Source organism: Symphalangus syndactylus, chromosome 21 (genome assembly GCF_028878055.3).
Source record: "Symphalangus syndactylus isolate Jambi chromosome 21, NHGRI_mSymSyn1-v2.1_pri, whole genome shotgun sequence".
Taxonomy (NCBI): domain Eukaryota; kingdom Metazoa; phylum Chordata; class Mammalia; order Primates; family Hylobatidae; genus Symphalangus; species Symphalangus syndactylus.
The window spans coordinates 34,580,610-34,652,698 of record NC_072443.2 but is presented as its reverse complement, the minus strand read 5'-3'; the positions used below and the strand labels follow the sequence as shown (position 1 = coordinate 34,652,698).

The following is a 72,089-nucleotide window of genomic DNA, read 5'->3' as shown; positions in this document are numbered from 1 at the left end:
AATGGAATTGTTGAGGTGAAATAAAGTTGAAGAAGTGCTTAGTTCAGAATTCTACCTATTAGGAATATATATATATATATATATATATATACACACACACACACATATATATGTATATGTATACGTATATATATATACACACACATATATGTATATGTATACGTATATATATACACACACACATATATATACTATGTATATATTTGTATATGTATTCAAGTATATATGAGTGCTGCATATATATGTATGTGTGTATACATATATATGTGCTGCATATATACACACATACATATATATACTACTAATAGATTGAGTAGCATTATATAGTAGTGTATACATATACTACTAATATATATGTGTGTATATATAATACACTACAATGAATATTATATATAGTAGACACAGATATTTTCATTTTTATATATATTTAAATACAGTATTATACTAATTATAACATTAGTATTAATAGTATATATACACACACACACACATATATACAACTCTATCTCCCTAAGTACAATAATTTACAAATTGTAATAATAATGATACTGATAATATTAGTAAGAAGTTTATGTTAGGCACTGTTCAGTAGCTTTACATATTCTATTCAATGCACCAAACAATTATTTTGAGGTATGATGAATTATTATCCTCATTATACAGATGACAGAACTAAAGCAAAAGTTGATAAAGTGGCTTGCCTAATGTCACACAGCAAGAAATGAATGTAGTTTGTATTTAAATCATAGAAGAGATACAATATAGTTTGAATATATTTTATTAATATTTTATTTCACGTAGTTTTGGAAGTTGTGTAGCGGAATCAGCAAAGAATTTGGAATCAAATATATTTGATTTTGAATGCTGACTGTCATTGATTAAAGATGTCTACTTAGGTAGCCTATTTAATCTCTCTGAGCCTCAAGTTCTTGCTCTGTGAAATGGAGTAATAAAACCAACCAGGAAGTATGTAACGTAGGGGTTAAGTACACAGTGCTTGCCTGCTTAAATTCAAGTTTTCGCCTTTGAAATTCTTAGCTCTACAACATTTAGTGAATTACTTAAACTCTGTGCTACAATTTTCTCATCTGAAAAATGGGAAAATAATAATGTTAAATTCATAGGTTTGTTTTAAAACTTTAAATGATGTAATCCAGAATATCTGAATGATGTAATTCAGCATATCTAGAAATAATAAACACTCAAGAAGTATTAGCTATTATTACTCTTCTAAGGTTGGTTCTCACATAGGTAGAACACTGAAAACATTTAGTTAACTTTCTGTTTTCTTCTTTCTATCCTTCTTTTTCCCTGTATGTAATTCATACATTATAATACTAGATCTTATATGCACTATGTACTCAATAAATAGTTAACTGAATGGAGTCTCAAACAGCCTTTTGTATTATTTGTATTTTACATGAGCGCATTGATATTATTTTCCAAAATGTAAAATAATTGCATGCAAACTAGAAATAGTAAACTGTTACTAGTATGTACTACTTTACATTTCTCTTGGGCTTGCAGCAATTTTAGTTATGTTTGAGGCATTTTGAAATTCAGATGCATAAAACTTCAGGTTATTCAGTCAATGTAGTACCCTGTCTAATTCTGATTATCTTAAATTAGAATATCTTTCAAAATCAACCGCAGTACAACATTGTACTGAAGATGAATTCATAAGGGAAGCAAATATTGTCATAGGCAATGATAAAAGGATTTGAATAATGTAAAATGCTACAGCAGAAACTATAGAGGTGTAGTGAATATTATACATATTGTTCTTTATTTTTAGTTCTTAAATATGACCTTCCTTCTCTTCGGTGTCCCTTTTATTGCACTTCCAATTTCATTTAGCAATTGCTATGGTTTGTTCAATCTCTGAGCAAAATTGTTCTCATATTTTAAAAAATCTGAATTTCTCTATTTCTCATCAGATCTCTATTTTGACTCAGGCTTTCTTAAATTAAAATTAGATACATCATAGTTTATATTTTGTTCTTGTGTATTGACAAAGTAAAAGTTTTAAAAGTTTAATAATCATTTTTTGGATCATGAGCTAGATGTATAGTCCCCTGCCACATACTGCAGATCAGGAATGGGATGGTCCCTGACATTATGGAACTCACAGTCTAGTGAGGGTGATATCACACATGCGTATAAACCTAAAACAAAGAAGAGGAGAATATGTCCTATTCTAGTAAAACCAATAAAGTTCTTTGAAAATATGGAGAGAGAGAGACCAGTTCTATGTGCAGTGAGCAAGTAAGGAAGGGGGCAGGGTTCTTAGTAGACGTGAGCCAAACCTTGGCTATCTGGTAAGAGGCTAAGCTGGTGAGTTGCCTAAGGAACAGGCTAAGGAAGTGTCATAAGCAAAGGCATTATAAAAGGGAAGAAAACAGACAACAAGTAGACTATCAGTAAGGCAAAGTCGGATTATATAGGCTGAGAAAAAATATCAGAATCTAATTGTGGAAAATTTTGTCTGGCTGAAGTTTACAATGTACTTTGAATATGTTGAGATGCCATTGAAGGTTTCTACTTGCCTTGAAATAACACTGTGTGCTTTTGAAACACTGAAAGTTTTTAGTTTGTTCCACTACAATTTACTAATCTGTAATCAAAATGTATTATTTAGTCCTACATGTCGCCTAATTGAAGATATTCATGTATATTTTAAAAACTGAAAATGCAGGATTGTAGATGATTTTGAATCTGTACCACTCTGAGACTCTTTCTTTTTGCTTGACATTTAAATTAAAACTCTGTTCAGGAACATATCTTAATAATATTATTCAATATAGTAAACAAAAGATCATTTTGAAATCCAATCTTTTTATGTTTATTATATTATAGTTTTTTTAATGAGATTGTATAAGCATTTCTGTAGTTGTCATGCTGAATGATTGTATTAGTGTCCTATTGCTGTGTGAGAAATTATTATAAACTTAACAGCTAAAAACAACAGACACATTATTTCACAGATCTGTAGGTCAGAAGTCTGGGCACAGCGGACTGAGTCCTCTGCTCAGTGTCGCACAGGCGGAAATCAAGGTGTCAGCCAGACTGCATTCTCTTCCGCGTCTCAGAGTAGTCTCCGAAATCCAACCAAGTTGTTGGCCGAATACAATTTCTTTTTTTTTTTAATGGTTGTAGAAACTATGACCCATTTCCTTTCTCCTGCCAGCCAGAAGTCACTCATTTCCTAGAGTTCACCTTCAATTCTAGCCACGGAGTTTCAATTCCATGGCATGATTGTTTCTTCTTAAAATGGCAGCACACTTCATCCTACTCTGTAGAGAAGACCATTGCAATTTGTGAACTTCCAGATCTTTATCTGTACAAACACATGTATTTTTTCAGTATATATAGGTTTATATACCCAGATATATATATATGTATGTCTTTACCAAAATATGACCATTCTGTCTATCATGGACATTTTGTATGCCAATTAAAACAGATTACATTATTTTTAATGACTATGTAGGGTTGCACTATCATTTAACCCTTTTGTTTTTGTTAGATAGGACTCCTTTCTTCAAGTTTTCAATATTAGAAATAGAGCTGTCATCTACATACATATTGTACATATAGCCTTGCACATGCCTGTAGGATAGGTTTTAAAGTCATTAAATATAAAATTTGTCACTGCTGATAGGCAGTACTAGAGATTATTGTAATTATTACATTTAAGATGTAATAATATATTATATCTTAAATGTATAATGATATATTACATCCTATATTAGTGTTGAGACAGATCGCAATATAACCTATACTACTTTTATAAAGTTGTTACTAGTGTTAATGAAATCAACAGTTTGGAATAGTGACTAAAAGGATGCAGAGTAGAGTGTTAGCCCCACAAATTTACCATATGTTTTATTTCAGGGGGAAATAAAATTGTACATTGGTATAACAGGTGATTGAATCTCAAAAGCAGATAGAAGCACAATATCCTACAATTGGGGACCTTTGGTTTTCTTTTTCTTTTTTCATCTACTTTTATTTTAAGTTCTGGGGTACACGTGCAGGATGTGCAGGTTTGTTACACAGGTAAACGTGTGCCATGGTGGTTTGCTGCACAGATCAAGCCATCACCTAGATGTTAAGCCCAGCATCCATTAGCTATTCTTCCTGACGTTCTCCCTCCCTCCAACCCCACAACAGCTCCCAGTGTGTGTTGTTTCCCCGAATGTGTCCGTGTGCTCTCATCATTAAGCTCCCACTTATAAGTGAGAACATGCGGTGAAATGGAAATCTCTTATCTGAGAAGCTGAATCTTGGCTTTCTCCCCTGTAAAAATCGGTTTAGTTGTCAGGTTTAAATGAGATAATTCCATGAACCTGGTGCAGGGTATATGCTTCACAAAATGTTAACTTTTTTTTCCTTCTTCCTAGGAATTTTAAAAAGCAGGCAGTCTGACCCTTCCATGTATCTCTGGGAGCCAGGTTCCCAATTCCTTGATTACAGGCCATGTTCACTTGTATGAGAGCAATTCTTCAGTGAATTTATACCGCCTACTATTGCTGAATTACTTTTTAGCAATGTCCCATTCTAAAACACAGAGTGCTGCTGAAAAACTGCAGTACAAGTAAAAGATTATTATGTCTTCACTGAAAAAAGTGTTATTGCTATAAATAAGATCAGGCTTAACCCCACCCAATATCACTATAGCAAATAAGTATAGGAACACCAAAGGTATGGCGTCCTTTGGCATTAATATACAATGTAGGAGTAGTACCATTCATACTTTTCTATTTAAATGCAAGTATACTTTTAAGTTCTCTCTTCCAAAAATAAATTGAATGAATAATGTCTTTATTACATGTTCACCACAGAGAAGAAAATTACCCCCAATTCGATTGAATTAAAAACTATCTTGGTATGTCTTAATAAAATGAAATGCAGAATTATTTTAAAAGGTTAAAAAATATTTGAGTAATTTAGTGTACTTTGAGCTCTGTTTGTTAAAGTTCTGCAAAAAGCTTATACCCAGGTGCTCTGCATCTCTAGAATTTTGATTTGACTTTGATTAGAATATAGTTTTATTTAAATTGATTCTTGTCTTTTAACACTTGTTAGAAATGTCAGATATTGCCCTTATTTTGAAAAATGACTGATTTCAATTGGATAATTGTCAGTTACAATGGACTTTTGGTTAATGACATGTATTCAGATGATTTGATTGTTCATGAAATGTTGATATTTGCTTTACTTGTTTACCTCTTCAATCATCAACCAGGCATTTTCCCTTTTCTTCTGGGAACTGGCAGTATGACATAAACATTTAGTAAGTCGAAAGGTCTCTGTCTACTTCTTATGCTTTTTCATTCATCCTTAGGTTGTTGGAGTCTAAATTTGTCTTCTTGCTTTCATCCTACATAAGACTCTTTAATAATGATCCTACTACAGTCTCTTCACTTTATCTGTTGTAGGTGTTAAGGTGTTCTAATAGGGAGAAAGTATTATATAGAGGAAAGAACATGTGTTTGATTTGAAGACAATTAATGGATTCAAAATCTGAGCTCCATTGGTTCATGACTGTATTATCTGGGGCAAATTATTTACCCTTTTAAGCTATCTGTTTACTCAACTATACAATGGGCACATAATACCTACTGTGTAAGTTTTGATTAGTATGAAGGTCGTCTATTATCCATCAATCAATCAATCTATCCATCCATCTATCTATCAATTGATCTCTCATCTGTCTCTCCATGGAGAGAGGCATAGGACCTGATGGCTAGTATGTACTTTATACAAACTAGCCAAAGCTACCAAAGGCTTTAGCTAGTCTCAGTGATTTTTTTTTTTAAATATCTAATAAGAGTGTGTCTTAAAGGAAGATCTATCACTAAATGTGCTTGAGAATGAAAGGTAAAATTTAGATATCCAGAAGTAGCTAAAGTCATTAATATTCAATTTTTTTCTAAGAGTAACCTCCATGTTTAGGTTAGGTATGCTGTCTTCCCAGACATTTTCCAGAAAGCTCCCTTCTCCACCCTTTCTATCCCACAGACAACCATCTTGAAAACTTAATGCTGTTTTTGACTCCCATCCTCTAAGATCCATCCTAAATTAAATTTTAAGAAGCTACTAACAGGGTGTTCTTTGGTATTCTCTAGTCCTACCAAAAATAACATATATAGGGGCCTATTTCTATTTAATGTAATTATTAACATGATAATATTTATGTCTGCTATTTGCTATTTATTTTTTTCATCTCATTTCTTTCTGGTTTATCTGTTCTTCCTTTATTACCTTCTTTTGTGATAAACAAATCATTTTAGTATACTATTTCAGTTATTCTTTTGGCTTTATTGCCATGTACATTCATAGGATTTCTTATTGGCTTCCATAGGGATTACAAAATGTATCTTATCTTACTGCAGTCTTCTAAGAGTTAACATTGGAAATTTCGGTTCTGGGTAAGATGAGGTAAACACATCAACCTTCCTCTTCCACTGAAAGCAATTATAAACATGAGAAAATTTATGGGCAGCTATTTAAAAACTCCGAAAAGCAAATAATTAGCATGTAAATTGGAAGAGAACACCAGATTTTGAAGTACCACTGAACCAGCGGGGAGTTTACCATTTTTTCCCCTCTAGGATGCCCTAGCATAAATTTAATAGCAATCTGAAACCCTGACATGAACACTGTGGGGCAGATAGAGATCTGGGAGAAATCCTGTAGTTCTGGCTTAAGGAGAAGAAAACAGAATTTCTAAAGTTGAGAGATAATGGCAATGATACCCTATTTTTTTCTTCCCTTTTATTCTATTCTCTCATCCCCAGGACAAAGCTGTCGTACAATGAGGGTGGTGGCATGCTGTGGAAGAGTAGCCTTCCTTTCCTTTTGGTGGAACCATGGCTCCATGAGAGTGATGCCAAAGCCTGTTGATTTTTACTTTTCCTTTGTCTGTGTCCTTTCTCCTCATGTAGTACAGTTACATAAGTTGGCAGTTTCTGGCCAAAGGAATAAAAAGGGGAGCCCCAGGGAACCAGAAAAGGGAAAGTGTGAAAAAGTGAAGTACTAGGCTCATCGTTGATCTGCACTTAGAGTCTTATCCTTATTATCATGCCAATAGCTTTGGCAACTGAAATAAGGTATAGCTACATGGATAGTTAACATGCAGGACAAATTCTAATAGCACTGCAAATAGGGCTGTCATATTTAGCAAATAAAAATATAGGATGCCAGTTTAATTTGAATTTCAGATAAATAATGAATATACATATTTCTGGTATATGTATGTCTCATGCGATATCTGGTGCTGGGTATTTTATCTGGCACCCTTAACTAGAATGGCAGTGGTAGTATAACTGACTTTGGAACTATAGGCCACAGAAAATGTATTGTAACCTGTGGGCTCAAACCAACCAGGTAAAGTGTCTGCTAAATCAAAAATATTAACATTCTCCATATGGTTTAAACAAGATATAGATTGTCATAAGATATTATTCAAAGTATCCAGGATACAATAAAAAATTACTTTGGTTACACAAAATCACAAAGATCACAATTCACCTGGGGAAAGATGATTAACAAATGCCAATGACAAGATAGAAATTACCTGACAAATATTTTAAAGCAGCTATTATATACGCTTGAAAGAGTAATTGCAAACACTCTTGAAAAAAAATGTTAAAATAGAATGGACTGACAAGGGAATATGTCATGTAAAGAAAAAGCAGACAGAAATTTTGAACTGAAAAATATAAAAACAGGAAAGAAACTTGGAACATCAGGAATGAAGGAAAAGTCACGGAATTGCTAAATAGAGCAGACGTCTTCTCTTGAGTTCTTTTAAATATATTTGACAGTTGAAAACAAAATGAATGACATTGTCTGTTGGGGTTTCCAATGCATATGGATGTAATATAATTATGATAACTATGATGAGGAAGGAAGAATATGGAATCTGTATAAACGTAAGGTTTCTAAATTGCGATAGAAGTGGCAAAATACGATTCTAAATAGACTGCGAAAAGTTAAGTATATATTTTGTAATTACTAGAACAATGATTAAAATATTTATACTGAGGGATATTATCAAAACACAATAGAAAAATTTAAAAAATACTAAAAGTTACCAATGAATTACTATCAGTAAAATATAGAAAAATTAAACTGTATAGTTTCACTTACCTCGCATCTTTTGTGCTATTGTTGTGATATATATTCCATTAATACAGTTTTGGGGCTGTGTGTTTTTTCTTTTAGACAAGGTCTCGCTCTGTCACCAAGCTGGACCGCTACCTTCGTCTCCTGGGTTCAAGTGATTCCCCTGCCTTAGCCTCCCAAGTATCTGGAATTACAGGTACCCACCACCACACCCAGCTAATTTTTGTATTTTTAGTAGAGATGGGGTTTCACCATTTTGGGAAGGCTGGTCTCAAACTCCTGATCTCAAATGGTTTGCCTCCTTTGGCCTCCCAAAGAGCTGGGATTACAGGTGTGAGCCACTGCACCCAGCCTTTTGATATAGTTTTAATATCAATAATATAGGGTTATAATTTTTGCTATTATATGACTTTTAAAGAAATTAAGAAAAATATATATATATTTACACATGTAGTCTTTTGTATTTACCCATGGAAGAGGGTAAGTCCATATGGTTTGTACAAAACAAAGTCAGGGAAGTAGATCATGATCACGTACTTTGGTGAAGCTTCAATTAGTTTAGTATGGATAGGACAATGGTGGTGAGTCAATAGTGATGTGAAGTAAGATAAGTGAACAAGAGCCAGATTATGAAGGATTTTGTGGAATTTTCTTGTTTCTTTACTCTGGTAAGCTTATGGATTGATTATCTGAAAGTTCCGTGAAGACTAATAACTGTCAGTTCTGCTGTTTTGTATCCCTAGAAGCTAGCATAGTGTCTGGTATATAATAGGTGCACAACAAATATTGACTGAATAAGTAAATGACATGAGTGTTCTGAATGAGGATACTGTTCCCATTCTGACTTTATGTCCATCTCCTTACTATGGATACATACCAATCTTTTCCTTTTCTCACACTCCATTCTTCCCCATGTCTTTGGTCAAGGTACCCATACCTCTGGAGGTCTATAGTTTCATGCTCCTACTCTAGTGAGGAGGGGTCTCCCTATGGGACAAGGCATGTTCTTGGGAACAATGTATGTAGTTACCATTTTTAGATATCCTATTGGTACTTGACAACTTTTGAAGGGGAGTAGTGTTGGTAATGGTTGATACGCTCATTTTCCTATAAAGTGGCTAAGCTCAAATATTCCACCTTCCCCAACTGCACACACACACACACACACACACACACACACACTTTATTATGACCAATTTTTAAGAAACTTTAGAGCAGCTGATGTGAGAAAAGAGAAAGAAAGTAAGGAAAAGAGAATCAGAGAAAAGAAGAGACAGAATAATTTTAAGCAAAGTTAGAAAATAAAGTTTTCCAGATTTTTCTGCTAGCATGGTAGATTGTGTTGACTATGCATATGGGAAACTCCTTAAAATCTTGTGCCTGTGCATTCTCAGGTTGCAGTATTTGTCAGGAATACTAATTTTGTGATGCAAAAGATCTTGCATTCTGCCAGGGTCTATTTAATTAATTATCATTGACCAGCATTAAAAGTATTAATTTAGATTTGAAAAGTCTCAAGTTAGTTTGCAATGTAGTTTTTTTTTTCCAACCTTGAGAATATTCTATTTGAATAGTTTCTGAATTTTAAAATTTATTTTATTTATTTTTCCTGAGCTCATTTTATTTTCTAAGGTGAGATCTACATTTTCTTCCTGTCTTTAGTATCCAGAAACCTAAATAAGTTAAGTCCTGTAAAATAAAACACCCATGTTTGGAGAATGTTATAAAGTGTGGTTATATAATAATGTGGTCCTAGGGCCATTTAGAAACAAGTATCCCAGTTGGCAATGCACAGTTCATGTTACTATTTTACTTCTACCACCTTTCTTTTCATTGTAGAGTTAAAAAATACTTGAGGAAATTTTACTTTTAAAAAAAAAACCTGTTTCTTTAAATTTGTCTTATTGCAATTTTAATATTTTATAGCTACATTTTAACTTTTATTTCATAAATTAAAGATTAACAGTCATGCCTAAACTGAAATATATTTTATTCACTTACAAAAATGCATTGACTAACACTAATTAAATTTGCTTAATCAAGCTTAACAGTGCTACATGCTGTTACTCATCAGAAAGTAAGTGCCATACACATTTCCCAAAGTGCTCCAGCTAGAACACCAACAATTTTTTCTGCTAAGGTATCCAAGGGTTCAGCCATCTGTTATTTACTCTAATTTTTAATAAAAAGTTATTATTCGTCTTTATTGCTAATTATTTGCCTTACAAACAAAACACATTTTATGATTATTGTTATCATTTTAACTCTACTACATCCAAGGAGACGCACAAAAAAACGATTTGCATTCAATTGCACCACATTAATGTTTGCAAATGGGTTAGCTTCAGTGGCAGAAAGAGACAGGTATTATGCAAGTAATACCTAATATCAAATTATACACAGTAGCACTTAATCACACTGCCCTAATGCTTTCAGCACAATGAGCTTTTTCCTACTGAATTAGGAAAATGTGATCAACTTTAACATCCTGAAGGACAAGACAGTGGCTGTATCATTCTTTATCATGTTTTGCTTTTGTTCATAGCTAATCACATTTTGACTATTTTAATCCAGACCCTGCAGTTATACAATAAATCATACCTGGTAGAGGAAGACTAAAGCCTGTTGATGGAATTGCCTTCAAGCTGCAATGGGCACAGAAAAAAACATGGATAGAGATAGGGTGGACTCAACATCAGAATGAAAATAGGTGAATGAAGTTCTGCATAAAGAAAAGTTGGATGTTAAAAATATTTAGTGGAGGCTGGGCATGGTGGCTCATACCTGTAATCCCAACACTTTGGGAGGCTGAGGTAGGCAGATCATTTGAGGTCAGGAGTTCAAAACCAACCTGGCCAACATGGCAAAAACCACATCTCTACTAAAAATACAAAAACATTAGCTGGGCATGGTGGCACACACCTGTAATCCCAGCTACTGAAGGAGACTGAGGCAGGAGAATCACTTGAACCTGGGAGATGGAGGCTGCAGTGAGCCGAGATTGCATCACTCCACTCCAGCCTGGGTAACAGAGTGAGACTCTATGCCAAAAAAAAAAAAAAAAAAAATTAGTGGAAAATTGCAGTGCAGTGCAGTGTCTTCAATTAATCTCAAGAATCTTGATATGAAACAACTGTCTCCAGTGTGGCATTTAAAGATTTAAAGATAGTATCCAGGAAGGTTCATGATGCCAGAAAAGAGGGATATGATAGCAAATACTCAAGTATTAAATAGTTAGGAAGAATAATAATAATAATGCTTAACCCATATTGAGTGTTAACCATACACCAGACACTGAGTAGGGTGCCTGATACATAATATCTTAATCACACTGACTCTCTTAGGTAGCTACGTTCATACAAATTTTTCAGCTAAAGGCACAAGCTGAGAGGAGTTAAATAACTTGTCTAAGGTCATATGGAATTGAGATTTATAGCCTTGCAGTGAAGTTGGGTTCTTATTCCTTTGACTATCCTTTGATATTCATGGGCTCTAACAAGGAATGTGAGCCATCAGTTGACATTTTCTATGCTTATTGGAGGGAAGCAGCACATCCATAAAAGATAATTAATGACTGTCCTTCTCTACAGTGCAAAATTGAAACTAACTTTAATAATAAAACTGCTTTAGCAAAAGTAATATACAGAGATTATGGCAAAGATGGAATAACACATAATTCTGAAAATGAACCAATGTTATGCTAACTTTAATCTGTCTTGCCAAGGCTATGAAGCCAGTGACTTCTCTGTTTGAGGGGCAGCATTCATTCTGAAGGGAATGGATGTTCTGAATGTTTAGGGAAATGTGTTAATTTTGAACAGTAAAAGTCTAGTCAAGGTTGATATCTTTTACCTTTTGCTAGTGCTGAAGTTAGAACATCTTCCATTTCTTAGACAGTTCAATCTGGATTCCTGATTCTAGGAAGGTGGCTTTTAGTTAATATATTTTTATTCTGTTATTCTGGCTTAGGCTTTTCTCTTTTTCTTCCTTCTTTTGACTTTCTGGGAAACACAGAGCTGCACAGAGGAGGCAAGCTTGGCGTATTATCTACATCTGCTGAGGCATGAGATGCAAAACTTGCTCAAGAAGCACATATGTGGCATGGACAGCATGAGACAAGCCAGCTTGAGACACAGCAGAGCAGTTCAGACACTCCGAAGGAAAAGAATATAGGGTGAACCAGAGTAGTTCCCTAGTATTTTAGTGAGTAGGAGTCCTCTGAATATTTCTTACAGTAAATTACATATGTAGAGAATTAGGAAAGCATGTCAGAATGTGAGTTTACTCATGCTCAACATAGTCTTTAGTTATCTCACCAGACAATTGGATTAAAGGTGCTTTCTAATCTTATTCCACATGGAAGTGGAAACTGGGGACATTTCTCTAGCAGGTGGAGTCAAGTTTTAATACCTGGGATGGTGAAGGCCATATAAGTTGCTATCATTTATTAATGCAATTTTAATGAACCTGATTTCTGTGGGAATATACTGCAAACAATGGCTGAGCACAGCAAGTGCAGGGGGTAAGGAAGGTAGAAAGAGAAAAAACTTGCCTCCTGAGCTCTTTCTTTAATGTGCTGACATTGTATGAGAGATACCAAAATGCACATGACTGTTCCGTGACCCTGAGAAGCTGATAATTAGCTGGGGAAAAAGGAAGCACATAGATTGTAAAATGAAACAAGTATAGCATACAGATGGCAATTGTCCCCAGACCTTCTTCCTCAGGGAAACTTTCAAGTCTTGCTTCGCTTTTTGCAAAATCACTATTCTGGTGTTTTAGTTGTTATTAGCAGTATTTAGAACGTCTCCTATTTCTTAAACAGTTCAATTTGGATTCCTGATTTCAGAAAGGATGCTTTTAGTTAATTTATTTCTTTTTCTGTTATTCTGACCCAGGGTTTTCTTCTCTTTTTTTGACTTTCTGGGAAACATAGAACTGCACTGAGTGGGTTATTCTTGGCACCGCAGTATGTTTAGGACCATTAATTGTCATTATTCCCCTTGTTCTGCATTTAAACCACAACAAATTAATCTTCTTAGGAAAAAGTGAGTGTTCTGAGTCTGGATCTCCCTTTCAAGTGGTTGAGCATTGAGAGGTTTGTGGCATTGGAGGGAACTCCCAACAGCCTGCCTTCTTTTAGTACACCTGCTGGAAACTTCCTCTCCTGTCTAGTAAAAGTCTTAGAAGAGAGTTTGGAAAACCCCTTTCTTCCTTGTGAATCAACATAGCATGATGGTTAAGAGCTTGGGCTCAGGAGTCAGACTACCTGAATTTGAATTCTGTCTCCCTCATTTCTTACCTGTATGCTGGGAAATAACCTTTCTGTGCTTCAATGTCTTGGACCACCAAATAAGTTCATTAATTTCTTCTCCTAGGATTTCTGCAAGCATTAAACGAGATAACATACACAAACAAACTAGTAAAAATCATGTAGCCATTCCATACAAATTATCTTTTGGCCAGGCACGGTGGCTTACGCCTGTAATCCTAACACTTTGGGAGGCCAAGGCAGGCGGATCACCTGAGGTCAGGAGTTCAAGACTAGCCTGGCCAACATGATGAAACCCTGTCTCTACTAAAAATACAAAAAAATTAGCCTGGCATGGTGGCATGCGCCTGTAATCCCAACTACCCAGGAGGCTGAGACAGGAGAATCGCTTGAACCTGGGAGGCGGAGGTTGCAGTGAGCAGCTATCACACCATTGAACTCCAGCCTGGGCAACAAGAGCAAAACTCCATCTCAAAAAACAATTATCTGTTATAGTTATTATTATTATTGGGGTGTATATTGCCACATTCACATAAGGGCTGATAAGTCAAAATGTACATAGAACTTCAATTGCAATCTGAGGATTTTATAGAATTCTTCTTGGCATCTATATAGTATCCTGTGGAGCTAATCCCAGCAACTTTTTTCTTTTCCAACACACTCAATATTAATTGATGCTGCTATGTAGGTAGGACATATTAATTTTCTCCTGTGTTTACTTACATGGTTTGTTGGACATTAATAGTAAGGAAAATGCTTCCTGACTTTTTGTGCATGACAAATACAGACTAAACTCTGTTAGATGGGAAAAACAAAAACAAAAACAACCTTCAATGGTATTCCTTTAAAGGGATAGCTGCTAGAATTAAAAAGCCTTGTTCTTATTAACATGCATTTGTAAAGCCATGTAAAAATGCAAACATTTCTTCCAAAACCTCAACCTTCAGTTCTTTAAAAAATGATATTTGTGCTCACAGAAGCAGCATTTCCAGAAGCCAATATTTATAGAAGTGATAAGTCAGCTAGCCCAGCTGTCATTAACACTTATCATATCATCTAAGTACTAACTTTCCTTATACCACCAGGAAATGAGAATTATAATCACATAAATATAATTAACTACATATTTTAAAGTGGGTGTATGCCTATATGTATTTGAGCCCTTTGGAGTTGTTTAGAATAAATTGTAGTTTAAAATTCAGACTTCTGAGGCCCCATGAAACTAAGGTTGATGTGAGGGGAAAACTAAATAACACAGGATGAGTAATAGCACCAATACGCATTTTACCAGAGTCTGCTTTATATCAGATGGTAGCTTTTGTGAATGTTGAGCTTTCGGGTTGTGGCAAACGGAGCTGTTACCAAAGTGAGTGCTACTCATCTTTGCCTCAAGAGCACACTCTGATAACTCCACTCCAGCTTTTACCTGTCTCTAGGAAGTCTTCAATTCTAGGCCCACATCATTTGCACCTCCATCCTTGCTTATTCCTTTTGATTTTGCTTTTACTGGGCCCATGACTAACACTGTCTTTACCACATTCCAAGAATGTTGGGGGCCTTTTACATGTTTTACTGGCATTTGCTTTTTCTACAGCCCTGGGCCCCACTGAGTCAGAAATTTGTAACATCTTTACTGAGAGTTATAGCTGCTATGGAACCTAAGGCCTAGGACAATTTTCTTGGTTTTCTACTCAACCATCTTCATTCAAATTGGTTCTGGGTTGCATATACATTTTGGCAGCTGCTATGTCCTGAGAAAAAATAGGAATATGAAACTGAAGCACCATAGAATAATTAATTAAATGAAATTATGCACATAAAAAACATTGCATAGAGCCAGGTATATGGAAAAGACTTTTGGTAAATTTCTGCAACAAGTACATAGTAAGATTTGGAATATTACACATGGTTGTTTTCTGCTCAAATGGCATATTATGTTTGAGAAATGATAACTACATGTGAAAGCTACTGAGTTGGGTTTGTCCCAACAGAATAACTATTGCTTAATTCCTTTTAGATAATTTAAAATCACACCATGTAGTCTGCTCCGTGCTTCACCTTCCTGTAAAGTTTGTTCTTATTTGTCCTTGTAGACTTTAACATGTTTGCTTTTGTCTCATTGATGCCTAACCAAAACATATTGAAATTTGCTTGCCTATTTTTATTCTAGAGCATGCTTCTCAAACTTGAATGTACATATGAATCACCTTGAGGTCTTGTTAAACTGCAAATTCTGATGCCATTGATCATTGGGAATGGAGACTGAGTTTCTTCTTCTCTAACAAGCCTCCCTTCCCTACGCCTCCAGGATGCTGCTGATGTATGGATTGCACTTTGAGAAGCAAGGCTCCAGAAATCCTAATCCAATGTAGTATATGGAAATTGGGATGAATGAAATGTAAAATACCCCTGCTATGCTGAGAAATTAAAACTTAGGCAAATGTCATTGGGCATCTAATTCTAACCAAGTTGTAGGAGTAGTAAGATTCAAAGATACTTAAATAACTTCATATAAAAAGTGAATATTCTTTCTTGTATTTCTTTAGAGTCATGTTTTCAATATGTTTAAAAGAAGAGTATAGTTTCTGGTATATTCTAAGTTCAGATGATACCAGATGTAATTTCTTTAGCATTATTTAGCACTTAGCATCATTTTAGAATGTAGATGATGGCTGGGATTAGTGTTACTGTTCATATTGACTTTGGGGGAAGAAGCAGAATTAGCCCATTGGCAGTGCACCACCTCTACTATCATGGGACTAGGGTCACATATGAACTCCAGAGTTTCTAACTTATTAACTAAAATGGAGACAGATAAACTACCTTTCACAAGTAGTTCTGAGCAGATTAATAACTAGATTACATATATGACTTGAAAACAATTAATAATTATTTCCAGCAGGTTCACTATGGTGTAATATGCTTTGACAAGCATTTCCTTCACTGACTCAAAACAAAGAAGGTTTCACAGAATGCTTAATCCTGTGCTTCTTGTCCTTTTCTATTTATTCCATCAAAGACATCTGTTTAGACCAGGCATGGTGGCTCACACCTGTAATCCCAGCCCTTTGGGGGGCCAAGGTGGGTGGATCACTTGTGGTCAGGAGTTCTAGACTACCTTGGCCAGTACGGTGAAGCCCTGTCTCTACTAGAAATACAAAAAGCTAACTGGATGTAGTAGCATGTGCCTGTAATCCTAGCTACTCGGGAGGCTGAAGCAGGAGAATCACTTAAATCATGTGAACCGGGGGGTGGAGGTTTCAGTGATCCACTGCACTCCAGCCAGGGCAACAGAGCAAGACCCTGTCTCAAAAAAAAAAAAAAAAGTTTGTAGTATTTGTATCCTAGAATATTAAGGTTAGGATTAACAATGCATTTTCACTAAATATAAATGAAATTCAAATATGAGGATTGCTAGTGTTTTCTTCACAGGAAGAATAAGATACTTAAAAAAGGTTAGACATTTCTCTTAGCATATTTGTTTTAGTCCTCCTCGAAAATGAAAAATGTCAGATCCTCCAAATGTTTGAAATTACATATTTATGAATGAGTGAATTGAGGAGCTGAAGTAAAAGGAGTTACTTTACTTACCTGAAGTACTTTTGCCTCATCTGCTTTGACAATTTTTCCCCTCTTTTGCCCCCAGGTTCAGCAAACAGGCTGTTCCAAATTGCAGTTATTTGGAGATTTGACAGTACAGGAAGGGAAATTCCATGACAACCACTTGGTCAGCGTAGGGGCTGATATTGTGAGTCTGCTGACCATAGCAGCTTTCCTTATGTGATTCTGATGCTAATGCATGTCCTATACATATAGAAAGAGACAGGAGTGTGTGAGGAAATCTGCTAGTGATGCAGAAAAATGGAGAGAGATTAAGAGGGCAACCATATCATCCTTCTCCTTATCTCAAGGTGAGGCAGGGATGCCTCTGTCAGACAGAGGAGATCACAGAAGAGAATACATTTGTTTTTTGATCTCAGAGAACAAAACCAATCTTTCTGTTTTTCTGTAGCTTCTGGCATGATAAAGAGAAAAATCTATCTGTGTGTTGGGGGCAGGGTTGGACCTTGAATAGCTAATGTTCTTTTATTTCTTGTCTTCCAAAAGGAAACAATAATTTTTTTTCTTGGTTTCTTATTTTCTTGGTTTTGATTAAATTATATATAAGATAATGTATGTGAAAAGTAGGCATTAGTGTACACTTGATATATGTTTATTGATGTGGGGTGCATTCCTTCTTAATGAAAGATTAAATTTTATATAATGTTTTAAAAACTGTGTCTTTACAATTGAGGAATGAAATGAAAGATAATGACAAGTAGAAAGCAGTCTCTCTACTTTTCTCTAAATAAAAACTTCAGGGAAAATTCTATCATATAATAATGCAAGAGGTCACCATTTCTATTTACTTGGTGATGTCTGTCCAGATTCTGTGCTGATAATGATTTTTGGCTGAATCTGTTTTTAGGCATTGAAAGGGTTCTGGAGTTTGAGATGAAAGACTCTGTCATCCAGCAGGCTAGGAGAGTAGACAAATTGGGGTAATTTGGAAAAAGAAGAAAAAAATTGTTATATTTTCATTCACAGAATGAAAGCTGGGGACTTTCCACATAAGGATAATGAAAAACCTGAATTGAAAAGGCCAAATAGTTTTCTTTATTCATTATTTCATTTATTTTTTTCTTTGTTAATTCATTCATTAACTTCTTCCAAAAATTATTTATTAAAAGTTTGTTTATGTTAAATGTTGTGTTAGAGATACAGAGAAAAATAAGACACAGGTGTTACTTACTAAAGCAGTTTACAGCGGTAGAGGAGGTACACATATTAAGAAATAATAATAAAACTTGCACATTAGGTACCAGCTTGGCCACAGCAGGGTAGAGCACCAAAGGCTCTTGGGGTGACTGATTCTAGGCCTTGGGTGAACATAATCAGTAGCCAGGTAGTGGTTTCAGCGGGTCTTGAGTAAGACCCAGTGCTGTGCTGACTTCAGTTCTAACCCAGCACAGTCCCATTGGTGGTGGCCACAGGAGTGCTTGTGTCACCCCACTTCCAGCTCCAGAGAGCTTATCACTTTCTGTTTTGGGAGAAAGTAAGGGAAGGGAACAAGAATCTCTGCTTGGTAATCCAGAAAATTCTTCCAGGTCTTATCCAAGACCACCAAGGCAGCACTTCCATGAGTCTGCAAGAATCACAGCATTCCTTGGTGTGAGCTTCCCCCAAATGCAGATATGGGTTACATCACAACACCAAAGTCCTTTTAAATACCTGGAAAGACTTTACAAGGATGACAGGCACAAATAAGCCCAGACTGCAAAGACTACAATAAATACATAAGCCTTCAATGTCCAGAAACCAGTGAACATCCATAAGCATCAAGACCATCTAGGAAGTCATAACTTCACCAAATGAACTAAATACTGGAGAAACAGATACGTGACCATTCAGATAGAGAATTTAAAATTGGCATTTTAAGGAAACTCAAAGAAATTCAAGATAACATAGAAAAGGAATTCATATTCTTATCAAAGAAATTTAACAAAAGCTTGAAATAATTAAAAAGAATCAACCAGAAATTCTGGTGTTGCAAATGCAGTTGACATATTGAAGAATGTATCAGAGTCTTTTCTAATAGCATAGTTGATCAGGCAGAAGAAAGAATTAGTGAGCTGGAAGACAGGCTATTTGAAAATACACAGTCAGAGGAGACAAAGGAAAAAATAATAAAGAATGAGGCACAACTACAAGATCTAGAGAGTAGCCTCAAAAGTGCAAATTTAAGAGTTTTTGGCCTTAAAAAGAAAGTAGAGAAAGAGATAGGGTATAATGTTTATTCAAACAGATAACAGAGAACTTCCCAAACCTAGAGAAAGATTAATATCCAAGTACAAAAAGGTTGTAGAACACCAAGCAGATTTAACCAAGAAGACTGCCTCAAGGCATTTAACAAACAAACTCCCAAAGATCAAGAATAAAGAAGGGATCCTAAAAGCAGAAAGAGAAAAGAAACAAATAATATACAAAGGAGCTCTAATACGTCCGGCAGCACACTCCTCAGTAGAAGCTTTCCAGGTAAGGAGAGAGTGGCAGAACATACTTAAAGTGCTGAAGGAAAAAAAAAAAAAAAACTTTTACCCTAGAGTAGTATATCTAGCAAAAAATATTTTTCAAACATAAAGGAAAAATACTTTCCCAGAGAAACAAAAGCAGAGCTTTCATCAATAGGAGACCTGTCCTAAAGAAATGCTAAAAGGAATATTTTACTCAGAAAGAAAAGAACATTAATGAGCAGTAAGAAATCATCTGAACATGCAAAACTCACTGGTAATAGTAAGCACACAGAAAAACAAAGTATACTATTACACTGTAATTGTGATGTGTAAACTACTCTTAGGTAGAAAGATTAAAAGACAAATCAATAACATAATAACTACAACAACTTTTTAAAGACATAGACAGTACAATAAGATATAAATAGAAACAACAAAATCTTTAAAAGCAGGGGGATGAAGTTAAGGTGTAGAGTTTTTGTAAGTTTTAATTTTTGCTTGCTTGCTTGTTTATGCAAAGTGTTAAGTTGTTATCAGCTTAAAATAATGGATTCTAAGGTAGTATTTGCAAGCCATGTATATGGTAACCTCAAATTTTAAAAAAACACACAATGGATACAGAAAAATAAAAATAAACAACAAGAAATTAAATTATACCACCAGAGAAAATCACCCTCACTAAAAGAAGATAGGAAGGAAGGAAAGAAGAAAGAGAAGACTACACTATAGAACAAATGGACTTAATGGATATTTACAGAACATTATATTCAATGGGATACAGCAAAAGCAGTACTAAGAGGAAAGTTTGTAGCTATAAGTGCCTACATCAAAAAAGAAAAAAAACTTTAAATAACCTAACAATGCATCTTAAAGAACTAGAAAAGCAAGAGCAAACCAAATCCAGAATCAGTAGAAGAAAAGAAATAATATTGATCACAGCAGAAATAAATGAATTTGAAATGAAAAAAATCAATACAAAAGATCAACAAAACAAAATGTCAGTTTTTTAAGAAAATAAACAAAGTTGACAAACCTTAGCCAGACTAAGAAAAATAGCAAGAAGGATCAAATTAATGAAATCGAAGATGAAAAAGGAGGTAGTACAACTTATACCACAGAAAATCAAGGGATCTTTAGTGGCAACTATGAGAAACTATATGCCAATACATTGGACAATCTAGAAGAAATGGATCAATTCTTAGACACATACAACCTCCCAAGACTGAACCATCAAGAAATACAAAAACTTAAAAGACCAATAACAAGTAACAAGGTCAAAGCTATATTAAAAAGTCTCCCAGCAAAGAAAAGCCTGGGACCTGATGGTTTCACTGCTGAATTCCAGAAAACATTTAAAGAGCGAATACCAGTACTACTCAAACTGTTTCAAAGAATAGTGGAGGGAATACTTCCACACTCATTCCATGAGGCCAGTATTAGGCAGATACTAAACCAGACAAAGACATGAGAGAAGAAAGAAAGAAAGAAAGAAAGAAAGAAAGAAAGAAAGAAAGAAAGAAAGAAAGAAAGAAAGAAAGAAAGAGAGAGAGAAAGAGAGAGAAGGAAGGCAGGCAGGAAGGAAGGAAGGAAGGGAGGGAGGAAGGGAGGGAGGGAGGGAGGGAGGGAGGGGAAGAGAAAGGAAGAAAGAGAGAAAGAAAGAAAAAGAGAGAAAGAAAGAAAGAAGAAAGAAAGAAAGAAAGAAAGAAAGAAAAGGGAAGAGAAAGGAGAAAGAAAAGAAAGAGAGAGAAAGAAAAGAAAAGAAAACTACAGGCCAAGATCACTGATGAAAATTGAAGCAAAAATACTCAACAAAATGCTAGCAAACTGAATTGAATAATACATTAAAAAGGTCCTTCATTATGACTAAGTGAAATTTGTGCAAGTGAGGAAAGGATGGTTCAACATATGCAAAGCAAACAATGTAATAAATTACATCAATAGAATGAAGAACAAATCCATATGATTATTTTAAGTAATGCTCAAAGAGTACTTGATAAAATTTAACTTTCTTTTATTATAAAAACCCTCAAAAAACTGGGTATAGAAGGAACATACCTCAAAATAATAGAAGCCATATGACAGACCCATAGCTAGTGTGATACTGATGGAGAAAAATTGAAAGCCTTTCCTCTGAGATTTGGAACATGACAACAATGCCCATTGATACAGTTTGGCTGTGTCTTCACCCAAATCTCGTCTTGAATTGTAGCTCCTACAATCTCCACTTGTTGTGGGAGGGATCCAGGGGGAGGTAATTGAATCATGGAGGTGGGTTTTTCCTGTGTTGTTCTCGTGATAGTGAATAAATCTCATGAGATCTGATGGTTTTACAATGGGCAATTCTACTGCACATGCTTTCTTGCCTGCCACCATGTAAGATGTACCTTTGCTCCTCCTTCATCTTCTGCCATGATTGTGAGCCTCCCCTAGCCATGTGAAACTGTGAGTCCATTAAACCTCTTTTTCTTTATAAATTACCCAGTCTTAGGTATGTCCTTATAGCAGCACAAGAATGGACTAATACAGTAAATTCATACCAGGTAGTGGGGCACTGCTATAAAGTTACCTGAAAATGTAGAATTGATGTTGTAACTGAGTAGCAGGCAAAGGTTGGAACAGTTTGGAGGACTCAGAAGAAGACAGTAAAATGTGGGAAAGTTTGGAACTTTCTAGAGACTTGGAGGGCTCAGAAGACGGGAAAATGTGGGAAAGTTGGGAACTTCCACTTCCTAGAGACTTGTTGAATGGCTTTGGCCAAAATGCTAATAGTTATATGGACAGTAAATTCCAGGCTGAGGTGGTCTCAGATGGAACTTCTTGGGAACTGGAGTAGAGGTCACTCTTACTATGCAAAGAGACTGGCGGCATTTTGCCCCTGCCCTAGAGATCTGTGGAACTTTGAACTTTGAGAGAGATAATTTAGGGTATCTGGCAGAAGAAATTTCTAAGTGGCAAAGCACTCAAGAGGAAGCAGAGCACAAAAATTTGGAAAACCCCATTTTCCGGGGAGAAATTCAAGCCAGCTGCAAAAATTTGCATAAGTAATGAGGAACCAAATGTTACTCACCAAGACAATGGGGAAAATGACTCCAGGGCATGTCAGAGACCTTCAAGGCACCCTTCCCATCATAGGCCTGAAGACCTAGGAAGGAAAAATGGTTTCCTGGGCTGGATCCAGGGCCCCCCTGCTGTGTGCAGTCTCCAGACTTGGTGCTCTGTGTCGAGTCAATGTACAGCTTGGGCTGTTGCTTCAGAGGATGCAAGCCCCAAGCCTTGGTGGCTTCCATGTGGCATTGAGCCTGCAGGTACACAGAAGTCAAGATGAGGTTTGGCAATCTCTGCCTAGATTTCAGAGGATATATGAAAATGCCCAGATGTCCGGGCAGATGTGTGCTGCAGGCATGTGTCCCTCATGGAGAACCTATGCTAGAGCAATGCAGAAAGGGAATGTGGGTGGGAGCCCCCACACTCACAGCCTTCACTGGGTCACTGCCTAGTGGAGCTTTGAGAAGAGGAGGGCCACCGTCCTCCCAACCCCAGAACGGAGATCCACGCACAGCTTGCACCATGTGCCTGGAAAAGTCACAGACACTCAAGGACAGTCCATGAAAGCAGCCAGGAGTGGGGCTGTACTCTGTAAAACCACAGGGACAGAGCTGCCCAAGACCATGAGAACTCACCTCTTGCATCAGTGTGACCTGGATATGAGACATGGAGTCATAGGAGATCATTTTGGAACTTTAAGGTTTAATGACTGCCCTATTGGATTTCAGAGTTTCATGGGGCCTGTAGCCCCTCTGTTTTGGCCAGTTTCTCCCATTTGAAAAGGGTATACTTACCCAATGCCTGTATCCTTATTGTATCTAGGAAGTAACTAACTTGCTTTTGATTTTACAGACTCATAGGCAGAAGTGACTTGCCTTGTTTCAGATGGGACTTTGGACTGTGGACTTTTGAGTTAATGCTGTAGTGAATTAAGACTTTGGGGAACTGTTGGGAAGGAATGATTGGTTTTGAAATATGAGGACATGAGATTTGGGAGGGGACAGGGGTGGAATGATATGGTTTGGCTCTGTCCCCACCCAAATCTCATCTTGAATTGTAGCTCCCCATGTGTCATGGGAGGGACCCTGTGGGAGGTAATTGAATCATGGGAGTGGGTTTTTCCTGTGCTGTTCTTGGGATAGTGAATAAGTCTCATGAGATCTGATGGTTTTATAAAAGGTAGTTCCCCTGCACATGCTCTCTTGCCTGCCTCTGTGGCAAGACGTGCTTTTGCTTCTCCTTTGCTTCCACCATGATTGTGAGTCTTCCCCAGTTACGTGAGACTGTAAGTTCATTTAACCCATTTTTCTTTATAAATTATTCAGGCTTGGGTATGTCTTTATAGCACAATGAGAATGAACTAATACACCCATTTTCATAACTGTTATTCAACATAGTACTGGAAGTCCTACCTAGAGTAGCCAGACAAGAGAAAGAAATAAAGGGCATCCAAACTTGAGAGGAAGAAGTCAAGTTATCCTTTTTTTGCAGATGATATGATCTTATATTTGTAAAAAACCTAAAGACTCCACCTTAAAATATTAAAACTGATAAACAAATTCAGTAAAATTGCAGGATATAAAATCAGCATACAAAAAACAGTAGCACTGGTATTGCCAACAGTGAACAATGGGAAAAAGAAGAGCCAGGTATGGTTGCTTATGCCTATAATCCCACACTTTGGGAGGCCAAGGTAGGAGGATCGCTTGAGCTCAGAAGTTTGAGACCAGCCTGGGAAACATAGTGAGACCTTGTCTGTACTAAAATTTTAAAAAATTAGCCAGGTGTGGTGGCACATGCCTATAGTTTTAGCTACTTGGGGGTGCTGAGGTGGGAGGTTTGCTTAAACCCAGGAAGTCTAGGTTGCAGTGAGCCTTGATCATGCCACTGCACTCCAGCCTGCACAACAGAGTGAGACCTTGTCTCAATTAGGAAAAAGAAAAAAAAAAAAAGAGCCCAAGAAAAGTAATCCCATTGTCTCATTTACGGTAGGTACAAGTAAGATTAACTACCTAGGAATTAACTAAATAAGTGGAAGATCTCTACAATAGAAAACTAATGAAAGAAATTGAAGAGGACACATTAAAAAAAATGGAAAAATATTACATGTTCATGGATTGGAAGAATCAATACTGTTAAAATGTCTGTTCTACCCAAGGCAATCTACAGAATCAATGAAATCCCTATGAAAGTACCAAGGATACTCTTCACAGAAATAGAAAAAAAATCCTAAAATTTATATGGAACTCAAAAAACCCAGAACAGACAAAGCTATCCCAAGCAAAAGGAACAAAACTGGCAAGATCACATTACCTGACTTCAAATTATACTGCAAAGCTATAGTAACCAAAATGGCATGGTACTGGCATAGAAACAAACACATATACTAGTGGAATGGAATAGAGAACCCAGAAATAAATCCATACATCTACAGTGAATTCATTTTTTACAGTTTCCAAGAGCATACACTGGGGAAAGGACAGTCTCTTCGATAAATGGCACTGGGGAAAACTGGATATCCATAGGGAGAAGAGTGAAACTAGACCTTATCTCTCACCATATACAAAAATAGAATCAGCCTGGCATTGTGGGTCATGCCTGTAATCCCAGCACTTTGGGAGGCCGAGGTGTGTGGATCACAAGGTCAGGAGTTCGAGATCATCCTGACCAACATGGTGAAACCCCATATCTACTAAAAATACAAAAATAAGCTGAGCGCAGTGGCACGTGCCTGTAATCCCCGCTACTCAGGAGGCTGAGGCAGGAGAATCACTTGAACCCGGGAGGCAGAGGTTGCAGTGAGCCGAGATCACTCCACTGCACTCCAGCCTGCATGGCAGAGCGAGACTCTGTCTCAAAAAAAAAATAAATAAACTTACATCTAAGACCTCGAACTAGGAAACTACTTCAAGGAAACATTGAGGACACTCTCCAGGACATTGGACTGGGCATGGATTTCTTGAGTAATATTCCATAAGCAGAGGCGATGAAAGCAAAAATGGACAATGATTAATGGTTAATGGTTCATATTAAGTTAAAAAGCTTTTGCATAACAAAGGGAACAATCAACGAAGTAAAGAGACAACCCACAACATGGAAGAAAATATTTGCAAACTATCTGTCTGACAAGGGATTAATAACAGAATGGATGAAGAACTCAAACAAGTCTATGCAAAAAAAAAAAAAAAATCTAATAATCCATTTAAAAAATGGGCAAAAGATCTCTATAGACATTTCTCAAAAGAAGACATATAAAGGGCAAATAGGTATATGAAAAGGTGCTCAACATCACTGATGATGAAAGAAATGCACATCAAGACTACAGTGTGATATTATCTTCCCCAGTTAAAATGGCTTATATCCAATAGACAGGCAATAACAAATGCTGGCAGGAATGTCGAGAAAAGGGAACCCTCATACACTGTTGGTGGGAATATGAATTATTACAACCACTATGGAAAACAGTTTAGAGATTCTTCAAAAAAACTAAAAATAGTAGTACCATATGATCTGGCAATGCAGCTACTAGATATATACCCAAATGAAAGGAAATCAGTATGTCAAAAGATACCTGTACTCTGTTTATTGCAGTGCTACTCACAGTATTGAATATTCCAAGATTTAGAAGTAACCTAAGTGTCCATCAACAGATGAATTGGTAAAGAAAGTGTGGTACATATGCACAATGAAGTACTGTTCAGCCATCAAAAAATAAAATGAGATCCTGTCATTTGCAACAACATGGACGAAACTGGAGGTTACTATGTTAAGTAAAATAAGCCAGGCATAGAAAGACAAACTTCACTTGTTCTCACTCATTTGTGGGAGCTAAAAATTAAAACAATTGAACTCATGGAGATAGACAGTAGAAGGATAATTACCAGAAACTGGGAAGGGTAGTAGAGAGGAGTGGGTAGGGGACAAGTGGGGATGGTTAATGGGTACAAAACATAGTTTGAAAAAATGTATAAGACCTAGTATTTGCTAGCACAACAGGGTGACTATTTTAAAAAATAATTTAATTGTACATTTAAAAATAACTAAAAGTGTGTAATTAGATTGTAACACAAAGTATAAATGCTTCAGGTGATGGATACCCCATTTACTCTGATGTGATTATTATGCATTACATGCTTGTATTAAAATATCTCATGTATCCCATAAATATGTACACCTACTATGTACCCAAGAAAATAGAAAATTAAAAAATAATACAATGGTATACTGTATGTTTAGTATGTAGAGGCAGCTATAATGTACACTGTAGGAAAGTACAAAGTGATGCTGCTTCTGTCTATGGATTGGGAATGGACAGTGGATCAGCAAAGGCATGACAGAGACCATGATGTGAAATGTGGTTCTAGAAGAATGGGTAGGAATAAGCATAGAAGACAAACTATTTATATCCCGTGACCCAACAATTTTACTTCTAGGCTATTTAGAATAAATAACCAGGCATATGCATGAGTGTTATTGCAACAATGGATAAGAACAAAAAAATGCTGTTTTCAACAATAAAGCATTGTATAAATAAATTATGGTGCAGCCACCTTATAGAATATTAATGTAGCTGTTTAAAAGTGTGTTGTAGAAGAATACAGGAGAAAATGTTCATTATATTGTGGAGTGAAAAAAGGTAACTTTTAAGTTTGTACATTTTGATTCCAAGTGTGTGTATATTTATATAAAGTATATAAATATACATATAATTAGAAGAAAGATATTCTCTGTGATGCTAACTCTGTTTATCTTTGAATGGTAGAATTATGAATAATTATTATTGTTATTCTTTGTGCTTTCCAGAATATTTTTCTAGTAGATCATTTTGGTAACCAGAAAAAAATTACTGAAGAACAAAAATAATTTTGCTAATAATACAAGAAACACTCTTGGATGTGTTGTCAATTGTCTTGAATTCAAGTTTGCTGATACTATACTGTGAATATATGAACTTGAGCAATTTATGAATTATATGGGTCTCATTTCATCATCTACAATTGAGGTTTTTTTCTCATGTTTATTTCTTTATTTCCTTCTTATAATTTACTTATGTTTATATACTAGGTGAGATGACTTGGTTAAATGGCAAAGAATAATGCATGAACATTCTAGTATATCAAATCAACCCATCATTACCTTTTGCTATTTGTATTATACCACCTCCATCATAACAGAGCAGGAATATGTTCTGTGGAACATATATGTTATTTGGAACAATCTCAATGGATTTTTGAAATATGTGTTTCCCTTGATAAGTGTGGTAGGTGGCCCCCAAAGGTATCTATGTGCTAGATAGAACCTGTGAATATTACCTTATTGCAGATCTGTTTAAGGTAAGGATCTTGAGATAGAGTGATTATCTTGTACTTTGTGGGTGGGCCCTTAATGTAATCATAAGTGTCCTTATAGGAGAAAGGCAAAAATGTAATGTACAATTGATCTTTGAATAACATGGGTTTGAACTGTGCAGGTCTACTTAGATGCAGATTTTCGTTTGCCTTTACTACCACTGAGACAACAAGACCAACCCCTCCTCTTCCTCCTCCTCCTCAGTCTACTTAATGTGAAGATGAGCATGATCCACTTTCACTTCATGAATAGTAAATATGTTTCTGTCCTTATAATCTTCTTAATACCATTTTCTTTTGTCCAGCTTACTTTATTGTAAGAATACAGTATATAATACATATAACATATAAAATATGTGTGAATCAACTATTTATGTTATGAGTAAGGCTTCCAGTCAACGGTAGGCTATTAGTAGTTATGTTTTGGAAGAGTCAAATGTTTTACATGGATTTTGGACTGTGTGTTGGGGGGGTTGACACTCTGAACCCCTATGTTTTTCAAGGGTCAACTGTATTGTACTTTTAAAAATGTGTTGAGAGGATAGACATATTAAGTGATCTTACCACAATAATTTTAAAAAGTATTCTGGGAGAAGAGGGGACGTTTACATGTTGGGGAGGGAGCAGTGTGAATGACATCAGATGCCACAGGGAAGACTAAGGAAAGGTCTCTGATGACCACGGGAGAAAGTGTAATTTGAGAATCAGGAACAAGTGGGATTGCAGAAGTTAAAGGATGATGATAAGTTAGGAAACGAAATTCAGACCACTTCTCTCACTGCAGCAAAGGAAAGAAGATGACGTTACACAAGTCAGCAGAGTCAAGTAAAGGCTTTTGAAAATGTTGATTTAAGAGCAAAAGAGAAGAAAGCACAGAAGAAACTGATGATTTTAAGAAAAAAGAAGAATGTGAAAACAATATTCAATTCTAAAAAAGATATGATCAAGACTACAGTTGGTAAGGAACAGATTACATTTTCTAAAGAAATATTTGGGAATTACTTGTCCCAGGCATGACCTCTGCTTCCTGAAGGAAGGAATCATGTTGATTTCATTCACTCTGTATCCATGGGAACTAATACAGTGCTTAATACAGTTGCTCAATAAAACATTGTTGCTAAGAGGGAGGCGGAGAGAGAGAGAGTGATTGAAATTTTACTACATAGAAAAAGGAATGTGATGGAAGCAGAGAGACATTTGAAGATGCTATGCTGCTAGCTTTGAAGATGGAGAAAGAGATCACGAGCCAAGGAATGCAGGTGATCTTTAGAACCTGGAAAAAGAAGTGAAACTAATTCTTCCCTGAGTTTCCAGAGAGAGCATGGCTCTGCTGACATCTTGACTTAAGCCAAATGAAACTGACTTCACACTTCTAGCCTCCAAGACTGTAAGATAATAAATTTCTGTTGTTTTAAGCCACTACGTTTGTGGTAATTTATTATAACAATGGAAAGCCAATATGATAGGATTTTCATATTTTTTAGTATGTCACATTATCCCATGGAACACTGAGAAGTCTTTGTATAATTTATCCCAAGCTGTATTTTGGTCCTGAAAATGCAAGTCTCTAAAGACTAGCCTCCATTCTTCTTTCTCTTTTCTAAGGAAGGTCCAGGACTTTACCTCTTAAAATTCCTTGAAAGTTCAGTATTCAATAAATATAAGACTATTCAGGCAGGTAGAAATCAATAGAGCAGGAATGTAGTCTTCTAAGAATTATATTTAAATGAACAGTAAAGTTTCAGGGTTCAAAATCAATGTGCAAAAATCATTAGCATTTCTATACACCAATAACAATAAAGCAGAGAACCAAATCGAGGGCTCAATCCCATTTAAAATAGCTGCAGAAAAAAGTACCTAGTAATACATTTAACCAAGCAGGTGAAGGATCTCTACAAGGAGAACTGTAAAATACTCGTGAAGTAAATTATCGGTGATACAAACAAATGGAAAGAATCACATGCTCATGGATTGGAAGAATCAATATCATTAAAATGACCATATCACCCAAAGTGATCTATGGATTCAATGAAATTCCTATCAATTTACCAACATCACTTTTCCACAGTATTAAATAAAAAGGACTAATATCCAGAATATACAAAGATCTCAAACAACTCAGTAAGAAAAAAACAATCTCATTAAGAAGTGAGCAAAGGACAGGAACAGACATTTTCAAAAGAAGACATTCAAGTGGCCAAGAAACATATGAGAAAATGCTCAACATCACTAATCATCAGAGAAATGTAAATTAAAAAAATGAGATATCATCTTATACCATTCAGAATGACTACTATTAAAATGTCAAAAAAAAACAGATGTTGGCAAAGATGCAGACAAAAGGAAACACTTATACACTGTTGGTGTGAATGTAGATCAGTACTGCCTCTATGGAAAACAAAGTTCCTCAAATAACTAAAAGTAGAATTACCATTCCACGAGGCAACCTCACTGTTGGGTTTCTACCCCAAAGAAAACAAATTATTATGTAAAAAAGACATCAGCAATCGTATGCTTATAGAGGCGCTATTCACAATAGCAAAGTCATGGAATCAACCTGTGTCCATCACATATGATTGAATAAAGAAAATGTAGTACATATAAACCATAGACTACTACTCAGCCATAAAATGATAAAATCATGTCTTTTGCAGCAACATGAAACTGGAGGCTATTTTCGTAAGTGAAATAACTCAGAAACAAAGTCAAATATCACATATTCTTACTTTTAAGTGGGAGCTAAACAATGTGTACACATGTACATACAGAGTAGAATAATAGACATTGAAGACTCCAAAAGGTTGGAGGTGAGAGAGGGGTAAGGGATGAGAAGTAAATTACCTATTGGGTATAATGGACACTATTTGGGTGATGGTTACACTAAAAGCCCAGACTTCACCATTGTGCGATATAACCATATAACAGAACTGCACTTACGCCCCCTAAATCTATAAAAAAATTAAATTTAAAAAAATGAAGAGATTGGACCAGATAAAACTTATGCTTTCTGAGGTGTATTTTTTAATGTTAACAGTATAGATGTCATTTTATTCTTTGAATATTATTCTCTTGAGGATCATTTTTTATTATGCTTACACTCTCACTATTTTGAGAGTATTACAATGTAAATAACTGCATAGCTAGCTTCTGCTCAACGGATATCTTGTTTTAAATATATTGTCTTTTATTATTATTTTTTAAATTGTCACTTTTATGATTTCATACTAGGAAACTGTGATGCTAGAGCATCACAGACATTGAGGATATAATTTGGACAGATTGGTAGTTTCATGTTTTGGGCATTTCCATAATATGATTTAAGTGAACCTGACTTGCATTCACCTTTAACTATTGCTCCTTTTCTTCGAGGTCAAGTGTCTTGCAAGAGTAATCTGTGTTTCACTGGGTCTCCATTTACTCATCTTCATTCATTCTTTAACTCATCAACATCCTGAATTTTTGCTTTGTTTATCTTTGTTCCTGTGGTGGCTACCACAGCAGTCGCTACATTTTAAGTGTTCAATAACTCTTTTGAAATCGATAAGGTTTTTCATCACCCACTTTCCTGCAGGGAAGAATTCCTTGAGAAATCTTGATTGTGCCCTTTATTTTCTATTAAAAAATAGCAATGTAATCTCTAATGACAATAAAAAATAGGGAGCAGCAGTTTGCAGATATCAAACTGTTATCAAAAATATAGTGAGAGAAGTGGTGTTTGAAGGACACAGAAGCCAATTATTTCTCTAAATGTTCTGTGCTCTCTCCTTGAATCTGGACAGCCTCTAGATCCAGAGGTCAAAATGCAATGCTCTCATATCACATGTTGGTCAACTGATATTCTAAGACAATATGAAACCTGCTACATTTTCTATAGAAATATTTTTGAAAATATTGTGTCCCTGTTAAAAAAAAAGCCTGCATGGGAAATTTATTTTATAGAAAAAGTATATTTTAAAAATCGTTGCTTCCTTTAGAAACCTTTGATTTTACCATTTTTGCCAATAAAAACTACACAGCATACTTTTTTTTTTTTTTTTTTGCTGGGCTACTAGAAAGCGTAGCGCTAAATATGTGGGTTGCCTTATTTTAGCAGTTACTTAGATCTTACGGCTAAAGTCTGGGATTGTGATGAAGTTTTAACCTTCACAGTAATCCCAATCAGTTATTTGCAGATGTCTAGAGCACCAGCCAGAGAGTTAGGTGTAGCATGCATACTCAAATGGGAGAGAGCTGTGATGGATTCTTTACTCTGCCATCAGTGGGAATTCGAGAGTGGTGGGATGAATGTGTGCATTTTCTGGTCATGGTCTGTGTGTGCTACTTATTTACTCCACTTTTATCTCTATTTAATTTTCCTTGGAACAGAGTGAAAAAAAATTTGTCATCATGATCTATTTAGTTTTGTATCAATTTCACCAAGCAATTTGTTTCATGGAGTATTTCAGGGTGTCGGAATCAACTATACCAAAACTCTGTATAACATTTGAAACACAAGGTAAGCAGTCTATTCACAAAGTAATTAAGAAATTTAATTAATTCTAATACTCTACTGTATACTAGATATAGATGTATTTTATACATATATACATATATATTTGCACACATATATACATATGTAAAAACTTGCAACATACCAAATGGATGTAGACATTAATAATACCCAGGGATCTTCAGTCTGCAAAATCTATTCAAATCACCACTTCATAATCTACAACTCTTAATTTCTTTTCCTACAGAGCATGTTTTTATTTTATTTTATTTTTTTCTTACATCTTCCAATTCCTTCAAATTCCCCAGGACTTGGGAGTATGGGCTGACTTTTAGGGGAATTCTTTCCTAGCCGTCTGGGTCATTCACTCTTGTCTACTGAGTATTTGTGACATGCCAAGACTTTTACTTTGTGCCAGTAATTCAGGAGAGAAGGCAGATGGCCATAGTGCCTGCCCTCTAGGGACTTAAAGCCTAGATCCTGCCTCCTTGAGCCAGAGCTCTTGACCCTTTTTTTTTTTTTTCTGGAAGTCATGATGGTAAGTAGTTATTCTCATTAAACAGAGGACCATGTGTCACGACTACTGTTCCTAATGTCATTGAGTTGGAAAGGCATCATCTCTTACTTTTCTTGGTTCTTATCCTTCTAGCAACCTATTTTGACTTGGAGAAAGAGTTGCTTTCTCCATTCTGTTTAATGGCTAACATATCCACTCAATCAGACAAAGCCCAACTCTCTCCCCAATTGTATCCATTAATTTAATGTATTTATAGTAAGTTGTTTCATTTTCTCTTTATAATGATATGAGATACAAATACTACTCTAATGAATACCAAGCATCCATGGGCTTGACTTTTCTGTCAATACATAATATAGATATATTAAATACCCGGATCTGTAAGCCTCCTGGAAACTGATAATCTATTTAGCATAAACATCCTATGTTCAAATTGATCTTTTCCCTGGTCTTTGCTTTCCCTTTCCCCCACCTTTCTTTATGTTTTCTGCTTCCTTTCTTTCCCCTTTTATTATTTGCTGACACTAAGCAATGTTCAAGTCAACGGGTTAGATCTATGCTGTCCATGAAAGTAAGCCTTTAGTAGAGAATTCATTTTTGGCGTTCCCTTCAGATGCTGCCTAATTTTTTTCTTCACAGAGAAACTGTGGAACTTGCTGCCCTACATGATGACAATTTGTGCTTGAAAAGTTACAGTCAGAGCTAATTAATGCTGCTGATCATTTGAGGAATTTCTCTTTTAGCAATTATGCTAAACTTGGTTAAAGTAGTGGCTGGTTGGATAAAACAGGAAGCTGTTAAAAAAAAAAAAAAGCAACAAAAACTTGACTCATGAAAGCATTTCCAGCCTGAAATTTAATAAAAAAGATGCCTTACCTTCTCCTTAAGGTTTGATATGCTATTCCCATAGGCTGAGGGAGTTGTTCTGTTCTAAATCTTTGCTGAAACAGCTTCTGAAATGTGTTTGATCCAATTGGGTATTATTAGGTGATATAATTTGAAAATGTGTCCCTACCTAAATCTCATATCGAATTGTAATCCCTAATGTTGAAGGTGGGACCTGGTGGGAGGTAACTGGATCATGGGGGTGGGTTTCTCATGAATGGTTTAGCTTCATCCCTCTTGGTACTGTTTTATTGACAGTAGGTGAGTTCTCATGAGATCTGGTTGTCTAAGAGTGTGTAGCCCCTCTCCCTTCTCTCTCTTGCTCCTACTACTGCCGTGTAAGACTCACCTTCCACCATAATTGTAAGTTTCCTGAGGCCTCCGCAGAAGCTGAGCAGATGCCAGCACCATGCCTCCTGTACAACCTGCAGAATCATAAGCCAATTAAACCTTTTTTCTTTATAAATTGCCCAGTCTCAAGCATTTCTCTATAGCAATACGGGAATGGCCTAATAACCTGGGTAAAAGGGGCATAGTCTACACATTGTTTATGAGAGTTTGCTCCTAAAAGGTCACTTTTTCTTCTGACTGATACTTGAGAAAAGAGAAAAACAAAATATTTAACTGCTTTTGAGTTGCTGAGACCCTCCCAAGCCTGCCCAGGTAGGTCTCATTGGCTGAGGGTTGAGGTTGTGGTGGGGATAAAACCTTCCCAGACTCTAATAGAAATAAAAAGGAAGTTGATGATGGAAGTAGAAAATCTAAACTCTTAGGGTTAGCATGCTTAGATAAAGCCCATCATCAGCTCTTTAAATTACTACCAGGAGACTCCATGTTGGCTGTTTTAACCTTTGCTAAAGCAGTCTGAGAATCTGTCCAGTTTACTTCTTAATAAAACTCTTCTTAATAAAACTTCTTCATAAAAACGAAGCTGGCCATCAGAATCAAATGCACAGTGAGCTCTCTAGGTGAACAGCAGCAGTTTGGTCTCAGATTCCTGCAGTCCGACATTTCACTTTGTTTCCTGTGACACTTGTACAAAACCTCAGAGTTTTGTCCCTTCCTTTCTCTTCGATTATTTCACAGTCAGTATGTCAGTGAAGTTTTCAGCTGATGGCATAAGCATCTCTTGTAGGAACAAAATAAGATCCAAGAGGTATGAGGTTAGGTGAATGTACCAACTTTGGCAGTTACCAGTTCTTGCTAGCAGCTCTGGCTTCAGAACACCTTCCACCTGACTCCCACAGCGATCATAACCACAGATACGGGGAAAAAAACCTTGAAAGGCTACTTGTCTCAGGTTCATACCTTTGGGAAGATCATAGCCTAACTCTGCTGAGTCCCCCAAGAGCACATGCTTTTTAGGATGCCTTTCAGTAGCAGCAGTTAGCTGAATAACATTGCAAAGTAAATCACATTTAACTCTGGGACCTTTCCATTTTCTTCCTGAGATCCTTTCCCATTTTCTCATCTCCCTTTCCTTCATCCCTCAGTGACAGTGTCCTCTCGATGATCAGAGCAGGTCATTTGGCTGTCCACTCAGGTTCTTCCTCTCTTCTTCCTGTCCCCGAGGCTCTAATTTTTAAATATAACTGAACATCAGAATCACCTGGGGTGATAATTAAAGAAATTTAAGATGAGGCAGAGGTGGAGTGGGGAGTGAGATGTAGAAAAACATTCAATTTGAAAACAGGATAAAACATGCACAAACAATTTACCAAAGAGAATACATAGATGACAAGTAAGCACATAAGATGTTTAACATCATTAGCCAATAGACAATGCAAATTAAAATCATAATCAGATACTGTTATACACCTATCAGAATGGCCACAATGAAAAATAATAACATCAAATGCTGGCACTGTGCTACACCCATAACATGGAAAACTATTCGGTGATAAAAGGAAAGTATTCCTACACAAAACCACTTGGATTGACCTTGAAGAAGTTATATAGGTAAAAGCAAGTCATGAATTATGAGCTCAAAGCTTCTTTTAGTTGTTGAGCATTCTCATATATGCAGGGACCTGCCTGTTCTCAACTTTTGGTGTAGGTGAATGTTTCAGGACACATTAATTTATCTCTTCTTTGAATTCAGCAAAATTTATCTGTGCTAAATAAGCACTTACTTACAGATTAATGTTTCCATATATAATCATGTTCTTCCAAAGTGACTGTTACATTTCTCCAGGAAAAGGATATCTCCTTAGTATCTAATTACAATGTAGCCACATACATAATAGAGATTTCAAAATGCCTTGTTAATTATGAAATATATGAAAAGTAAGAAGATTGAAGCACGATGTAAAGAGTAGATTCTTCTACTGAGTACTTGCTTCACTGGTCAACAGTTTATTCAAAGAAACATGTGGCATTTCTAATAAGATCTTGCTAGAATACTGTTTTCCATCTTTGTTGGCATGAAAGAACTGTGTCTCTCAAGTTTGGGTGCTTGCCTATGATGTTCCTCTTTCTCTCCCACCAAGCACGCTGGTGCCATCACAGGGAATTTTTATTTGTCACAAATACATTAAAATAACTTGTCATCAGATATGGATTAGAAATAGGTCATTTGGTAGCTGTTGTAGTTTTTTTTTTTTTTTTTTGGGACAGGGTCTTGCTTTGTCACCCAGGCTGGAGTGCAGTGGCAGGATCCCAGCTCACTGTAACCTCTGCCTCCTAAGTTCAAGCGATTCTCATGCATCACCCTCCCAAGTAGCTGGGATTACAGGCATGTGCCACCATCCCTGGGTACTGTTTTGTATTTTTAGTAGGACAGGGTTTCACCATGTTGGCCTGGCTGGTCTCGAACTCCTGGCCTCAAGTGATCCACCCACCTTGGCCTCCCAAATGTTGGGATTACCGGCGTGAGCCACCACAGCCGGCTGGAATTTTTAAATTAAATTATGTTGAGTTTGTGCTCTGTTTACCATGAATGAAGTGTTTGATCTTGTCTTTCATTATTAACAGAAACTGATTATTGTGAAATATTCTCTTTTCATTTCATGTCAGCAGGGCTTGCCAATGGTAGGCCTGCTGCCTCTGAAAAAATGCCTCCTTTTTTTGAACTGCCATAGTTTCTAAAATTTTGAATGTCCTTTGGGGTAAAAGTATGTGTTTCTGAAGTTTCACTATTCTACTTTAAGTTATCTGAATGAAGAATACATCAATATATTATCATCTTGATTATTGATCTATCAATTGGAGTAGTAAATTTTGGAAATTGGTGGTTTAGTTTGCTTAGGGATTAGGACTGTGTTCTGGTAAGTTTTATATGGAATTTAAGAGTCAAGAAAAACGTTATGTGAAGGCCAAAATCAAGGACCCTGGGATGTGGATATTTTGGGACATAAAAACGGGTGATGAAGACGGAAAGAAAAACACACCTAAAAGGGGTATTGAAGGCTTAAGATTTTCTCTCCTTGACTATTTTTCCTAAGTCTAAAAATGTCTAACATAGTAACTACATTTTCTAAGGGCTTTTAAATTTAGAACTTGAAGAAGAAGAGCTATGTGTTGCTTTAGGGGGAATCACCAATTAAAATGTTTGTAGAGACTAGGTACTAAGCATGTAAGAATGGTCTTGGTGAGAGCAGTGGTGAACTAGAGAGTGCAGACCTCCAAAAAATACTTTTCCATGGCCCAAATTCAGCTGGTGAGCCAACCAGTTTGCAATGCTTACTTTTAATAATTATTATCTTATTTGATGAATACAGTTAAAATAGAATTTTTTCCTGAGCTGAAGAGAAATCTTCACAAGACATTCTAATATTTAAAAGTCAATATTCACAACCTTAGAGGCCAGAGCAGGAAGCAGTAAATGGTTTCTTTTTTTTTTTTTTTTATTTACTGCCTAAGCCAACTTAAAGCACTTTTATTAAGAGTGTACCAGATAGACATCTGGATTGAATTCTTGATTTTGTGTTTTAATTTTCTTATACATGAATTTCCCTATCTACAAGTTTAACTTTTGGTTCTAATCATTAGTTAATTCTAAGAAACATTTCTTCAACATGGAAGGCATCTGAATGACAGATGCTTCTTCTGATGACTTTGAGGTGTCCCTACAAGGATGGGTAAGTGGATTTTTTGTTGTGCTGTTGAGTATGAAAAACTGTAGCATCATTGGGTGCTGTGTTTTCATTAAATCTCATGGCCCTGCCAAATGTGAAAGTGTGGTGATATTAAATTTCTCTAGATCCCAAGTTAACTTATTATGAAGACTTAACAATTCTGGCATTTAAAAAAAAACCCAGATGGGTTGTAGAGTTTCACAAAGTTTAACATTTTCTGACCTTCTGTGGTGAAAGAGAATTAGACTGGATGCCAGAATCTGTGGGTTCTAGTCTTGGCTCTGTCACTAACCAGCTGTGTAATTTTGGACAAGTTAATTTTCCTCTATGATCCAGGATTTTTTCCTATTATAAAATAAATAAGTTAGGCTGAGAAGTTTTATAGGTCTCTTCCAATCTGATCTTATGTTATGCCAGTGATTTCTGTGTTGAGATCCTAAATTTATCACATACTAGCTAAGCCCACTTGTATAAATTCATTTCTTTTTTTCCCAGTTTTCTTATCGGTAAATGAGTATAATAATTGCACAATATGAGCAAAAAAATGGGCTAATAGATATATAAAAATTAGCTTATAATTAGTGTTCAATAAAGAGTAACTATAGTTGTTGTGAGTCTGAGATTAGCAAACCAAATACTGAATTTGAATCAAATCATTTTTACTTAAAGCCTGGACTTTCTATTGGCCATATGACCTTAAAAGAAGTCACTTAATTTTGAGTGAAATAAATTGTGCTCTTTCCAATCTCCCCCATTTACAATTTGGATAAGTTAATAGTAAACATAAAGATATTTAAGGCTTTAGGAGTCTGTATGTTGCACAAGTAAGAAAATTGTGATATTATCACTATATGTTCTTAAACACATTTCTTTGTCAAGGTTCTATCACAGTGCAATCACATTTTCATTGCAGAAAGGCTGTGTGGGATGGTTAGAAGCATGAATTGATCTGTAGGCCTTAAAAGTTTTATACTAAATGTGGTGGCACTTCTAACTTTAATCTAAAATTATCTCGGTCTTTGTTAAAAATCTGAAAGCTATAACATTTTAAATGAAACAACTCAAGCATGTCCTTAATCTGAATGTTAGAGACTTTTCCTTGACTCTCAGGAAGAGGTTCTTGAGCTCTCCCTCAGTTTCTACTTCAATGATAATTACTTATCTATCTGGATTTTTGTTGACTGTAGAGAGTAAATAGGCAAAGATAGCACTGAAAACATCTTGTTACATGGATCCTGTAAGAAATAAAAGAATACAGAAAATTTTATAGCAGAAAAGTGACAGATTCCTACTTATCCTTCTGCATTTTTAGCACCACTTATCAGAAGGAAGTGTTTCTTAGAATTTTTTAATTTAATTCATCTGGTGGTTGCCTCCATAACTCTGTTAACCATGCACTATAACTGCTATTCAAAATATATACTTTAGAAATTATTTTAAAATTTACCTCCTACTATATGAAATGCAAATGTTCTACTATCTTACTTATTGCATATATATATATGAAACTTATTGCTTATATATGCTCTCCAGCTTATTGCATTAAGTAAGAGAGCATATATAACCAATAAGGTTCATTTCTTCAAATTCTATCCACATAATTTAAATATTAATTTCTTATTTTTACATAGAATATTTTGTTCCCCACCCTGGAAGATGAGGACCTATTTCCTTTACCTATTTTTATTGCTTCTACCTGGGAACTTAAAATAACATATGCAAGTTCAAGTTTGATGGCCTTTGTGATTTTTCCATACACTAATCTTAAAAGTTGAAAAGTAAAATTGCTTACATCATTATGAGAAGTCAGCATTGTTATCTACATAGCCAAGCAGTTTATTATGATTATATACCCTTTTCTACAGTTCCAAGATCATAACCCTTGTGACTCACAAAATATACCAGTCCTAGTATCAAGTTCAAGTTTTTGGTATATATTTTACCAATCACTCAAATTCATTCTGCTCTGTTGTATCTTGCCTTTTATTTGGATCATGCTTTTCTTGTATAATTATATTTATTTACCTTCCTGAAGTTCTGATTGCTTTATTTTATTCTTTTTCAGCCTTTGCACTTAACAGGATTTTTCAAAGTATCATGAGTAAATATCAGAAGTCTGATATTCTCTTGATCAAAGGTAAGGTAGCTCCCTCTCAAAACATCATATTGATATGGCAATAAAAAAAATGGCAACTTGCCACTTGCTCTGGCAACTAGATGCTGAAGAAAGTCAGTGTACCAGGGCCAAAAACAGGATATAAGAGAAGTGCTTACATTCTGGGCTTTCCCTTGCATCTTGTTGCCAAGACAACCAAAGGCTGCCTTAATTGTTGAGGACACTATTACCTCTCTGGATAACAAAAATGGTTTTACAATTTTCGGCCACTCATTTCTGAGAGGTTGGAGGTGAAAATGAATTCCAGGAGATACCTTTGTAAAATGTTTGATACTAGAGCTCTGATGGTAATATCAAGGTGCTTAAAAGGTGTGATTAGTTCACAGTGGAGTTATGCCAATATTTTTGTCTCTCTTGACTTCTGAACTTGACTTACTTAGGATACAACCTTGGGAAGCATATTTAGCTCTGATCTCTGTGGTGTTTGGTTCATCTTGAATCTTTCTAGAATGCCTAATTGAATGGTATCCGAGAAGTTGGTGATGAATTAGATGCAGATCACAGCTGGCTGATGGAAATTGCCACTTGATTTGAGGGGTATTTAAACATATTTAAAGTGGTATGTGATTCACTTTTATGTTCTGGGATCATGGAGACAGAAACACTGGTTGTTTCTTGCTGGCTGTGGCAGCAGCCAAGTGGACTTGTGCATAGGCCTGAAGATATTCTTAAACTTTTCACAATTTAAAGGCTAAGACAAGATCTAATCCTGCTAACCATAGAGTAACAGATTTTACAGTTTATCTTGCTCAGATATGTGTTTTGACATTCGCTGGAGGTTTGAGCATAGGAGTTCAGATATTTCTGTGCTTTTTCTGTTGTCTTCTTCACCAAATGCCATATTTGGGCAAGAATATACACAGAATAGAAGGAGAAAAAGCCTTAGCCCATCTAACAGCCAAATGTACAATGCTGACTTTGTAAGGATGACAGATATTAGAGACAGATCACTCTAATATCCAAGGAGTTCCCACACATAATCCCTTTTGCCAAAAAAATTAAAATAGGATAGTTTCCTTTCACTTTGCAGGGTTTCAATGCAATTCTATCAAGTCAGGAAGACAAATAACTACTTAATCCCCCAGGTAGGTAACGACTCTCTATGCTACCTATTGTGGGTCACTGGAAGGGAATGTAAAAATGGGTCTTGACTTTATTTAGGTCAGGAAAGAAAGTTTTAAAAGTGGACTTGGCTACCACTGGGCCTTGCTATTGTCAATTCCACTATTCTCCTACAAATGGCTCAATTTCCATGTGAAAACGTGCTCTACTTAACGAAAAGTTAAGTGGAATGAGGTTAGGAAGTCAAATGCCCTGGAGTCTCAAGCATAGAGGCAATAGAGCTGACTAGAATTTTCTTACAAAGGTGAAGTAAATTAATAATGTTTTCTGGGCAATAGGTAAAATTATTCATTTTGATTTAGCCTAAAGGACTCAGTACTTCTTTTTGTGTATCTGTGGGACATGCCTGTGGAAGGGAGACTTGATTTATTAAGTGTAGCTTCAGGGAGCGAAAGTCAGACCAATGGGTAGCTGCCAGAATCTCAGAGGCAAATTGATGTCCCATTTTTAGTAAATTTACAAGATCAGGGTAAGTCTTTTATGCAATAATTTAGTTTCTTTTTTTTTCTTTTTTTTTTTTTTTTGAGACGGAGTCTCGCTCTGTCGCCCGCCCAGGCTGGAGTGCAGTGGCGCCATCTCCGCTCACTGCAAGCTCCGCCTCCCGGGTTCACGCCATTCTCCTGCCTCAGCCTCTCCGAGTAGCTGGGACTACAGGCGCCCACCACCACGCCCGGCTAATTTTTTGTATTTTTAGTAGAGACGGGGTTTCACCGTGGTCTCGATCTCCTGACCTCGTGATCCGCCTGCCTCGGCCTCCCAAAGTGCTGGGATTACAAGCGTGAGCCACCGCGCCCGGCCTTAGTTTCTGATTTTACTTTATTTTCCTTTTCATGTTCTCCAACTTCCTAACTTGCCTCATTTAAATTTTATTTTTTCCTATAATTGTGTGCACTTTCCTAAGTAATGAGCATTTCCTATTTCCTAAAGCATTAAATAAACATTTCCTAATCATTTCCTAAGAGCACTAAATAAACAAATATATAAATAAATTTCATTCATCTTCCAATGAATGAAGCCTGTAGTATAGCAGATTTGCATTCAGCATTAGGAAAAAACCTCAAACTTACAGGTAGTGTGGAAGCCACTTGTGGCACCCAGGACCACAATGATATATATATATAGGCATTGGGAGTTATCCCCTTTTGGGGGTTCACAGATTTAGCAGTCTCTTCCAAGCTTATGTAAAGTTTTATAGAATGTTCTATTCCCTATGAATTTGTGTTATAAAGGGAAGAAACAAAAAATCTTTTAGATTGTAAAAAGAAGAAAATAGAGAAAAGATATACCATGAATATTTCTTCTTGGATATTATTGCTAATTTTTGTTACTTCTGCTAAAAATAGAAGGACAAAACTGACTTTTTCAGTTGCTTCTAAACTGCCTGGATAACAATCACAAATGATTATGTTTAGAATTTTGAAGACAGCTGCTTTATAGAGAACGTGCTTTCCATCAGCTCATTTAGGTTGTAGGCTAAAAATTGAGGCGGAAGAAGTTGAAGGGATTTGGCCACAGTGGCAGCCAGTCACCAGCCAAGACAGGAAACAGATTTCATCTTCCTGTTATTAAGGGTAATTTGCCATTCACCAGACTGTACTCGTGATGACACATACTAAGGTGTGATCAACTTGTAGCTGGATGCATATCTGAAAGAATCATTTTGATAAGCATTTTAGAAAATGAACCAAATTCAAGCACTCCATACAATTGCAGCTAATGGAAGATATGCAATCTCATTTTAAACCAGCATTCAGTGGACCGTACATACAGTCCACATCTAGCCACAAGAAGAGATTTGGCTTAAAAATAGATCTGATCTGAGCTCTACCTTAGATTTAATCTTGATATAATCGGGACATAATTGTTATGCGTGTCCATATAAGAGACCACCTGAGCAGGCTTAGTGTGAGCAACAGGCTGTTTATTCACTTGGGTGCAGGTGGGCTGAGTCTGAGAAAGGAGTCAGCAAAGGGTGGTGGGATTATCATTGGTTCTTATAGGTTTGGGATAGGTGGTGGATTTAGGAGCAATTTTTTGCAGGCAGGGGATGGATGTTACAAAGTACAGTCACAAGGACAGGGAATATCACAAAGTACGTTATCACAAGGGCAGGAGAATGTCAGGATGGCTTGACCATGGTATAGCCAGCTCAGAGGACCTTACAAAAATCATAGTATTTTCTGATACTCCTTTAAGAGATATGGAACTGTTTGTCATCCCATCAGGCTTTCATGTTTCTCTATTAGTTTTGAGTTAATAACTACTATATGAAGCTCATGGCCCCAACTTATTGAGAGACAATTCAGAGAAAGGCAGCATGGTTACTCAAGGGAGACACGCAGTGGATAGGACAGAGACTAATTTGGTTTGATTACTTGCATTTGTGTGATTTGGAGGAGTTGAGAGTGTGCTGTTGAAGTATCTGGACCAAGAGGTAAAGGGTCAAACAATGGAAAAGCACACAACAACAAAAAAAAATAAAAGAAAGAAAAATGGAAAAATAAAGAGAGAATGAAGTCTGAGAAGGTTTAAACAATTGTCTATGAAGAAAAAACTTGAAATTTTTGACAATTCCATAATTTTCCCCAATAGAATTATGATTATATAATTATAATTCAAAATACATCTACACTATACTTTTAAAGATATAAAATACAAGGTGGTTAAGAATAACATGTGATAAATTCTTAAAGTATCAGCTTTTCCTTCAGCTCTAAATGCTATGACGAACAGCCATCCAAAACAAATCATAGCTACTCGGTTTTTTTAATGCATTGACCCCCATGCTAGTTTGATCATGAGGTTACCAGAGCATATGCTATCTACTGAATCAAATTCTCCAGGGAAGTGATCTTGACAATCTATAATTTTAATCAGCACTCCAATGTGATTTAAAAAGCTGGCAAATGTGGACAACAGTGCATGAGAGAATGTTGCTTAGAAGTCAAAGTCTTGCTTTCCGTGCTACCTACAGAGGGGTCCATACGGCGTTGTTCTGGATTCCTGTCATAACTTAAAGGGAAACTTTCACAATGTCCGGAGCCCTTGATGTCTTGCAAATGAAGGAGGAGGATGTCCTTAAGTTCCTTACGGCAGGAACCCACTTAGGTGGCACCAATCTTGACTTCCAGATGGAACAGTACATCTATAAAAGGAAAAGTGATGGCATCTTCTTCATAAATCTGAAGAGGACCTGGGAGAAGCTTCTGCTGGCAGCTCGTACCATTGTTGCCATTGAAAACCCTGCTGTTGTCAGTGTTATATCCTCCAGGAATACTGGCCAGAGGGCTGTGCTGAAGTTTGCTGCTGCCACTGGAGCCACTCCAATTGCTGGCCGCTTCACTCCTGGAACCTTCACTAACCAGATCCTGGCAGCCTTCTGGGAGCCACGGCTTCTTGTGGTTACTGACCCCAGGGCCGACCACCAGCCTCTCATGGAGGCATCTTATGTTAACCTACCTACCATTGCTCTGTGTAACACAGATTCTCCTCCGTGCTATGTGGACATTACCATCCCATGCAACAACAAGGGAGCTCACTCAGTGGGTTTGATGTGGTGGATGCTGGCTCGGGAAGTTCTGTGCATGCATGGCACCATTTCCCGTGAACACCCGTGGGAGGTCATGCCTGATCTCTACTTCTACAAAGATCCTGAAGAGATTGAGAAAGAAGAGCAGGCTGCTGCTGAAAAGGCAGTGACCAAGGAGGAATTTCCGGGTGAATGGACTGCTCCAGCTCCTGAATTCACTGCTACTCAGCCTGAGGTTGCAGACTGGTCTGAAGGTGTGCAGGTGCCCTCTGTGCCTATTCAGCAGTTCCCTACTGAAGACTGGAGCGCTCAGCCTGCCACAGAAGACTGGTCTACAGCTCCCACTGCTCAGGCCACTGAATGGGTAGGAGCAACCACTGAATGGTCTTAAGCTGTACTTGCATGGGCTCTTAAGCAACGTGGAAAAATGGTTGATGCAAAATAAACATCAGTTTCTAAAAAAAAAAAAAAAAAAAGAAGTCAAAGTCTTGGGCATAAGCCCCATCTATGGAGGGAAGGTAGCTTGGGTCAAGTTTGCCTTGACCCAGTGTGACCCTCTCATGTTCATTGGTTATCCGACATAAACTCTTGGTCATAACAGATTTGGGCCCATATTCACAGAACATTAATAAAAAATCAAACCTGTTTCAAAATTCACCTTCTATTGGTTCTCATCTTTATTTGTGAAGAACCAAATTAAAATTACATACTATCACTGTTGCTTGCTGCAGTCTCCCTCTTTAGCTAGAAAGATAAAGTTAAATTGACTTTGCAAGTCTCATAAAAGATTTTATTTTAAGCTACCACACATGGCTAATTAGCAGCACATGCTATGTGGAGTCCACTGACTGCAGCCACAATAGATAATTTATATAACAATGGAAGGGAGAGTCACTTTAAGGCCAAATCCATTTCTTTTTTTAGGGCTAAGATCAGAGGAGTGATTGATGCTGTAGACTGTGAATACCTTCATTTGTTTTGGATCTTTATCCATTTTACAACAAAAAGAGCTCCACCACCTGCAAAATCTCAACTTTTTAATCTAGGAATATGAGTGCTATAAAAGAGGTTGCTGCTGCCATGAAAATAGTGAGTGCTCCATAAAATCAAAACTACACCTTGTTTAAATTCTTATTTTTGCTCCCATTTGCTATGTGACTTTGGATCTTAATTTCTCAGAGCTTTAGTTTACTCACACTTTTAATGGGGGTACTAATACATCCTTCTATGGAGAACTAAATGAAATGAACCATGTGTGGTAAATTTTTTTTCTTTTTTTTTTTTTTGAGTTGGAGTCTCGCTCTGTCACCCAGGCTGGAGTGCAGTGGAACGATCTCGGCTCACTGCAACCTCCGCCTCCCGGGTTCACACCATTCTCCTGTCTCAGCTTCCCAAGTAGCTGGGACTACAGGTGCCCGCCACCACGCCTGGCTAATTTTTTTTTTTTTTTTTTTTTTTGTATTTTTAGTAGAGACAGGGTTTCACCATGTTAGGCAGGATGGTCTCAATCTCCTGACCTCATGATCTGCCCACCTTGGCCTTCCAAAGTGCTGGGATTACAGGCGTGAGCCACCGCGCCTGGCCTCACATGTGGTAAATTGTTTTCCATTCTTCAGTCTCTTCTGCCATGTGGTCTTGCCATGGGTGAGTGAAGGGCATATACTTCCTACCCATTGATCTGGGCTTCCTCATGTGAATCAATTTGGTGTGGAATGAGGGCAGATAAATTACTGTGCCAGTTGCAAGCTATGACCATAAGAGGCCTTAGAGCTAATCCTTATGCTCCTGTAAATGAATGGTCATTTTAAATAGCATCCCCCAAGAAGCCATTGTCCCTTCAGACTAGAAAAATCCAGAAAGAATATGTTTGAGGAAGTCTTGAAAATCCAGACTTCAGCCTTACACAGAGATGGCCCAGCCGACTTGCAGACTCATTGGAGAGAAAAGTAAATACTTTTGTAAGTCACTAAATTTGGTATGCAAGATTATTGTAATAGCAAAAGCTGACTAATTCATTATGTCATACTTCTGATAGAGTAGGCTTGAAAAAGCATTAGACCCCCCTTCAAATATTTTCTCACTTAGGATTGTTTGTTGAGGTATAAATTACATAGAGGAGGTATAGTAGGTGTAAGCCGCACAGCTGTGTAAGCTAACATAGTCAGTGCAGCGCACAATAAGCATAGTAGCAAGTGAGCGAACATTTACAAAAACCTAGCCAGTGTCTGGCACAGAATAAATGGACAATAAATTTTGGAAGCTTTTCTTCTGGATTGACACAGAAATATTGGTGGTTCTTTCCTAATCAAGGATACAGTTCTGTTTTTCCATTTGACTGTGGCTCTTTAGAGTCAGTATTTTACTAGTATTTGTATCCTCAGCACTTTATATAATAGACAAGCGTGTTTAGCAACACCCCACCCCCCTGTTTTTAAAAACATAAGATGAAAGGGAAAAGGTAAAATCTCTCAGATAACTCCTGAACTCAATGATGATGCTATTTATCATGTAAGATTTTAAAAAAATTACTCTCTTCAATTTATGACTAAAAGTGATTTATGCTTTCTATTAACTCTGTTTTTGACACCCAGGACTGACCAGCTAGAGTTTTCTGGTTCCTGATACTGAGCTTTATTTTTTTCTATTTTCAAATAAAGAAGACTATTTATTAAGGGGAAGAGTCCTTTGAGTAAGAATAAGGTTTATTTGCTTGATGTCTATTTGATTTTTACCTAGCTATAATTGGGAATAATGAGTCTGGTGTTCTTCAGTCTTGTGCATTTCTAAAATAGAAGATAAAGACCTTGGGCCTTGCCTTGCATAGATGGTATAAGACACCTTACAAGACATCAGCTGTGATTCTTGCAAGGCACTGTGTCTTCAGAGAATACGAAGAAGAATAAAACACCATTCGTCCTCTCAAAGAGATTATATTCTAAAGAGGAAGACTAGAAAGACCCAGAGACTAAAATACAAAAAATTAAAGCAAAGACCATAAATACATTCAAGCAGAGAAAGCATTTTGGGTTCAAAGAAGGTTCCAGAGAAACCACATGCTTGTAGCCAAATAAAGCCAAGGAAATAAATCAGTATTTATCACTCAGAAGCTTGGCCAGAGTCAAGTGTGAAAATTCAATCTTGAATATGTACACTCTTAATGGGGGTTTGAGGGTCTACACAGTAAATACAGAAGAGCATTTTCTGCATACTTTAGCAGCCAAATGGGATATCAACCTGATGTGTTAATAAGTTCTTTAGAAGTACTCCTGAGTATCACTGCAGTGCTAGAGTTTAAAAGTCATTCATCTCCACTGCCTCTGTCCTAGAGCCTGTGTAAAAAATTGGGAGGGTTTTTATCTGATCACGTGGAGGGAGAACAGTATCCTTAAAGAGTAGAGCAAGGGAATAGGAATATAAGAGATTAAGGTAAAGAAAATTTCATACACATACAAGGCTGTGAATATTCCTTCTCCAAATTTAATTTCTTTGTCCTGTTCCTTCCTGCTTAGGTCTGGCTTAAATTTCTAACACGTGGTCTTTAGAGGACACATTTAAACCGTAGCATGTACCATAGAAATCTGCAAATACTATAATAAGGGTTTGGTTTATTGTTTTGTTGATTATCTAGACTGAAGAAAGTGATAAGTAAATGTAAATAATGAAGATTAAACTTAAACGTTTGTCATGTCTTGTGCTGAAAATAAAAGAAGTTTCAATTTACTGGATATAATTTGTACAAAAGTGAGAGAACTAGCTTAGTCATATATCACATTAAATGATAATAAATTTATTGAGAAAAGAGTTACTGGATTGGAACACAATTCCATTTGGCAAATCATGGTTGGTTTGTACCATAAGTTGGCTACAGATAAAAAAAAAATCTGACAAATATTAATGAATGTTTTTCGGGAGAATCATTGGCTACATAGAATTTATAATAAATATTCTTATATTTTACTGTGTCTTATAAATTGTGTGCTACACGTATTTTATATCATGAAAATTTATAGTAAAATTACATATATATGTATCTGCACACATTTATTTTTACAGAGAATTGGTTTTAAACATTTACCAGCACGTCGTTGTAAAAAATAAAATAAAATTATCCTCTAACTCTAATACTTCTTAACCAAGTCATTATTAAGGTGAGAAATTCCCTAACTCTTTTGATCTTGGGAAAATTAAGGCATATGGGAAGAAAAGAAAATACCTGTGGATTAAAAACAGTATTTGAAAACACTGAACCAGCGACCCTTCAAGGTCGTGTTTAGTTCTTAACTAAATGACACTGGCAGTTCAAGTGTGAGTGGATTGTAAATTAGACTCAATACAAGGTGTTTTTTTGTTTTTTTTTTTTTTCTACTGGTATTTGTTGTCTTTCTCAGGAAGCACGACTTTATTGTAAAGGTTTTAAATTTTGAGACCCCTGGAGTGTGAGTCAAATATTTTAGGCTTAGGATAGGATTTAGAAGGATAAGGGCTCTTCCTTTCATCCATTGGAGGGATGTGGCACTATCTGACATTTGTGTTTCAAAGGAAAAAATAGTTTTCATCAAAGCTGCAACATGATTCTAAGCGATAGACTGATTCTTTTAGGCAAGGTAATCAATATAGAACATTATTTCTTTATTAACTATGGATAAGAGTAGTATCTAAGATCTTGTCTGTATTTGATACTGAACAAGGATGTCAATTAATCTATAAACATAAACATGCATTAATTTAGGGGGCTAACTATTCTCACCATGATTAAGCTTTGAGAAGCACTTTTAATAAATGGTTTGTGAGGGCTAAAGCAACAAGAGCCAAACTTATTTTTGGACTAACTTAATCCACTGTATTGGTTAGTAAACCATCCCAAAACTTAGTGGCTTAAAGCAATGATTTATTATGTCTCATAATTCTGTGATCTGGCTATGGAATGTTCATGCCGCTCTTACCTGGCATCACTCATGCTTTTTATTTACTTAGGGGATCAACTGGTCCTAATATGTCCTCATCTGTATGTCTGAAGCCCTGGTGAGAAAGCCAGAGGATGAGACCTTTCTTCCCATAGGATATCTACTTATGCTGTAGCCCAGCCTGAAGTATTTTTCTTTTTTTTTTTCCTTAGTCATTGAGTTTTAAAAACATTTTAACTTTTATTTTACATTTAGTAATACATGTGCAGGTTTGTTATATAGGTACACTAATGACTCGGGAGTTTGTTGTACAGATTACTTTGTCACCCAGATACTATAAACATGGTACCCCACAGTTGCTTGTTTTTTTTCTGAACCTCTCCCTCCTCCCACCTTCATCCTCAAGTAGGCCCCAGTGTCTGTTGTTCCCCTCTTTGTGTACATGTGTTCTCATTATTTAGCTCCCACTTATGAGTGAGAACATGCAGTATTTAGTTTTCAGTTCCTGTGTTGATTTGCTAAGGATAATGGCCTCTAGTTCCACCCATGTTTCTGCAAATCACACAATCTCATTCTTTTTATGACTACATAGCATTCCACAGTGTATATGTACCACATTTTCTTTATCCAGTTCATTGTTAATTGGCATTTAGGTTGATTCCATATCTTTGCTACTGTGAATAATGCTGCAATGAATATACATGTGCATATGTCTTTATGGTAGAATGATTCATTTGGATATATACCCAGTAATGGGATGGTTGAGTCAAATGGTAATTGTTTGTAGCTCTTTGAGGAATCACCACACTGCTTTCCACAATGGTTGAACTAATTTACAATCCTACCCACAGTGTATAACCATTCCTTTTTTCCTGCAACCTCGCTACCATCTGTTATTTTTCTATTTTTTAATAATAGCCATTTTGACTGGTGTGAGATGATATCTCTTTGGCTTTTTGATTGGCATTCATGTAATGATTAGCAATATTGGACATTTTTTAATATGCTTGTTGGCCTCATATATGTTTTCTTTTGAAAATAATCCGTTCATGTCATTGGCCATTTTTTAACGGGGTTATTTTTTCTTGTTTTTTGCTTGCACATTTGTTTAAGTTCCTTGTAGGTTCTGGATACTAAACATTTGTCAGATATATAGTTTGTAAATATTTTCTCCCATTCTGTAGGTTGTCTATTTACTCTTGATAATTTCTTTTGCTGTGCAGAAGCTCTTTAGTTTGATTAGGTCCCATTTGTCAATTTTTCCCAGCACCATTTATTAAATAGGGAATCCTTTCCCCATTGCTTGTTTTTGTCAGGTTTGTCAAAGATCAGATGGTTGTAGATGTGTAGTGTTATTTCTGAGCCCTCTATTCTGTTCCATTGGTCCATATATCTCTCGTGGTACTAGTACCATGCTCTTTTGGTTACTGTAGCCTTGTAGAATAGTTTGAAATCAGGTAGGGTGATGCCTCCAGCTTTGTTATTTTGGCTTAGGATTGTCTTGGCTACGTGGGTTCCTTTTTGGTTCCATATGAACTTTAAAGTAGTTTTTTCCAATTCTGTGAAGAAAGTCAATGGTAGCTTGATGGGAATAGCATTGAATCTGTAAATTACTTTGGGCAGTATGGCCATTTTCACAATATTGATTCTTCCTCTCCATGAGCATGGAATGTTCTTCCAATTGTTTGTGCCCTCTTTTATTTTGTTGAGCAGTGGTTTGTAGTTCTCCTTGAAGAGGTCCTTCACATCCCTTGTAAGATTCCTAGGTATTTTGTTCTCTTTGTAGAAATTGTGAATGTGAATTCACTCATGATTTGGCTCTCTGTTTGTCTGTTATTGGTGTATAGGAATGCTTGTGATTTTTGCACATTGATTTTGCATCCTGAGACTGCTGAAGTTGTTTATCGGCTTAAGGAAATTTTGGGCTGAGATGATGGGGTTTTCTAAATATACAATCATGTGATCTGTAAACAAAGACAATTTGACTTCCTCTTTTCCTAATTAAATATCCTTTATTTCTTTCTCTTGCCTGATTGCCCTGGCTAGAATTTCCAATACTATGTTGAATAGGAGTGGTGAGAAAGGACATCCTTGTCTTGTGCTGGTTTTCAAAGGGAATGCTTCCAGCTTTTGCCCATTCAGTATGATATTGGCTGTGGGTTTGTCATAAATAGCCCTTATTATTTTCAGATTCGTTTCATCCATACCTAGTTTATTGAGAGTTTTTAGCAGAAGGGTTGTTGAATTTTTTCGAAGGCCTTTTCTGCATCTATTGAGATAACCATGTGGTTTTTGTCATTGTTTCTGTTTATATGCTGGATTACGTTTATTGATTTGCTTATGTTGAACCAGCCTTGCATCCCAGGGATGAAGCCAATGTGACCATCGTGGATAAGCTTTTTGATGTGCTGCTGGATTCAGTTTGCCAGTATTTTATTGAGGATTTTTGCATTGATATTCATCAGGGATATTGGTCTAAAACTCCCTTTTTTCGTTGTGTCTCTGCCAGGTTTTGGTATCAGTATGAGGTTGGCCTCATAAAATGAGTTAGGGAGGGTTTCCTCTTTTTCTATTGATTGGAATAGTTTCAGAAAGAATGGTACCAGCTCCTCCTTGTACCTCTGGCAGAATTTGGCTGTGAATCCTTCTGGTCCTGGACTTTCTTTGGTTGGTAGCTATTAATTATTGCCTCAATTTCAGAACCTGTTATTGATCTGTTCAGAGAATCGACTTCTTCCTGGTTTAGTCTTGGGGTGGTGTATGTGTCCAGGAATTTATCCATTTCTTCTAGATTTTCTAGTTTATTTGCATAGAGGTGTTTACAGTATTCTCTGATGGTTGTTTGTATTTCTGAGGGATTAGTGGTGATATCCCCTTTATCATTTTTTATTGTGTCTATTTGATTCTTCTCTCATTTCTTCTTTATTAATCTTGCTAGTGGTCTATCTATTTTGTTGATCTTTTCAAAAAACCAGCTCCTGGTGGATTGTTTTGCCTTTTTCTTTGTTGCTGCCCTTGGGAATTTGATTATGATATAAGGTGGGTTTGGTTGACTGTCTTCAATTCTAGATTTTTCCTGGGTCTTGGAGGAGCCCCCTCAAATTACTGTCTAGTGTCTGCACTTTTTTTGTTGGGTATTCTGGTCCATAGGGCTTGTTCAGGCTGGGGCTGCAGTTGGCCGACAAGCCGTTTCCTTGTCAAGCTGGCCTTAATCTTCTATTCGTGTACTTTCTGGGGAAAGATGAGGTTGCATCCACCAGCAGAGTTCAAACAAAAGTGGGACAATTTTCCTGGAAACTCTAGTGGATGTGACCTATCTGGCTATGGAAGGTGGGAGTGGGTGGGGTTGTCAGCACTGCTATTTGGATATTTCTAGCAAAAAAGGATCCTGTGCCCCTTGGCAAATTGAAGCACATGTAGGGCTTCTGGGCTGGAAGTTCTAGCAGGTGTTGCCCACCTGGCTATTGGTGGTGGGGATGGTAGGGTCATGTGCCTTGCTGATCAAATGTTTCCTGGAATATCAGGAGGCTGTGCCCTCCAGCTGAGTTCACGTAGAAGTGTGGCTTCTGGGTCAGAAGCTCTAGCAAATGTTGCCCACCTGGCTACCAGTGGTGGAGGCATGCTCAAGCAGAACAATAGGAGGCTGCGCTCTCCAGCTGAGTTCACACAGAGGCAAGATTGCTGGGCTGGTAGCTCTAGCAGGCGTTGCCTGATCAGTTGCAGGGGTGGGTGGGGTATAGGTTGGGTCCCAAGAGGAAAAGTGAAAACTGAGAGGTGGACCTGAAATTGGTACACTATCATTTTTGCCACATTTTACTGGTTGAAGAAGTCATAACTCCGGGAAAGAAACATGGGGAGAAGATATGAATGCCTCTTGAAGGGAAAATCTTACAAGATTCCATTGCAAAACATCATGACAAAGATTATTGTTGCTCTTTTAAATGAATCACCTGTCATATCTACTGCAGTCTATAAAGGATGTTTGATGATCTTCCTTTATTTGTGAGATTTTACTTTTAATTATATATTAATGATTAAATTAGCCACCCCACAAATATTGCCTGAGAGCAAATTAAATCATGTAATTTTCAATTACTAAAATATGTGGCATATTAAGGATAAATTGTTCATGCTAATAGACAAGATTAAAACTCTGTGGTCATCCTTTTAAAATGAAAATATCATATTTACATTAATTTCAAGTCTCTGACACTGCTAATCATGGAAAGCTGGCTAATAATGATTGTGTAGCTGAGAGCTCAATCAGCGTGGAATGTCCTTTCTGCCCAAGTCAGTTAGAAGTGTCTGTATTTGAAATTTGCCTACCATTACTTCGTTTTCTAAGAGCCAAATTCCTTGACCTTTTCAATAAGAGGAAAGTAAAATATAGTGTCATTGCATTGGCATGAACATATTTTGAATATCTCCTTAAGAAAGTAAAAAAAGAGAACATGGAGGTTGGCGGGGTTTTAAGGGGTGTGGTTGTCACGCTGGCATGGAAGTAATACTTTTCTCCCCATAATCAAATTCCTCTTCCTGATACCCCTTAAATCCTGAGTCCCTGGATCTCACTCCTGAAATACATAAGAGAAGCATGGCCCCTGAACAGTAATGCCATGGTGGTTGTTGCAGAGAGAGAAAGAAGATAACTGGTTTCTTTTCTGGGAAGGAGTCAGTGACACACTGGGGAATAATTAGAATTAGATTGAGCTGTAGTCTTCTTAACCCTAAACTGAGGTGTTAAGGACTTCCTTTAACATAAAAGTTTTGATGCCACAGTTCACATGACTACAGGAGGATTGTATTTCAGGGGTTCAGAACACAAGTTTGGGGTTATATAGCCTCCCTTAGTTGCCTGGTTCTGCCAGTTGTAGGATACTTAGAAAGTTATTTAAGCTGTTTTGCTCCAGAGATAACAAATAATAATATATATCTCAAAGGGTTGTTATGAGGATGAAGTAAGATACTGTCAGTAATTAGTGCAGTGACTGGTTCCATTGAATTCTAAATGGCTAGAAGCTACAATTATTATTAGTTATAATTAGCTATTAAAATTAAAAAGCCATAATTCTTTACAAATTATCAAGCCAAACATTGCTCAAAATGAAAGTATTGCAATGAACTTATGAGATATTATATGATTATATTTATGTATGATTTTCAAATGTATATTAATTTTGAGTATGTATCTACAACTCTAATTTGTACTGCTTTTGTAAAATGAAGTTAACAGTAAGAAAAATAAAAAACTATTGTACCTGCTTCAATTTCTGAATCTCATAATTAATTATCTTATAATTAATTTCAATTTTTGTGTTTAAAATTTCTCTGCTATAGATGGCATATATAATCTTATGGGTTAAGGTGAAGGTTATATAGTTTTTCACTTGATTTTAGATCCCATTTATTTCTTAACAAGAGATTTATTTATTTCCATATCACTTATTTGGAATATCCTTTCAGTTCTTCTGTAATTGTCCAGTGTAGGGTCTTCTAACTCATAGCTTTTCATAGTTTTTTAAAGCATAAAGAGTTTTTTCTATAACTGTATTAGTCCATTTTCACACTGCTCTAAGGAATATCTGAGACTGGGTAATTTATAAAGGAAAAAGGTTTAATTGACTCACAGTTCTACATGACTGGTGAGGCCTCAGGAAACTTATAATCATGGCAGAAGGCCAAGGGGAAGCAAGGCATGTCTTACATGGCAGCAGGAGAGAGAGAGAGAGCAAAGCAGGAAGTGCCAATTTTAAACCATCAGATCTCATGAGAACTCATTCACTATCACTAGAACAGCATGGGGGAAACTTCCCCCGTGATCCAATTACTGCCCACTAGGTCCCTCCCTTGACACATGCATATTACAATTCAAGATGAGATTTGGGTAAGGACACAGAGCCAAATCCTGATGCAAGAGGTGGGCTTCCAAGATCTTGGGCAGCTCTTGGGCAGTGATTCTGCAGGGTACAACCCCCATGGCTGCTTTCATGGGCTGCCATTGAGTGCCTGTGGCTTTTCCAGGTGCACAGCAAAAGTTGTCAGTGGATCTAGGAGGTTGGTGGGCTCTTCTAACAGCTCCCCTAGGCAGTGCCCCAGTGGGGACTCTGTATGGGGGTTCCAATCCCATATTTCCCCTCTGCATTGCCCTAGCAGAGAGGAAATGAGGGCTCTATCCTTGCAGCAGACTTCTGCCTGAACATCCAGGCATTTCTGTACATCCTCTGAAATCTAGGTAGAAGCTCCCAAATTTCAACTCTTGTTTTCTGTGTACCTACAGGTCCAACACCACATGGAAACTGCCAAGGCTTGGAGCTTGCCCCCTCTGAAGCAGTGGCCTGAGCTGTACCTTGGCCCCTTTTAGCCATGGCTGGCACTGGAGCATCTGGGATGCAGAGTGCCTTGTTGCAAGACTGCACAGAGCAGTGGGGCCTTGGGCCTGGCCCACAAAACCATTTTTCTCTCCTAGGCCTCCAGGTCTATGATAGGAGGGACTGCTGTGAAGATCTCCAAAATGCCCTGGAGATATTTTCCCTATTGTCTTGGCTATTAACATTAGACTCCTTGTTACTTACGCAAATTTCTGGAGCTGGCTTTGGCTTGAATTTCTTCCCCAAAAAATGGGCTTTTCTTTTCTACCACATGGTCAGGATGTGAATTTTCCAAACCTTTATGCTCTGCTTTTCTTTTAAATATCACTTCCAGTTTCAAACCATCTCTTTGTGAATGCATTTGAATGTAAGCTTTTAGAGAAAGCCAGGTCACATCATGAATGCTTTGCTGCTTAGAAATTTCTTTCACCAGATACACTAAGTCATCTCTCTCAAGTTCAAAGTTCCATAGATCTCTAGGGCAGGGGCAAAATGCTACCATTCTCTTTGCTAAAGTGTAGCAAGAGTAATCTTTACTCCAGTTCCCAATAAGTTCCTCATCGAGAGAGAGAGAGAGAGAGAGAGAAGCAGGAAGTGCCACTTTTAAACCATCAGATCTTGTGAAAACTCATTCAGTATCATAAGAAGAGCGTGGGGGAAACTGCCCCCATGATCCAATCACCTCCCATCATGTCCCTCCCTTGACATATGGGGATTGCAATTTGAGATAAGATTTGGATCGGGACACAGAGCCAAACTCTGTCAATAACCCTCCTACTTTACCCCCGCTAAGTGTTAGCTTGGCAGTGTGACATTTTTTCTAAGAAGTATTAACATTTTTGACTTCTATTGTAGCCCTGTAACCCTCATAAAGTACATTTCTGACAAGAAAATGTCTCCCTCCAAGAATAAAATTTCCTTTATTTTTATTTGTATTGTCTGGCCACTTTACTTATCAAATGACATTGCCATGACAGAGAATGAAATCACAGCCTCTTAGAAGGTTTCCCTTTCAGATGTGGTTATAAAACATAATGGGAGCAAGTTGGGCCTGAAGTGGGAATTTGAGTGAATCTCATGTTCCATCTGAAATTATGGAACAGTTACTTAGCCCTATTTTCAATGCACAGGCACCTATTTACATGTTGAAATGTATGCATAAAAGGAGTCTGCTATTAGGAAATTTAGGAATAAATTTCCTTGGGGAGAAATGGTGAGCTTGAGATGACAGAAGACCTTTGTGCTGGGCCAAGAATCTTCAGTGGCTTCTTTTTGGGAAATGTCTAAAGCAGAAGCCATGAGGCTTGTTTTTATGAAGGATTCTGTAGTACTTGGGTAGGCATAGGCTTGGAATTTATGTTCAAATTCTCACATAGAATTAAGGATGTTGGTATTCTCAGTTCTGTGTTGAAATATGTGTAGCTGCAATGAAGGAGGAATGCTTCAGCTATGTAATACTGCATAACAAACCACCCTAAACAGTGGCAAAAAGCAATAACATTTCTTTTGCTCACATTTTGCAATTTGGACAGAATTTTGCAGGGATAACTCATTGCTGCTTGACTAGGAGTCAGCTGAGCAACTCCAAAGCTAGCAGTTGGAATAATCTAAAGGCTTTTTTTTTTTTTTTTTTTTTGAGACAGGATCTTGCTTCATCTCCCAGGCTGGAGTGTAGTGCTATAATCACGGCTCACTGCAGCCTGGAACTCCTGGTATTTGGGAGTACAGGTGTGTGCCACCATGCCTGGCTAATTTGTTTATTGTAGAGACACAGTCTCACTGTGTTGCTTAGACTGCTGTCGAACTCCTGCACTCAAGCATTCCTCCTGGCTCGGCCTCTCAAAATGCTAGGATTATAGGTGTGAACCACTGTACCTGGCCTGAAGTCTGCTTTTTGTGCATATCTAGCAACTGATGCAGATGTATACTAACATCGTACCTGGGGATGCTGATGGGAACACTTACACATGGTTTGTGCTTCCTCACAATATGGTGACTGAGTTGTAAGTGCCAAGATCTTAAAGGGGAAAGCTGGGAAGAAGCTATATCCTTTTTGTTATCTAGTCTTGGAAGTCACATAGCATCACTTCTGCCTTATTCTACTTATTCGATTGTTTCAAGCCTGCCCAGTTTCAGTGGTAGAAAAAAGAGAATCTGCTTCTTAATGAGAGAGTAGCAAAGTCCTGGAGGAGCATGTGATACCAAAAGTAATGCTGTGGCTGGTTTTGAAGAATACATCTTTCTTAAAGACTCAAGGGCTTGCAGAAGTTCTTGTGACATCAGTTAAGTGGTTTTGGGAGAAATGCTGAGGACATTAGGGATGCAGATTTCTCATGCAGCATCCAGATTCCAGTCTTAGTGGTAAAGTGGGCTTTTCTCAGGAAAGAAATGATGCTAGTCCTTTGTCCAGTACCCTGGAAACCTTGAAGGTTTTGAGGCAGTTGTGAAAGTGATAACTCTTTTCCATGAAAATTTGTATATCAATGCTAATGTGCACTCATTTGTACCACAGTCTGCTAAGGCCTAGGGCAATGCAGGATAACATGAATATCCAATAAAAACAAAGTATATTGAATCATTTAAAAAAATTAATGAGTAGTTGTCTTTGTTATCATAATTTTATAGAAATTCATAGATAAATATTTTATATTTATACAACTGATTTATGTTATAATTGCATTCTGCTCTTGTCATTTAACTATTTATATAGACATTAGATTGTCTTTTACCCAGTTTACTTTGCAGAAAAGATTTTAGAGAAATTTGAATTAATTTCTGCTGGTACAACTATTGGTACAAGTTGAATCGTAAGTGCCTTCATTTCTGCATAAATCTCAAAATGCTGAATTCATGTGATAACTTTCATTGTTCTTGACCAACGTTGTCCACCTACCTAAAGCAGAGTCATTGGCAGATTTGGCAGTCAAATCCTATATCCCTATATATACTAATGCATCTCCCAGTTTCTCCACCTCTTTCTCATCAAATGCACTGTATTGAACAATGCTAGAACCAATGCTGGACCTCTGGATATCTAATTACTAACTTCATTCTTAGTCACAGCTGTTCACTAAGACTTCCATGACTCTTCACAGCAACTCTTGGCAGTATTTTGCCCTTTATCCTCTACTGATTTCTTTCCCTTTATAATCCGTTATAAAGAAACTTTTCAAAAAGCTTATTAAAAAATTCTGAGCAAATTATATTCACTGGATCACTTATATAGTATGCTATATTATATCTTATGTAAGATAGGAGGAAATTTAGTAGATTAGAGACTTTTTTTGGAATTGTTTCATTGGTTCTGTAAACTTTGCAGTACAGTGGCTGGTTTTTGTTTAATTAAATTCCTAATGGATTTACCCAAGAATTAAAATATTAGTTTTATTAAGATGTGATTTCTCATATTTTGTTTGGAAGCTGCAATATTTTTATAATGTATGCTATATGAATGGCAGTTTTCAGGCATATTGATCATTAGTTTAAATTTAAAATATCTGATCTACCTCACGGAAATTAGTCATAAAAGTAGAAATGCATTCGTGAATTTATTTTCACATACTTTCTGGCCTACGTTGGTTCAGGCTTAACATATTAAATTTACCAAGAGACCTCAGTGTTGCAGCCACAGCTGTAAACAAATTTTTCATTCATTCTTTTAAGGTATATACTATTTAAGAGATAAAACTGGGGCTGAAAGAAGTTAAAAGTGATCATTAAGGGTGAGCACAAGATGTAGTGGAGGAAAATCCCCAAACTGTTATTCTCCCAAGATGGTGCTCATGTGAGCAGAAAGCAGGGGAGTTGGTCCTAGCATTGCTGACAACTTGCAACAGATCCCACCTGCAGAAGATTGGGGAAGTGACAGAGAGGTCTGGGAAGGGGCGCAGTATATTAGGCTGTGCCTCAGGTTCTCTGCTTCTGCTGGTCCTCACACCTCACTGCTGGAACCATAGATGATCCCCACTGCAAAAGTAGCTCTGACTCAATCTGATGCTGACTATCCTCAGGTCAGCAGCTTCTGTACTACCCTACAGATTTTAGAGGGTAGATTTTAGAGTTGCATTCCAATCCTGAACCAATCTCTGATGACAGAAATGATACCTGAATCACTGGGCTGCCAGATTGGTCCCATATCCCTCCTTTCCAGCATACCCTGGCCATCACACAACACACACACACATTCACGCATGCACACACACACACACGCACACACACATCCACTACCACCTCCATTCCACCCAATTTGGAGTTGCACCAACCAGATTTCTACCTGACCTGCCCCTCAATTGATTCTGAACCAGGATCACTGGCCTTTGGTAGGGTCTCAGGAGTTGGATCTGAAGGAAAAAAGGGGTGGGAGTGATCCCAAGTAGGAGCCAAGAGGAATAAGATCTAATTTCTGAAGAGGTTAGGGCTGAATTGAAAACTAGGTTGCATTCAAAATATCAAGTCAAGGAGATCGGAATTAAAGCATAAGCAAATGGAAACAGGTCAGTTGATAGTACAGGTTTGGAAGACAGAGCCTGGCTAGATCTGCTGAAAGCTAGTGTACTAAAGGCTGAAGGTTTTGTGATGGGCAGCGGACAGCTCTGCCTTCTGCTGGGGTGAGCAGCTAAGGGCAACCCCCAGAATCAATCTTCTTTTTCTGACTATGTGATTTTTGGTATATTACATAAATCCTTTGAGTTTCCTTTTTTTGGGGCTATAAAATAGCAATAATAGTACTTCCTTGCAGTATATCATAGGGATTACAGACATAAAGTTACTAACAGACATGGCCTGCATAATTGCTCATCTTATGGTGACCCTCAGTACAGCTCTGTTACTTACTAGCTTCATGGTCTTGGAGAATTCGTTTTACTTTTTGAGCTTCAGTGTCTTGTCCTACGAATGAAGAGGTTAAATTAGATCATCTCTTAGTCTCTATCCAACACAAAGACCCTAAAATCTATTCTAAATTCTTATTTGGTGGCAAAGGAGTCTTGCTCTCTAAGACTATCTTGCAACTACCCTGAAACTCAGGTCCAAACCTACAAATTAGATTAAATCCTATTAAAAAAAACTCCTTTGAAACATTAAAGCCCACATATATGTTTAAATAACCTTGTCAAATTTGCTCTCCCTGCAGAGGGCTTTTCATTATTCTTTTTCATTAAAATAAAAATCCCTCTGGTTGACTTTCTAAATGTGTTTTCGTTAGGCCCTCAGCCTGTTGTTAACCATTTTCAACCTAATATTAAACTCTGTCCTCTTGAAACTGAATGCTCTGCTACCCTGTGAGAAGTCACCCACAATAATGATAGAGTAGGCACTGAATATGCTAAATAATAATAATAATATAAAATCAAAATGTATAGTGATCACTGGCTGCTCAATAAGGGTCTGTCACTCACTTCCTTTATCAGTAGTTTTCACTATAACATTCTTCTTTGAAAGGGGAGGGGAGAAAACCGTGCACAGCAAATGTCTCCAGGCTCCAGGCTGTGGTAAATAGGGTATCTAATATCCAGAAAATGAATATGCAGCCTCTAGGGAAACATATGCAATGAAGGTAAATGGATTCTCAGATTAGGAAGTTTAGTCCTAAGGAATAAAAGGAACTAATTTGCAAGAGAAAAGAATAGATGTAGTTGGATTTCACCCTGCTGATAAACTGCACTTCCATAGAGTTTTCCCTCTTCTTTATTTCAAAAGCTATAGAAGTCAAGGGTTTCCTGTTCCTTTATGTTCCATAAATGAGTTGTTCAGATAAGCAGCTCATTGCTCTATCAACTAATTACTTTCTGATTTGCTTTGATCTATTATTAAGGCAGTAAATTCCAGCTTCATTGCACCCATAATGTAAAACTCAAATGTAATCACTGTTGTGAAAGGAGATAACAAAGTTGTCGATTTGAAAAAAGGCATTTCCTTTTGGCAAGAAGTCTAGTGTGTGATACACACGCTTTCCATGTCGTTCAGGCAATTGACTTTGACACAAACCCATTCTATACTCTATGGATCTTTTGCCAGAAAATAATCATTTAAGAATCCAGCTTCCTTGGAATTTTTATTTATATGTGAAGCCATTTTGCCTGCTATTCTCATAGTTATGATATGCTACTATTCATGAAATAAAGCATCTTTTGAGTGTGGCATATGGAATCCGTACTTCATAATCAAATCTTCATGTGTATTAGCAACCTTACTATAAAGTTATAACCTTTTTGTCTTAACCACATTACAAGTTAATCCTTCATAGGCTATTTTTTTCTAATTCATCTGAACAAATTGAGTTTATAAGTTAGAATTCTCCTACAATCTATTGTAGTCCATATGTTCAAAGCCAAAAAAGCCCTCCGAGAATATTAAAGACCTCCAAGATTACTTTTACTTCAATCTCTGTAAAAACATAATTCACTATCCATTTAGCTTCAGGAAAATCCGTATTTCCAAAATCACATGCAAACAAGAATTTGATTTCTACAAATGGTTCTATAAACTGAAAGACATTCTGATGACTGACTTGTCTTTGAAATTTGTTTTTTATTTTATCATCTCCCCTCTGTCTCTCTCCCTCTTCATATTTCTGCATATGTGGATATGTATACTATGCCCTTATTTTGTTCTCCAGGTTGGTTTTGGGCATCAAAGGGATACCAAAAGACACGATTTCCAAAGCACTTCAATATTTAATGGATATTTCTCCTCCAAACAAGGCCTGGATAGCTTTTAAGTTTCTATGCACAGTAAGAGAGCAGGCAATCTTACTAGATTAGCTCTTCATTTAATAATGCTTTAATATACATCACTCGAACTCTACCATTTTACCTTAGGAATAGTTGATTATCTACTATCTACTCTGAACTGTCTTTCTTTGTGGCTCTCAAGTATTTTACTCTCTCTCCAACTCCCTCCTCTTCCCCCTGTCTCCCAGCCTCATGTAACAACTATTCTTGCAAATTTTATCTGGGTTTTAAAAGTTATATTATTCTAGAGAATCAAGAATTTGGTTCAGAATAAAACTGCCATTTTCCTCCCACTTTATTTTACCTGGCAAGGACTTTGGAGCGAAGTGACTTTTAGCCTCTTTTTGAGAGCTGGGAGTTTGGTAATAATTAACTTTCTTGATAAGAAGAAGGCAGTGAGGAATTTAAAGGCCTCTGTACCTGTTGTATAAATTGGCCAGCAGCCTTGTTACTTGTTCTTTTGTAAAAGGAAAAAGATTAGATTTTATACAGATCCTGTCTATTGGGAAAGGGCTTGTGGTTTATAAACTGGATTGGAGAGATTTGGTACAGCACAAATAAGGTATCTTATAAATTTTCAGTTTTTGGTGCCTAGGAGCAGAATTATATGACTTTGCAAATAAGGAGGTAGTTGATATTTAAGGCCAATATTACAACCATAAAAGTTAATGACTGTGCAGATTTTTATACTGGATAACTTCTGCTGTTGACGAACCTTGACCCAATTAAATCACTTTAAAAGTTAACTGCAAAGTGCTTTTGGATTTGCATTATCTGCCTTTGCACTAGTAGGAATCATCCTTTCAGTTGTGTGAACTTGAGCAAGGTAGTTGACTCTCTTAACTAACTTATTCGTAAAAAAGAAAGGTGTGATAGGATTAAATGTGATCATATATGTCGATCAGATAAGAGATGTAAAATGTATTGGACAGTGTCTGACATAGAGCAAGCACTCAATACGTATCAGCCATCATTATCATTATCATGATCACATAAGTAGTTTGGTTCTCAGTGTGTTTAGCTTTGGAGAGAAATTACAAATTCAAGTTTTAGTAATTGGAGGGTGGGAGACTTACTGGAAATTGTACTCTCATTCCCCTGTCATCAGTTTAGTCAATCCCAGGAATGTGCTCACCATCAAAAATACTTTTGTTTGAAGTAATTATTGACAGGTAAGGACTTACTATTGCCATTTTGTTAGTCGTTTTCTGATTGCTTTGTAGTTCCTACTTTCAGTTCTTCCTCTCTTGCTGTCTTCCTTTGTGATTTGATGACTTTTGTGGTGATATGCTTTAAATTCCTTTCTCTTCATCTTTTGTTTATCTACTAAATGCTCAAGACCACTTTTGAACCCTCATTGTAGGTAGAACAAGATAAATGCTATCAATTATGGTAGGGCTATATGTTAAGAAAAAATATCTTTATTCATCCATTTACATAAATTTTGTTTTCCATTGACTTGTAAAAAGTAAAATAATAGCAGAAATTTCTCAAATCCATTCATTTTTATCATCTAAGTTGTTTGAGCATTCTTGGATATTTTTATGTTCATCAAATTAAAATTTCCTAATTGCACAGTCTACTGCAAAAATGCTTTTGATGTTGGCACATGTTTTTGTCCTATTTTGACCATTATTTAGAGTTTTTAGTGACTTACTAAGGAAGTCTTCAGGGCATATTGCTAGATCTGCTGAAAGCTAGTGTACTAAATGCTGAAGGCTTTGTGATGGGCAGCGGACAGCTCTGCCTTCTGCTGGGGTGAGCAGCTAAGGGCACCCCCTAGAATCAGTCTTCTTTTTCTGACTATGTGATTTTTGGTACATTACATAAATCCTTTGAGTTTCCTTTTTTTGTCTATAAAATAGCAATAATAGTACTTGCTTGTACTATTAGCGCATATTGCTCTACTTGCTTATACTTCAGTGCATATTCCTGAGTTGCATCAGATCACAGAGCATATTACTTCCACCAATGATCATGTAGTGATTTTGAGTGGGGAAGCAGGACTGAGATCTGGTTCTGGCCATCTCAGAAGCCTGTAGTGTTGCCCACCTGGATTCTGTGCTTCTGAGAGGTGGCCAGGTGTATAGAACAGATTGTAGGCTAGAGAAATACAGGTGAAAGGAGAAGAAAGAAGAAAACATTTAGATTGAGATAGAAACCAAGAAAGGGGTTGAACATAAGGAAATAACATTTCCTAGTAGACAGCTGTAGTCACTCTCCTGAGGATTACACCCTCCAGTAGGTCCAAATGAACAGAAAGAAGAGAGCTTACATTTATAGAGTATCAACTATGTACAAGTTGCTTTACGTAATAAAGACTAATATTTACAGAGTTTTGTATAAGTATTACATAATTCAATGTATTGAATTCTGAGATATAAAGTCCATGAAATAGATACTGTTATTATCCCTGGTTTAGAGATGAGGACTTAAAACATAGAAAAGTTATACAACTTGTTCAGGCTATCTACCTGGAAAGATGCAGAATTGGGACTTGAAGCTGGGAAGTCTGTGTTTTCTTTTCTGCCATGCTGTCCTCTCAGTTCATTTCCACAGCAACTCATTGTGTGGATACCACTTTCTTACTGAGGAGAAAACAGAAGCTAAGAGAAGTGGAGTAACATGTACTTATCCTCTAGCCTATACCACATTCAGACAGAAGAGGAAACAAGTGTCATTTCAAACATGACAGCGGCCCATTATTTCTTGGTTAAAGGGAAACAAAGGGCAAGTTTGGATATGGCTGCGCTTGCCCTTTATGCTGCCCTTGCCGAATGAATCCATGAAGATGCTCAGGGGAGCTGAGGGAAGTGAGAAAAATATGTTTACAATCCTCTTAGCACACCTACTAGCTGACTGGAAACTGGCTAGGTTCAAAAGGTTCCAAAGGTTCCACAGATGGAAAGAGCTTATTCTCTGTTGCCATAATCCATGCTATGCCCCTCTGCAACATGCTGGCAAGGGAGGCATCAAAGATCGGAGTCAGGAGCCTCCTCCATTCTGAGGGGTGTCAGTGAGGAGACCTTTTCTGCCAAGTGAGACAGGATTGTTGCCTTGACCTTGACCCCCTTCGTAGGTGGGAACTGGAGTGGCTTGTTTCACTCAGCCCACCGCTGGCCATTCCTCATAAGAGGGAGTGTGTGAGCAAGAGAATGTGGGAACCGGAGCAAATGAAACCCTGGAACCAGCTGGTCCCTCCTCTCTCGCGGTAGCCGGCTTTGTGTGGGCCCTGCAGCAGCGTTCAAGCCCCGCCCTCTCTGCACCCATGTTCTTGTCTCACATCCAGGAGGGATCAGGTCACATGAACGGACTGAAGGATAGTGTATGCAGAAGATTTTATTGAGCAATGGAAATGGCTCTCAGCAGGATGGGGAGTTGGAAAAGAAACGGTGTGGGAAGAAGGTGGTCTTTCCCTGAAGCTGCACTGTCTGAAGTTAGCTGCATCTATCTGTAGTCTCGGACACTAAGTTACTTCTCTGCTCGCCGCTCAGCCACTTGTATCCTTGCCCCTCAGCCACCTGTATTGCTCTGCCGGCTGAAGTCTTTTTTATGGGTCCAGGATAGGGGAATGGCAGACCAAAAAGGCAACATTTGGGTGGAAAAATGGGGTCAGCTGTTTTCACTTAGAGTTGCGGTTCCAGGCTTAAAGGTGGGGTTTAGCTGGGAGCCCAGCCCTTCTGCATCAAATGTTACAGCCAGACTAAAACAAAGGCAGAAGAGGGGCAATAAGACAATCAAAGTAGGGGAAACAGGAAGAGGGAAAGAGAAGTAGCTAAAAGAAAAGAAAGGAAGAAAAGGAAAGAAGCCCAAGGCTGGAGTTTGTTCTTTCCCACCAGAGGGGAGAACTGGCCTGCTATGGACTTCTCCTTTTTTCCTGCTTCTAGGTAGAAAACATACTCATTCCCCTCAGGGCTCTGAATCCTGCACCAGCTGAAAATTCATTTGAAAAATCAAATTGTGTCTGAGAAACAAGCACCTCCCGAAAGGCCCTGGAGGTCAGAACAATCAGGATTTAAATTAATTGCTTAATGGAAAAAAACATTTCTGAGAACAATGCTGATAATTTGCTAAACCAGGGTATGTTTGTAACTCTTTGAAATGAATTGCTGGTTTCAAGAATTAAGGCTTACAGAGAAATTGTGATTGAAATCCCCCAAAGTTAAGTATTAATTAGTTAAAGCAATTGGTAATTAGTGAAGAATTGTGCACTTACAGTCAGTATTACATTCAACACTTAATTATACACTGTCTCAAATTGTTTTCTAGATGTTGTATGCATGTTAGTCTTGTCTCCCAAAACTTGATCATAAAGTCAATGAGAAAAGTGCCAAATTTCTTTTCTTGGAGTTTTATTGGTGTCTCCCACTGTAGCTAGCATAGCACTGAACACAGACGGGTACTCAAAAGTTGATGGATGCAGACTGAGATAAATCAGTGAGTTTAGAAAACATTGGCCTTTTGAAGGAAAATTCATTTAGTTATCCCAGCATGCCAAGAACAGGGCACATTTCTCAGAAGAGACAAAAAAGTGAATGAATATATTATGGAGTTAAAAATTGCATGTGCTAAATGGAGTAGAGAATTTGAAAGAAGACATCCTATTTGAGTGAAAAGAAATTGTAGACAACTTGAGGTCAGGCATTTGCTGTGGAGCAGCTTGATTTGGTTTCTGTTGAGTTATCTATGTTTTACAAAGATTGAAAATAATCATTAGGCCTGGAAGGGGATTGAGATCAGAGGACTCCAGTGTACATGACTGCCTCATAATTTTCTGGGACTTCTACACTTTTCAAAAGCTTTAGTCGTGACATGCGTATTTAAAAAAGCAATTGAAAAAATGAGATCTTGCTACTATTCATTTGTAAGTGACAAAAATAAAGGACTTACCATTGTGTTTGCTAAGTTGAAATTCATTCCTCCATGCCACAGGCATATAAAAAAATTCACCTCTGCTGTTAGGAATATGCACTCATATTTTTATTTTTTATTTTTGTCTTCAGCTTAAAAACATTAAAATCTTGCATAATAATGATGGCTCTCTTTAAAAGAATGCTGAAGAATTGTCCATGTTTTATATGTTTACTTTAATTTTGTGTGAAAGGAGGCAGTGGTGATGGAAGGCTGGGAAAATATAAACAAATCTACTTTGCAATATTTTTTTTTTTTTTTTTTTGAGACGGAGTCTCGCTTTTTCACTCAGGCTGGAGTGTAGTGGCTCAATCTCGGCTCACTGCAAGCTCTGCCTCCCAGGTTCACGCCATTCTCCTGCCTCAGCCCCTGTGAGTAGCTGGGACTACAGGCGCCCGCCACCACGCCCGGCTAATTTTTTGTATTTTTTAGTAGAGAAGGGGTTTCACCATGGTCTCGATCTCCTGACCTCGTGATCCGCCCACCTCGGCCTCCCAAAGTGCTGGGATTACAAGCGTGAGCCACCGCGCCCGGCCTACTTTGCAATAATTATAAGGTAACCAAGCAATGACTGCAGATCATATTACTTTACATTGATTCCAGGCAGTACTCCCACACTAAGGGACAAACCCTCTATGAACTTGCAAGTATCTATCTGTTGGCTTATTTCCCACTACTCTTCATATTACATGCTATATTCCAGTAACTTCAGATTGCTATGCCCCCCAGCACACAACACACTTTCTTAGTGCTGTGATTTGGCTTGGCCTGGAATGTCCTTCCTATTCTTGTTCACTCTTATTCATCCTATATGACTTCTACTGGGCAAACCCTTCAAAATCTCCTTCTCCTTAAATCCCTAGATTAGGCTGTGTCCTATTAATATCTCTATGGCATTCTTATTACTCTAACATGCCTCAATGCCATCTCTTTCTGTATTATGTTAAATATCTAATTATATGTCTATCTTCTGCATGGGTTGGGGTTCTGTTTTCTTCCCTAACAGCTTTTTGAAAAAAAAAAAAAATCTTAATTCTCTTCACATAAAGTGCTTTTTTCTCTGGTCTATTCTCTTTCCCTCTTACCCCAATCCTCAACTGACCTAACATCCTTTTTCTTCTGTCTTTCTTCTTCTAACTGCCCCCGCTCCCCTTTTGCTTCTCATCTACTTTGCCTTCATGATAACTATGATAAATGCAACAGAATGAGCTTAAAAATAAATGTTAGTTTAAAAAGTATAATTAGCTAAAAATGGCTTTATGTTTTCAATTCCTACATCTGCTGTATTTCCTATTATACTTTAAGCTACTTAAGTATACACATTAAAAAATATGAAGTCTTTGATTTTGGTTTACTTGCCTAGTAGCAATAAAATAAGAGACATTGTTTTATGACATGGGGAGGGCTATAAAATTATTATTTTTTATTATTGACCTGATCCGCGGGGAGAAAAAAATTATAGGGTTTTGTACTTGCCCTGTCTCTTTCTCTCTCTCTTTTTTTTATAAGACATATTCAACATTTCCCTTTATGCCTCCAAATTCCTTTTAAAAATGAGAACCAGAGAACATAAAGTGTTACTTGATAATTGCAGCAAATGTTCTAAACTTTTGTATGATGTTATGGTTATTATAAGGGAATAAAAGCCAGAAGAGATAGGAAGAAACAATGTTAAAATGAAGAGACACATATATATGACACATACATATACAGACAGAGACCAGTGTGAAGGCAAATATGGAATAATGGAATAAAGGCAAAAACATGTACTTCACATTCTGTTTGATGTAATTTTTCTTTCCAGTTTGCTGTATTTTTATTTTTTGCTGTGCAATTTACCCAATCTAGTTTAACACCAGTTTTTCTATTTATTAATAGGGAATAATAATACATATTTTACTGTGTTACTCGTGGGGTTAAATGAAATATCCATTCTAGAAATATGTACTGAGGCCCTGTAATAGATACTGGTTTCTGCTATAGCAGTTTGCTTTTAGTGCTTACTTATGCTTTCATCAAATTTATCTTATGATCACTGCTTATGCCCATCTGTCATGGACTTGATTTTCATCTTATGATACTCTTAATAAAGAAGCAGAGATAGAGAGGGAGGTGTTACAGAGAGTAAAGCAGACTCAAGGGCCTGCATGGAGAGGTAGATATTGTTAGGCAACAGGGGTACCTTAATGGCGCTGGTTCCGGGTTCTTCTCCCCTCCTTGACTGGGCACTGTCTGAACCCGCCAAAGGAGGGCCAATCAGAAAGAAGCATCTCCCGCCTTCCCTTGGGCCCGCCCCACGTAGGCCCAAGGGATATAAAACCCAGCACACCAGCAGCTCTCTCTCACTCTTCTCTCTCTCCCCCGTGCGACCTGACCTCTACCTCTCCAATAAAGATCTCTTGGCTGCCACAGGTGTCGTCTCTGACTAGCCTGTCGCCCTTCATTTTGGTGCCGTGACTCGGATTGGGATTCCTCACCTTTAGGTGGGACCCCTATCCCCTTCCCAGGCTCAGTCTAGACCTCCGGCCAGCCTTCACCCATTTTCCTGTTCGCCGAGCTCTTCGCCCACCACCGGCCTCATCTCGGTAAGTTTTCCCCTCCCGGGCCTACCTCTCGGGCAAATCGCCAGACCCTAGCCGCTCCCGTGACGGACACATTTTGCCCGACGCCCTTAGGGCAGTGGTAGGCCCCTATCGTTCACTTCCGCCTCGGCCTGCAGGGAAGGGAGTTTTCTCCCGCTCCTCCTCGCGTCTCCGGCCTGGGCCCCTCTCCTTCGCTCGTTAAAATCCTGGTACCAGGTGATGCACGGCCTCCCGCCTCTCAGAGGCTCCTCAGTCCTTCCGTTTCGGTGACGACCGATCCGGAGGCTCTGACTCGCGCCACGGCAAGCAGCTAGCAGATATCTTGCACAAAAATGAAGAAGAGGAAACAGACACAGGAAACATGCTTCAAAGGCAATTGCTATTTCTTTTGACTTAAAGTTGTAAAAGTCATGTCGTATTTTCACAAATATTAGCAATATAATGATAGTCTTTCCTTTCACCTGTGTGTGGGGGGGGACTACAATATTTGGCTAAGAGCTGGTGATTTTCTATGCTGGCTGAAAAGAGACCAGGAGAATACGTAAGTGGAGACTGAATATCATTGGTTTCTTTAGTTGATCCTTTATCTGACCTACCATTTCACACACCTTCTCAACATTAACTGTTGTTATCATGATGGAACTATTAATATAACCATAATAGATATACACCAATAAAAGATTCAGGAATCATATTGCATTCCATTTATTTCTATCTTTCAATTTCTAGTGATATTTTCACAATCTTTGAACACATTTTTATGGTGGAATGAATATCTGTGCAGAAATCAAAATCACAAAAATACATGGAAGAACATCTGGCTGATTCAATCATGTTAATATTTGAAGTCAAACTTGGCTTATTAATATTTATAAGTTGAAAATATGTCCTTGGATTTTGTCTAACAGTCTCTAGTGTGGTATTTAATGATCGGATGATTTTTTAGTTACATAAATATTGTGGATTGTATCTATTGTTATTTGAAAACAAACAAGTCCTTGAAAACCAGTTTATCACTTGTTATTTTCTTCCCCTTTAGGATAATAATACTCAATTTACACATTTGCTTATATTTACATAAGGCTCAAGTATGTGATTACAGAAAAGGTATAGAAATTGATGCTTTGCTCATCTTAGCTTAGATCCTTTTAAAATTTAGGCCAACATGGTGAAACCCTGTCTGTGCTAAAAATACAAAAATTAGCTGAGCGTGGTGGCACCCACCTGTAATCCCAGCTACTTGGGAGGCTGAGGCAGGAGAATCGCTTGAACCCTGGAGGCAGGGGTTGCAGTGAGCTGAGATCATGCCACTGCACTCCAGCCTGGCGACAGAGTGAGACACTGTCTTTAAAAAAAAAAAATTTAAGGCTCTAATAAATGGAAGGTGCTTGTACCATGATAGCTATACAAGTACCTAATGAGTTTCATAATCACTGTGATTGTGAATAAGAAAGTATGTGTCTCTGTCATGTACTAGTCTCAGATGGGCTTGAGAACTAAATCTTAAAAATATATATTTCAAGTGATGTTTAGTTAATACTTGTAGTTGCCTTTATTAAATACTTATATTTTCACAGACAGCAACATATCTGCATATACTATCTCATTTAATACTTTCAAAAAAGTTTTAAGCTAGCTAATTTTTGTAACTGATTAAAAGGTGAGGAAACTGAAACTTATTAGTCCTATGTCTACTAAGTGGAGAAGCTAAGATTGAAATCTAGGTTTGTTTGATTCTAAAACCTGAAACTTCTGTCTGTTAGGTTAATTGATGTTCCAAACATTCTAACAAGGTAAAAAAAATTTAGTAATGTCTTTGGCATATATTATATTAAAATTATTTTTATTTTATTAAAATCAGCTATTTTATCAAAATAGTTCTTATTCTATTAAAATATTTTATTATTTTATTTTATTAGAATATTTCTTAAGGAATATTTTACTAAAA

General features: G+C 37.1%; 1 protein-coding gene and 1 long non-coding RNA gene across 2 annotated transcripts; one reads left to right on the top strand and one right to left on the bottom strand.

The window, feature by feature from the left end:
- Nucleotides 1-16,936: 16,936 nt before the first annotated feature.
- LOC129471369 (uncharacterized) lies at nucleotides 16,937-43,010 on the bottom strand. The gene is made up of 3 exons (XR_008653566.2): nucleotides 42,704-43,010; nucleotides 34,092-34,167; nucleotides 16,937-17,209 (listed from the first exon to the last, which is right to left on the bottom strand). It is a non-coding gene; the product is annotated as an uncharacterized lncRNA (long non-coding RNA).
- A 1,066-nt stretch (nucleotides 43,011-44,076) lies between these two features.
- On the top strand, nucleotides 44,077-45,087 carry LOC129471368 (small ribosomal subunit protein uS2-like). Its single transcript, XM_055259853.2, has one exon. It carries the CDS (start codon nucleotides 44,149-44,151, stop codon nucleotides 45,034-45,036), a length of 888 nt encoding a protein of 295 aa, XP_055115828.2. The 5' UTR covers nucleotides 44,077-44,148; the 3' UTR covers nucleotides 45,037-45,087.
- Nucleotides 45,088-72,089: the final 27,002 nt, after the last annotated feature.

What these genes read in the sequence shown, in the direction of transcription:
- LOC129471368 (XM_055259853.2), top strand. Translation starts at nt 44,149, where the DNA reads ATGTCCGGAGCCCTTGATGTCTTGCAAATGAAGGAGGAGGATGTCCTT.